Source organism: Dendrobium catenatum, unplaced genomic scaffold (genome assembly GCF_001605985.2).
Source record: "Dendrobium catenatum unplaced genomic scaffold, ASM160598v2 fragScaff_scaffold_1058, whole genome shotgun sequence".
Lineage (NCBI taxonomy): Eukaryota > Viridiplantae > Streptophyta > Magnoliopsida > Asparagales > Orchidaceae > Dendrobium > Dendrobium catenatum.
Window position 1 is genome coordinate 422891 of NW_021319520.1, and position 72089 is coordinate 494979.

Consider the following 72089-nt stretch of genomic DNA (forward strand, 5'->3'; position numbering starts at 1 on the left):
TGATCATAAACTGATCATGGTTCAATAGACATATTCATTTCTAGGTATACCTTAGAACTCAATATCTCTATCTAGAGAAAAAACTCACTAACTTTTAAGGAGAAATATCCAAAATTTTCCATAATATCAGGACATCAAAAAGAGAACTAGAATTTATACTCCTATTCTAAACAGAGGCCATAAATATCACATAAACTTTCTTCCACAACCTAGCTACTTGCATAGCAAAAATTAACCAAAATAAAACATCTCCAGCTCTCTAAAATAAAAAAACACTCAGTGCCTAGAAATAATTTGACTCTTTTCTTCAAATAATTATCCAAGCTTTATACCAAGTCCACCAATCCATACCCAAAATAACATAAAACTAAAAAATTGGCGATAGAATCAAACTTGAACTGCACTTTCTACAAGATATCTCTAAATCACAAAGCATGCCCTACTGGCTATCATAACCATCTCCAGTTAGTAAATAACAAATAGATAAAAAGACAAGAATAATAAATTAAAGTAGTGCTAAAAATGAATGATTGGCTCTAAAGTTAAATAAAATATGACAAGGATGATTATAAATATAAGTCATATATGTAACAACATCTGGTGCATCTCGAGCCTCATACTGAGTTAGACTATATAGACATGCCTGAATCAGAGCTAGTGGAACATAATCACTAGGCTATCTCTAACTTAGAAGTAGCCTACCTGTTATAGAGCATACTACCAAAATGGGTGATTCCTTAGAAAATCTACAAAGTGAAACTATCCTTAGTCTCTGGATTGATTTAATTGAACTCTCAGACCTAGGCTTAGATCATTGATTAGGTCTCATCATGTAGCATTGACTACCCTCTGTCCAACCTACTCATACCAAAAATACTATCCTATCATCATGTAGCATTGACTTGAATATCTTCAACCACATTTGCAATTATGTCATATCTACGGATCCGTAATCATAAAGAATACTCAACAGAATATACATACACATGAAAACAAATAGGAATAAATGTTGAGACAGACCTAAATACATCTCACTTAAATTATAGATTATATCATATAGCTCTTTCTTACAATTAGTTTCTAAAACTAGTGCTTTGATATAAAAAATGACTATCACAACCCAACTTGATAAGACCCATATATGGGCAGATCCTACTATGTTGGTTTGCGATAGGCCAATCCCCAAGATATGAGTTTTGGAAACTATTCAAAATTTTCGTCCAATTTTAACCATAAAATAAAGTAAACCACAGAGTTGATAATAATTTTTGAGTGTACAAAAAATAAACTCATCCATAAAATTTCTTTTATTTATCAACAAATACTCGTATAACATTTGTACTACAATGCATGGATACAAACCAAAATATAGAATAGAGTTGATTAAATAATTAGCCATGGTTGTACGAAAAAAATTCAAAAAAGAAATATCTATACAAACTTAGATCCGATCCTAAAAACTACTACTCAATAAGCCATTTCCATTTCCCATACCCTAAAAGCAGAAGATAAAACAACTATGAACTAACAAAACTTAGCAGTTCATATTTACATATCTAAATTTCCAAATGAATTCATTATTAATCTGTATTTGAGTGTTAAAATCAATATAATAAATCACTATGTCGAGCAGAATAATAATTATAGTTATCATGAATTCAAATAGTAGTGTTGGAAAAATAAATAAACAAATAATCCATATGTAAGAGCAGAAAGTAATAAATCTCCCTCAGATCCTTAATTCCTCCCATTATACAAATAAAATTTAAAGAATTCTGACCCTTATGACTCCCAATAGATATAATTTATAGAATTCTGACCATTATGACTCCAACAGACATAATTAAGAGAATTTTGACCTTTATTCCAACTAATGTCCAGTAATAGAATAGTGTGTATATAATTACATAATGTACCATTAACACTTCAACAAAATATCCTCCATCCATCCCATACCCACTCAAAATCACATAATTCAATCAGATAAAAACATAATTTATTATATTGCACTAATATGAATATAAATAAAATCATCTCAGAAGTTACTAAAATGTCTTAATGATACATAACAGAACACTCTACTATGTAGAAATTTACTATTTTAGAAAGTAACAAAATTATTAGAGATTATTTAGAGCACTATTTAAAGACTTCAATTGTATTATAGTATTATTTTTTAGAGTCAAGAATATTTTTTAATCAATTAAAATAACATAATTCTCAAAATCCCATATGCAAAATTTTTAGAAAATATCTAAATATTCTGAATATCTATCTTTATAACCTACATAAAGTTATATAGTGAAAGTTTGCAGATGTAAAGTTATCCTCATTTTTAGACTACAAAAATATAAATTAAATAAAAAAATTATACTTTTTTTTATATTTTTGAAAATTGAGATTGTCAAAATGTCATATATCTAGATTCAAGAAGCTTTCAAAGCTATGCAGTTAGCTGAAAATGACCTAATACAACCCAAATCTAACTTTCTTTCTCATATAATTCGTCTAGGTTTGGTGAGCAAACTAACTCAAACATTCAAGAGATTTCTTTCATGGGTCAAGGGTACCAAAATGATGGTTTCTTGAGTGTTTGAGATTATTTTTAACTGTTTATTATTTTAAATGGACATGAGATTTTTATTTATTCAATTAGCTTTTATGAACCTAAATCATGTTGAAATATTTTTATAACTTTTAAGTTAATTATGAGTTAAACCTTTTATTTTATATTTTTTAAATTTTTATTTTTTTTATTTTTTATTTTTCAAATTTTATAGATCAAATTATTGTTATTTTTATAGGTTATAGATTTCAAATCATAACTTGTCAAAAATCAAATTATTATTATCACTATTATTATTATTATTATTATTATTATTAGTATTATTATTATTAGTATTATTATTATTATTATTTTGTTAAAACCCTAGAATAATCCTACGCTTTAATAACTAAAAAATAGTTTTAGGTCCTAAAGGCGACCTCTAGCTCTCCACTGCTCAAAAAAGCTACATAATAAGTCAAAAAAAAATCCATGAGCCAAAGTTTCCCCACTAAGCACAAGTACATGAAATCCCAATAACATTCTAGGATGGCCAGAGGCCAAAACCAAAAAAAAAAAAAAACATGAAAAAGTATATCCATTTAGCTTAGTGTTGCCTCCATTAAAAGAGCCTGTAGAAAAAGATGAAAATTCTACACAAATCATGTCAGCTTAATCATGAAGCCCAAAAAATTAGCTTGCATGACAAAAGGAGAGTTCACAAATAACCTTAAAAAAGAAACTATAGAGCAGCTGGACCAAAAAGTTACAAACAATGTAATAACAGTCCAAAGAAATCATAAAACATATAGTAAATAATAAATAAATAGATGAGTAAGTAATGTCAATATCCCAATAATGAATATCCACAAGAAAATTCTGAACCCACTGCATATACCATTAAATATGCATGTAATTGATACTCCAAACCGTACAACTAATAGAAGCACACCCATAAGGAGAACACGGAACCGCATCAATAATATAGCAACAATAATTATTCCAACAATAGTTTCCAAGAAAAGCTAGGCCATCAAAAGGACAATTAGAGCAAATGAAAAACAATAGCTCATACTTGAACTAATAGCAAGAATATATAGAACCAAAAACCCGAGACCTGATCCCAAATGGAAACAGAAAAGATAGCAGTAATCTAAAGATGAATCAGGAGACCGAGTATATATACCATAAGAGAACATGCCAAACTGAGAAAAATTTGACCATAAAAAATTGCTCAGGTCACAAACAAATAATCTAGAAGAAAAGAAAATAACTCTTCTAAAATACAAATCTTGTGATGAATTTATTCAGATATAGATTTGGAGGATATAAAACAACTCTTCATATGATTAAAAAGAAGACCACTAGCACTTTGGTATTTATGAAGAATTTTAAAAAGGATGTAAAGAATTTTATAAAGCCATTAATGAAAATAATGAAGTCATCAACAAAACTCAAATGGTAATCGAAAAACCACTATTAGTTCTAAAATACAAACTAGGATGATCCATAAACAACTTATTAAGACCTCTCGAAAGATATTTAATAACTATGATGAATAAAATCAGAGACAAATGGTCCCCTTGTCTTGGACAATGTGATGATTTAAAATAACCATGACTTTTACCATTGACAATAAAAGAAAAAAAAACATTCTCAATGCTATTCTTTATAAGATTAATAAAATCCATATTAAACCCTAAAAGCTTAAGGACAATGTAGAGAAAATCTCAATTTAAATTATCATAAGCTTTAGAACTATCAACTTTAAAAATAATGTTTCCCCTTAAAATTTTGGCCTCCAAGTCATGAAGAAGCTCTTGGGCTAATAAAATATTATAAAAAATATATATACCTTTGAAAAAACTAGTTTTCTCCAAGGTTATGATTTTAGTTTAAAAAGCCAAATGCCTACCCAAAAGAATTTTAGCATTAAGCTTGTTGAAGAAAGAACACAAATTATTAGGGTGGTAATCATTCCAGAAGTTATGAACCTCACTTTTGGGAATTAAAGCAATAGAGGTTGAAGTAAAAACTTAGGAAAAGGATTACCCCTAAAGAAATCCATCACAACATTAACAGATCATCTTTAATTGTAGACCAACATTTCTAGAAAAACTTATTAGTAAACCCATCAGGGCCCATAACAGAATCAACATTCATACTCTTAATAGTCAACCAAATATCATCTTCAATAGGCATTTTAGTAAGAAAAAAATTATCCTCTTTAGAAATAAGAGGCAAAATAAAGGAATAATCAATGTTGAAATCGGGAGAGAAAGAATTATTAAAAGACTATTTAAAATAATCAACACCATAATCATAAATAAATCAAATCAGGAATATCAATAGGAACACCACCAGGAGTAAAAATTTTATGAACATGGCTAGCCACTTTCTTGAAATTAGTAATGTTGTGAAAAAATTTAGTTGTTTTTCCCCTTCAACCAAAAATTTAGAGGCAACCTTTTGTCTCCGAAAGGCTTCCTCTTTTTTCTTGGAACTTGAACAGACTACTTTTAGCTTCATTAAGAAGAGATAGATTTTCAAGAAAGGATTCATTCATATACCTGCTATCAGTAATATTGACTAAGTTCTCAACTTGTAGAATGTTAGAAAAAATATTTTTAAAAACATACTTATTCTGCCAAGCCAATTTTTGCTTGAGCCTTTTGAGCTTAAGCCATAATCTCATCATGGAAACAATATTATCATGAGGAAATAAGGGAGCATTCTACTTATGATAAACAATATTTGCAAAAGATTCATCCAGAATCCACATATTGTTAAACCTAAAAGGATACTTAGTGTAGTTATTATGCAAATAAATATTTAAAAGAAGAGGAGAATGATCTGATAAAGTTTCAGTCAAATGATCAATATGAGTCATATGAAATGAAGATATTCAAAAATCATTAAAAAGAATGTGATCTAATTTTTTCCACATAGTACCTTTGTTCCAAGTAAAAGTACTCCCATTAAAACCAATATCATAAATATTGCAATAATAAATCATATCATTATAAACCTCCATGTCATGGAAGTTATCATCCACAGAGCTGTAATATTAGAAGGAAAAACACAAAGTTGATTCCAAAGCACTTTCCTTTCATATTTAGAACAAGAAGCTTAAATGAAGGACACATAGGAAGAAAATTGGAAGATGTTAATGTTAGTGTGCACAATTTGAGGGAGATCCACATTGATTTTCAAGTTAAGTAAATACATCCAGAAAATCTAGATCTTATTGGAACAATTTCCATAAGCTCAATGGAAAGGTTCTAAATTCGATGTAGAAAGTAAAGGTTCATTTAATAGAAGAAAATTAACATTATGAATCCTACAAAGGTTTCTAACCCTATCCCTAGACAAAGTGTTTCCCATCCCCCTAATATTCCAAATGAGAGCTTTAATCATTAGAATATGAAGAAACATTTGAAACTCTTATAACTCTTTGATTACTTCCAACTGACAACTTATTATTTTTGTTTTTCTTTCTAGAGACTTTAGTGAAAGTCTCATTATAATTTTTGGTATTACATTTTGAGTATGAGAAGACATATAACCATTATTGGGGCCTTCTTAATTATACAGCAAAGAATCAATGTTTTGATCCAAAATATCCCCTCCTCAATATCGTCCCCCTCTGTATGGCCTTAATCATTTAATATTTTAGTATCAACTCCATTGGTATGAACCACATCACACTGAATATGAGACACCTTGTTAAAGTCACCATCCTTAGCAACGACCTCCATAGAATGATTTTCAACCAGTTGAGGCTCATGTGAAATATTGAGTTCTTGATTATTATCAACACCATGTAACCCACTCACCAAGGACAAAACCATCTCCATCAACTTATCCTCTCCTAAGGATTCTTGAATATAAGTATAAGTTTCAAAAACATTGTTGCCATCACTAGTAAGAACTAATTCCTTTGTAGATTTATCATAAGGCCACAATTCTTTGCCATCCTCACAAGCCTGAAATACCAACATTATTCATTAAATGTATAAGATCACATGGATCACCATAATCCTATTGAAACTCAATATTAATTTCCATCATAATATTGGAGCCTATATTGGAATTTTTTAGATGAGGATGAGACACGAAACACTCAGTAATTGAATGCTCGTGAAATTTTCATTGTGCTAAAAATTTGGAATGCTTTCAAACTTGACCTTTTGCAAATAACCAAATTTTTTAGAACCAACCCAGATTTGCTTTAGGTCTTGGTAATGTCTAATTCCACAAGGATCCTAACTACAGAGGGCCTAGATCGGGATGTTTTAGCTTGATCAGAATGTAAAGGCCTACCAAATATAGAACCTAAAGAATGTAAGACATGAGAGTTAAAAATGTATTGAAAGGTTTGGAAATGAAATCCATATATGCACAATTGCAGATTCTTCTTTAATATCAAAGTAAGGCGTCAACATAAGAAATCTCATTTGACAGTTATTTACAAAGTTATCCTTGGAAAAACCCTACTATAATCCAAATCATTTGATAACAGAATAGCAACATGTCTAGCATCAAGAAAACTGATTGAAAAAAAAAAACCCATACAACTTAAGGTTTCTGAAAAAAGTGCGAATAACATAAAGATTAGGTATGTGGACCTAAAATTTGTCCACAAGCATAAATTGATAAGGAATTGCATGTTTAACAATATCTTCTTTGAACATTAATATTTTCGGAAGTCTCAGACAGATTACTTAGTAAAGTAAAAAATAGGATTATTTAAAGAAGAGGAGTTAGAAAGGACATCATGAAAGAGCGGGATCTGGAAGAGCTTACATTACTGTTCGAATCAAAGAAATCATTATTCAGAGCCATAGGAAAAATGCCCCAAGGATTAGGCATTGAAGATGATGGCAGCACAGCCATCAAGTAAAAAGTAGAAAAGACCTAAGGTCCAACGACCTTAGTAAAGAAAATAAAAACAAATCAAGCAAAACTAGTTAAAAATGAAGTCAAAAACTCACCAAAATGCACCCAATGAACATCGAAAACCATGATCACTAGAGCACTAGGAAGAGAGAAAAGGCAATGACAAGAAATATGAGGAGCATAGCAACAATGGGGAGCTAAGAGATGTCATAGATCAAATTAGGGTTTTTATAAACTTATAATTAGGGTTTAGGCTTTAGATGAACATATGGATTCAAATTTCCAAGGAAACTTTTCTTGTGATTGAAAGATAAGCTAAGTACAATTTCTTATAAATTTTAAATCATTTAGAAATTCTCATGATTTTTTAATGATTTATTAATTATTGATTTGACCAATATTTGTTTTTCATATAAATTACATTTTATGACTAGAAATCTTATGATCCTTATTTTTCATTAATTTCATATTTTAATTTGAATCTGATGCAACGAGTTTGTATTTTTTTATAATTTTATAGATTTTTTTATATAGATTTAATTATAGATTTTCAAAGCTTGTATTTTGCATTAGGATTTTGTTGAAGGTTTAATTTTTGGGTTTATGATTTGATCCATCAAATGTATTAAAATTTTCAAAAAACTCCTTTCTCAAAGAATCCAGTAGTAGCAGGGCCCAGCTCAAGCAAGAAGAAACCTTTGAAATATTTTAATGATTAAAGAGGAAAATATAAGCCTGTATTAAAACCTCAAGAAGAAAAGAAGAAGATATTAATATGGTAGAAAACTATAATTCAAAAACACATCGATTCTATCACTGAATATCAACAACCTCTAAGTTGACCTGTCTAGCTAGACGAATACATGGCTGACATATCTCTTGACTCAGAATCAAAAAAGGAAGAGAATATTCCAATCAAGACTTGCAGAGTCATAAATAAATGAGGTGGAAGTGATACAAGAGGATGTTATGCTCCTCTTACTATCCATAAAATTAATGTGAAAATACCTTCTAAGTAAGTAAATACACCAACACCTTTCACTAATTAGGATGAAGAACTTCATTTCCCTGATGAAGAAAGTTATCATAAGTGTAAGAAGATGCTTAAAGAAAAAAGTGCAAAACTTCAAAGTAGCTCATATTTCAAGGAAGTTAAAAATATGGAAACTTCAAAAAATTCTCAAGCTAAAGCTAGTTCATCTTTAGAGGTGACACAAATCCAGCTGAGAAGTTAAAAGAAGGTTCCTCCACCTCTAAAGAAAAAAAAAAGATAAGGAGAAGAGGATTCAACTTAACGAAGCTGTTATTATATAAGATCCCCTTAAACCCAAGATAGCCAGTGCTAATATGGATTATAATATATTATCCCATCTCCATAAATTATCTGTACTGTTGACTATCTATGACGCCCTCCTTATGTCTAAGAATCTTTGAGAGACACTCTTCTTTGCCTTACAAAATCTAGAATAGTACGAAGCATTCTCTATAAAAAAAGAAATGAAAGAAGTCTTTAACACTCAAAATATTAACAAAATCAATTTTTTATGATAATGATCTACTATTAGGGATAGAATATCATAATAGACTACTTTATGTTATTGTGGGGAGCAACAATGTTGAAATATATAGAATCCTAATTGATCCAGGTTCCTTTGTTAATTTGATGAGCCTCAGAATGGTTAAAACATTTTCCCTAGATGTTAAATATTTGACCAAAAGTATGATCATTCTATGAGGATTCAACGAATAAGGGCAGAGAATGCTGGGATTTATAATCTTGCCCCTATACTTTGGAGATCTCTAAATAGAGGCAAGATTTCAAGTAATTGATTCTAACACATATTATAAGGTGCTTCTTGGAAGATTGTAGCTCCATGAATATGTTATTGTACCTTCAACACTTCATTAATGCATGAAGTACAATCAAGTTGGTGAAGAGCATCATATTGTTGTTAATGAACAACCATTCTCAATACACAAAGTGAAAATCTATGATGATGCCAAATATTTCATTACTCAAAAGACAAAAAACAATGTTCTTTATAAAATCTAGGCCATTGTGCTTGATAAACAAAAGCCAAAAGATAATGGCAAGAATAAATTAAAATAAATTAAGTCAGTGCCACATCTCGGCAACGATTCTGAAGTAGAGATTGATATCTTTGAAGTCTTTAGACCTTTGATTAAAGGAAAAAAGAAGAAGAGAATTATCAAGCGTCCCTTTTCATTACGAAGCTAATAATGCAAATAAGATACGGTGAAGCTCTTTAAGTAAACCGAGCATTGAAGAAGAAGAGGAATTTCTTTATCAACATATGGGTACTACAAATTTAGAATGAAGAAGATCGAGGATCCAATTCCTTAACTAAAAATTTAAAGATTATGTTAATTTCAATAATAAGGATATCCGAGTGGCAAATGCCCACCAATATAATTAAAATAGTACCCTTGACTGTGGCACATTTCAAAACATTGTTTATCTCATCAAATACATGTATATAAGTGTTGAAGACTTTTATGTTCTTCTAAGGAAAGAATATGAATGTGGTATCTCTTTCCATGAATCAAAATTAATATTGGAGTATATATTAGATGAAATGGAATGGGAATGAGAAGAAGAAGAAATGATGCAAATTATTCCTCAATACCCTACACCTATAATAAGAAGTTTAATCGATAGAAATATCTTCTTTGTGCAAACAAACTCACATGCTCGTTATTTTGGAAATCTTTCATATACACAAGGACCTATTGGCAGGGGTCTGTATAGAAAGTGGGGTTTTGGATATCCTCGACATCCATATCTCACTTAATCCATGATCTATAATATTTCAGACAAAAATGAGGAATCACCAAAGTCTAAAAATCAAACTAGATATCTGATTATAGATCTAAAAGAATATTTGAAAGATTTTGAAGGTGGTTAAGCTACAATAGATGAGCTCAAAGAGATAAATTTGGTACAAAAGAAGATCCCAAACCTACATTTCTCCATGTTAATCTATCACATGATAAAATTGAAGAGCTAAAAATGTTACTTTTTGAATACAAAGATTATTTCGTAAGGAACTACACTAAAGTGCCTGGATTATCACTAGAAGTGGCAGTGCAAAAGCTATCCATTGACGACAGAATACAACCTGTTAAGTAAGCACCCAGGCGAATGTGACTTGAAATCAAAGAGTAAATCATTACTAAAATTAAGAATCTTATTGAAGCTAGTTTTATGCAAGAAGAGAAGTATACTGACTAGATCACCAATATCATTCCAGTAAAGAAAAAGAATGGTCAAATTTGTGTTTGCATAGATCACCAGGATTTGAATAAAGCATGCCCAAAACATGACTTTCCATTGCCTATTGCAAAACTTTTGGTCAATAATATATCAAACCATGGCATGTTCTTATTCATGGAATTATCATCAGGATATAATCAAATCAAAATGGATATAGAGGATGAAAACAATCCTCATTTTGAACTCCCATAAGTGTATATTGCCACAAGGTGATGCCATTTGGCTAAAAAAATGTTGGGGCCACCTCTCAAAGAGTAATGACTCAGAATTCTTATGATATAATTCATAAACATGTTAAATATTATGTTGATGACTCGGTTGTAAAAAGTAAAGTTCTACATAACCGTGTAAATGATCTTAAGATTATATTTGAAAGAATTTAACATTTTAATTTGAAATGAATCGATTAAAGTTTGCTTTTGGTGTTACATCCAAAAAATTTCTTTGATTCATTGTATGTCATAGGGAATCAAAATTGACCCCTCTAAAATTAAAAAAATTATGGAAATGCCACCTTCAAAGACTCTAAAATTATTTTACTTAATCTAGGGTAGAATGGCAAATATTTGGAGGTTTATCTAACCTTTCAAGTAGATGTCAACTATTCATATGTTTAATAAAGAAAAATACACCTTTTATATGAGATGATGCTTGTGATGGGGCATTTGATAGCATAAGAAAATATTTACTACATCCTCTAATCCTTGCTTCCCCTATCCAAGGTAAACTGCTAATTCTATATATAATATCTCTCAAAGAATTACTCAGTGTATTGCTACACAAACAAATGAGGATGAAAAAAGAATACCCTTTATTATATCACCCAAAGATTAGTAGAGGTAGAATCAAAATATTCACTAATTAAAAAGAAATGCTTAGCATTAATCTTTGCTGCTCAAATACCTTGGCATTATGTGTTATCCCATAAAATAGCTTTAACATCAAAAGTGGATCCGCCAAAATTCTTAATAATTAGAACCACTCTCACAGGTCATCTAGCCAAGTGTGCCATTTTGATAATGCAATTTAACATAAAATATATGCCATAAAAAGTGGTGAAAGGACAAACCTGAATTAATTATTAAGCGGTACATCCTTTATTTATAGATTCTCCACTTAATGATGAGTTGTTAGATGAGTGAATACTCGAAGTGGAAGAAAATGAAAATCTGCAAGAATAGGAGCTCTATTTTGATGGAGCTTCATCAATAAAACTAGTTGACACCACCTAAATTTCTGATAATTCAGGTGAATTTTGGCCTTATCTACATTACATCGCAAAAATAGATACTTTGATATACTTGAAAGTTCATTAGGGATGTTAAGCCCTTATGAACTAGCCTGAGGCTAACCAAGAGGGGGCATGAATTAGTGCTTTAAAAATTTATCAAATAGAAATCACGATTAAAATCTAAGAACAATCACCCACAAAATTAAAGTGTGAAAATTAAATATGAAAAGAAATAAGAAAGAACACACCAAATTTTATAGTGGTTCAGTCTACTTGACCTACGTCCACTCCCCGAAGCCTCTCCTCTAGGTATTGCACTAAACTCAGTATCTCTCCTTTTATCCCCACAGTAAGACAGAGAAGCCTATACAAAACTCCTTTCCACCGACCCCTCAGTGAGACAGACAACCCAACTCATTTCATTTCTTCCTGAAGAAGGCAGAGAACTCGACTCCTTTCACTTCCTCCTGAAGCAGGCAGAGAACCTCGATCAATTGCTAAAGAAAACCTCTTTAGAACCTCCAAGGAACCAGGGATGATGACTGGAGAAGATGACTCAGATCCTTGCTTAGAGAAATCTTTGTGAAACCCCTCATAAGCATTCCCTCACAAGATCCTCTCTCTCTCTCTCTCTCCCAAACTCTTCCTCTCCTCTTGTCTCTCTCAGGTCGGGACATCAACAAAAGATACAATCTTGGATAAACAAGAAGTCTTATATAGAAGGGCTTCAAATTTACCCTTAATTGCAACAAACTAATAAAGATCATCCAGGACGATCGAATGATCATCTTCTAAGATCAGTACAAATTCAGGTCAATTAGCCAGGATAATATGGGGTAGGCTGGACGACTAAAGGATCTATTTGTTCTTATCATCCCAGACAATTGAACATTATCCTATAGGATTAGTTCAAAAATGTTGAGTATCATCCAGACAATCGCTCTGTTCGGACAGACTTTTCTTGTTGGACAATGGAAAAATAACTGATCATCAAGGATGATTATTGGATCATCTTGTACGATTAGTTTAAATGAGTACATATCATCTAGAACATCATTCTAGTTATCCAGGAAGAAACTTAGGTTTGTTTAACTTATTGTCCCGGATGATATGATCGATAAATCTGACCTTAATTACTTATCTTAATCATCTGACTAATTTAGGCATAATTGTAATGCATCGTCCAAGATGATGTCCTGGATGATGTCCAAAAATAATATTATGCTTAAAAGAGTTGGTGGCTGATTTTTTTTATTTGAGCATATCATCCATGATGATGTTAATATCGTCTAGAATAATTTGCTTAATTTCGACTGCCTTAACCAGGATGCCCTAATTAGGGTTTTTATTTTTAACTGATCATTCAGGACGATTATGAATTGTCCTGGATGATATGATCAAAAATTGAAAACTTTAAAAATAGATAGAATTTTTTTTGAAGTGTGTGTGTGTGTGTGTGTGTGTGTGTGTGTGTGTGTGTGTGTGTGTGTGTGTGCAAGGTTACTTAGCATTATGACCCACTTTGTTACATTTGACTCAAGAAAAGGTAAAAACACTTGACATATGCTTATAGACTGAATCAATCCTAATTTACCCAATCTTGAGCTGGCTTGATTTAAAATTGACCTTGTGGACCGGAAAAGTTAGTAGGCAGGGATAATCGTAGAAAAATAAAAGTGTCAGAAATATTTTCTATTATCAAAATTATAATCCCTTAGTCCAAATTCGCAATAATTCTTATGGTTTAACATAATCTCACATTAATAATGAGGCTGAATATGAAGCCTTAATAGAGGGTCTTGAGTTGGCAATTAATATAAAAATCTAGAAACTATGGAGATTATCAACTCATAATCAAATAAATAACATGCATTTTCAAAATCAACAAGCTTGATTTAATCTCATATCATGAGTATGCTTTGAAACTCCTACAACAAATTCTTGAAGTAATTTTCACTAGAATTATACGTAGATAAAATGGCAAAGTCGATGATCTTGCAAAGCTAGCTAAAGAATTGAAAAATCCTCGGGATGGTTTAATTCTTATAGCTATTCAAAAATATGCATGCATTAATTTTAGCCTTAATATAAGGAAATAAAGAAAAAGAAATGTAAGAAAGCTTGACAATATCTAATGAAAATGATTGGAGGGAACCATTCATTATATACTTTAAGGAAGGGAAATTACACAAAAATAAATTCATAGATTCATAAATAACTAAAAGAGCAATAAGATATGCTTTTGTGAATGATACATTATATAATAGATTATTTGATCAAATGTGGCTACGATATCTTGGTCTTGATAAATCTCAAAACATCATAAGTGAAGTTTACGAAGGATTGTGTGGTGTACACCAATTTAGTATAAAAATAAAAAATAAAAATCAAATATATAGGATGCTATTGGCTATGTATGGTTCAAGATTGCGTCGACCATGCTAAGAAATGTCACCAATGTTAAGTACATGGATATACCATTCATCGACTGCCTAACCCGCTACATCTTATAGTAGCATCATGTCCATTTAAAAATTGGGGTACCGATATAATCGTTCCTATAGAACCACCATCTTATTTAGGACATCGATTCATCCTCGCTGCCACTGATTACTTCTCAAAATGGGTATAATCAATTCCCTTGAGAGAAGTTAAAGTAGATAATGTGATGAAATTATTTTGAGATGATACTATTTATTTATTTGGATTGTCACATCGAGTCATATCTAACAATGGTATAGCCTTTAAGAGTATTAAAATCTATAAATTTATGGAATGGTATAAAATAATTGACGTTATTCTTTGATATACAATCTAAGAGTCAATGGTTTAGTTAAAGCTTATAACAAAACTTTGGTAAAACTTCTCAATAAAATTCTCTTTAAAAATAAGAGAGAATGGCAAGAGAAGTTGACAGAAGCTCTCTGGGCATATCGTACCACTTATAAAACTACAATACAAGCCACCCCATATTCACTAGTTTTTGGAACTAAAGTAGTATTACCTCTCAAGGTTGAGTTTCCATCACTTTGTATTACTATTCAGTACATATTAACCAAATAAGAAAATGATCTTCTACGACTTGAAAAACTTGAAGCTCTTTATGAAGTTTAACTTCAAGCTCAACAAAGTCTGGAATCTTATAAAGCAAGAATGATTAAGGCTCATGATCGAATGGTTCATCCAAGAAGGTTTAAGGAAATTGAACTTATTTTGGTTCTCCACAGACCTATAATCCCTCATCGTCACCTCGGCAATAAATTTGACCCAATATGGGTAGGACCCTTCATTATTGAAATAGTGTATGAAGGAGGAGCTTATCAACTTGTAGACCTAAATGTTTAAAGGCCCATGCCGCCATTAAATGATCAATGCATGAAAAAATATCACAAATAACTTAAAAAAGTGTTATATATGAAAATCCTTCTGTAAGGCATGAGATAAATTCAATCACCTACTGAAAGATATGAGAAAATTTTTATATTCTCCCGCAAGTTAAAATACAAAATTCATTTCCCTCATAAGAAAATAGGAGAAAAAATTTATATTCTCTTGTAAGGTAAGAGACAAATCTCAAATCCCTCTTATAAATAGGAGGCAATTTAATATCTTCCTTCAAAGTATGAGACAAATCTCATCTTAATCCCCTCCTGAAAAATAGGAGACAATTTTTATATTTTTTTGGTTAGGAAGGAGTTAAATCCAATCCCCTGTTGAATGATAAAAGCAATTTTTTTATCTTCTGCAAAATAGGAGATGATTTTCATATATACACATATAAGGTAGGAAAATAACTTTTCATCTCCTCCAATATATGGAAGTCCAATATTAGAAAGGTTGTATAGGTAGTCTATAATAAGTTGGGCTTCATCAAAGGGCTTTTCAGTCATAATAAGATAGGTGACCGTGGACAAGAGTGGAGTCATATTTACTCTATCACCAGCTTTAGGAATAATCAAAGTTCTTAAAACATGTTGGATGATTCAGACATTTTGGTTCATGTAAACCTGAGCTAAATGATTAACTTGGGAGACACCTCTAAGAACTTTATTAATTTTAGACTTGTCATAATTAGCTTTATAGGTCAAAGTGTGGGCTCAAATCCCCAATAATAATATTGGATGTATCATAGATGTGGCAATTATCCTACCAACACATCCAAAGAAATCATAACAACACCCTACAATCAACATCAAGATGCAAATGTATACAACATGTTTTATGTAGTCAAAGGCAATACATCTGCAATACATTTATATGAGGCACTACAAGTTGTTACGACATCCTCGTATTCAACAAATCATGCAACGTCAATCAAATACACCAGTCCTCTACAGGCAGAGGAAGATGATGATAATGGAAAAACTGTAGCGTACACAATAGTATACCTACTGGCGATAAGAAACAGTAGATAATGAATGTAGTATATTTCCTGCAAATATATATACAAGGAGTGCACATTGAATGCTATGACATGCTTGTAATCAATACAAACAGAACTGACAGTTCATTCACAAGCAACATTGATAGATATGCTGTAGAAGTGATGGCTCCTCTACAAACACGGGCATACACTCATACATTAAACATATTATCTACGGGCAAGTGCAGGAAGGCTATAACAGATGCAATCTCCTACAAATTGTTGTAGGAGACCCGCTCTATGCACTATATAACATCTTGAAACATAAATGGAATACATTTAACAAATGCAAGAACCTACAAGTCATCATAGTAGACATGTTGTATAAGTAAACAATATAGCTACAAGAAATGGGGTAGCTAGCAGTGGCAAACATAGGCACCCGTAAGTTGTATTACAAAAGGCAATGAATACTGCAACACCTTTATAACCAATCATTATTCAATGTCAAGTGAATACATCGCTCTCCTACAAGTCACTATGGAAAACTCATCATGCATACAATAGACCACCTACTAGCATCTACAAATGAATAACATGAGATTAGTTAGTGCAGTACAATCTACCTACATAAAGCATGCAAGTAGTGCATAACAATCTGCATGTATGAAACGGGCGAATAAAAATAGTACGACGCCACGCCACCAGATCCGCAACATCCATGCAAGCGGACAAAGATGTTTACAAATCCCCAAATGAAACCCAGTGCCTCGCCATAGGATCTGCAACATCCCTACAAGCTGACAGAACCCGTGTACGAACTTCCAAATAGAATGCTGCTTTCAAACGAGGGTTTCCCACACAACTGAGCAGTGTCAAATATTCTTAAAAATGCCCCTTCACATGCACCACAAATATATACACATAAACACAAAGAAGTGCATGTGCAATCAAATACCTGCATGAGCCCCAGCAAGCGTGTTGTAGGAACACACATGACGTCTAGGGATGTTGTGTGAGTCAATAAATTTAAACTCAATCCTCCTAAGCAGGTAAATAGGAGTCGACATGGTTCATCAAATGATTATAAAATGCCCCCAAACACCTGCATGTTCCCTGGTGATTGTGTTACAGGTACACACGTGACATCTAGGGATGTTGCACAGGTTAATGAATGAACCACAGTTCTAGCCCAATCCTTTTATATGGATAGATAGGAGTCGACATGGCTCGAATTATTAAACAGATATACGGTTAAGGTGTTGACCGGAATATTTATTTTATACAATCATATAAGACCTTCAAGGCCTAAGAGAAGATAAATTCATTAATAAAACATAAAGCCTATAAAACCCGATACTCTATCGGCAAGTCAATAGAGTCGTCAATGTTCAATCTATAAATGAGAATTCCTCGTAAACACCGTGTTGATGACCGTGTTGAACGTAGATCTCAACCATAGGGGTTAACTCAAATCATTTCAAATTCCTCCAAACTTCCATAAAGTTAAAATTCCCATAAAATGTAATTACCCATAATACCCCGATGATGGACATGTTGACAGAAAATCTCAACCGGTGGGGTTAATTCTAATATTTCAAAATTTTACCCAAATACCCATCAAACATTCGAAATTCCAAAGATTCTAAAACTCCAAATATTTAAAATTGAAATTCAATCATTCAAATGCTTAAAATAAAATTCATCCACCCTCCACAGTAGTTTGTCAAGGTAAATAAATTTGAAAATATACTTCAGCTCACAAAGAGCTAAATGTTTGGTTGAGAATATCATTATAATTCATTCTCAAATAATCTTCTTCCAGGAAGGATGTGGCAAGTGTCCTCTAACCGGCAGTTTTGCCGCCAAATGGCATCACAGGTAAAAGATTATGACCGGGCCCTTTGAACCTGGTGGTTTGCCGCCAAATGACACCACTACGTTACGGTTATGGCCAGAGTTCGCATACTCCACAATGGCATCAAATCCTTGAGAAATTAATCAATAGGATATAATCGATAGGGCATAAATTCCTCTGTTAGCTAAAGTGGATTCAGATTTGTCCCCTTAGACAAACATCCACCACATGTCTACAAGGTACCCTTGGACAATTCAACCAATGGTTGCCGACAAGGATCCTTCTCTCAGGTTGGGTCGACTATCTCCTCTGACTAAGTAGACCAGGGAGCACGATGGCTCGGGAGCACGATGGCTCAGAACCACGGATCCATGGGATCTTGATTAGGTCTATTATCCATTCCCCCACCATCTGCTTCAAGTGCAAGATGGTGAATTTTTTAATTTTAAGTGTTAGATTTCCACATCCCAATGCCCATGCTGCTATTATATACCAGTTAACACGTAGTCTCTATGTATCGGATGACGACTAGCCTTAATCAAAAGTTCTCTCTTGTGATCGAGAGGGATAATTAACTATACGGGATTGCGCCTATAGGAAACCAGAACTCAGATTATAAAGTCCTCGCAAACTAAGGGCGAAATATTTGAGTAGCGTCTTATCTACATTCCCATTCTACCTTCCTAAAATTTATCCCATAACGTAATCCGTTAAAACTCCCCGAATAGCAACGGGGAGGCCGGGGCCAAATTTTCAGAGCCCACAATCACATCCTCCTGTAAATGAATGCATGCCTCAAAGTATTCTAGCATTTTGTAGATATTATGCCTGAACATATATAAAGACGAGCAATGCAAGATCTTAGAGATGATGTTAAAAGAGAATTCACATTCGAAGAAGAGATGACTGATGTTCTCTAGGGATGCGTTGCAAAGAATACAAGTAGGATTAAACTTAATCAAGGCATCTATAATCTTAAGTCCCCCAATGAGTTTCAACCAACTAAAAATAGAGAAACAGATGGAATGCCATCGATGCCAGACTATCTTAGCCCAAATAGGAGGGAAGACAGAGTAGAGGAAAGAATAAAAGATTAATCTTATGTTTTCCCTTATGCATCCACATAATACATTTATTCTCCTCAAGTAGAATAGGAATTGAGAAAAAAAAACTCTTCAAATATTCAAAGGAAGGAAATAAGGTAGGTTCCAAACCCCATTGATCATGAAACTAACAACAGTGGCATCCTGATTCACCAAATGCAAAAAAGAGGAGCAATTATCCAACCAATGACTTCCCAATAATGCAGGGATCCTGTAATGGACCGGTTTGGTGGCCGGTTTGGTTGAACCGGCCAATCTCCTAATAAAAGTTGCGACCCTATAAGGGGGGTCAGTTTTGCGAACAAAACATAAGAGCAAAACATCTGGGCGGACCGAACGCATGCTAAGGAAGATTTTTTATATCCGTTTTTCCATCTTTAGAGAACGATTACGTGGGAGGATTAAATTTATCAAATCCTTTTCATTCCCATCGCTAATGAAGTGATAATTTGGAAGAAATTTCAACGAACAAGAGGAATAACCGAGGAAAAGATAGAAGGTTTGTTGGATTTTCTACTCATTTTTTTATATAAATTTTCTTGTTTTACTTCATTTAAATCAAATGATATTTTCCTAAAGGGAAAAGCAAGAGATCCAATGCGACGAGAAAGAAATTTGGAGAGAGAGAAAAAGAAGGAATTGAACTTTAGAATTCCTTCGTAAGGAAAGGTAAGTAATTTAGTTGAGGTCATATGTTTTCATTTCTTGTTTCTTTTACTGAATAAACATGATAACTATATTTTAATTTAGGTTGGAAGAAGCCAAGTGATATAGATTTTGGTTTGACGATGGAGGAAGGAAGTTTTCGGAGAAAAGAAAAGAAATCTTGTGAGGTAAGTTTTGTAGAAGAAATCAAATGCCTATTGATATATTTAATTTATTTTTAATATTAATTAAATTATTATATTCTCGTGAACAATTAAAGATTTTCAAAACCGGATGAATATTGAAAGAGGAAAATAAAGTGGGTAATTATAGTTTTTAAAATTTCATTATTTCTTTCCATTTTCATATTGAAAGAATGATTTATATAATTGCTTTGTTTATTGTGAGGCTATTATAAATAAATCTATGTAAACTTTAAATGTATATAAGATAATATACATATATTATCTTGATAAAGTATATAAAGATAGTATGAATATGTGAAAAAAGGTAAAAAAAAAAAAAATATAAAGAAAAATTAGAAAACATTTATACTTGTATATGTTACTTATAGGTATTTAAAAAATATGCATACGAATGAATGATATATGAATGAATGAAAAATAAATAAAAAGGAAAAATGATATGCATGCAAACTTACAGGAGTTCACCCCCATATAATATTAGATAGGGAAGCAAGGTACCCGTGCACGTAAAAAGGAAAAGGTTATGAAAAAGGAAAAAGAAAATGGAAATGGTTGTACCTTTGGAACATTTAGACGGTGCTATGTACTAATTAAATGGGAAAAGAAATTTAGGTTAAAATATTTTAAATGTTATAAATGGGTATTATATGATATGTATAAAAGAATGAATGAAATAAAATAAACAAAGAGAAGGAAAAATATATCAATGTTAAATGAATAGACTTATATTAAAGGTTAATTGTATTGTACTTTATATATATTAAGTGTTATAAAAATTACCCACTAAGTTTACTTTGTAAACTTATTCCATTAAACAATGTTTCGAGTAAATCTTCAGAGATTTAGAAACGACAGACATGAAAGAGTATTTATATAGAAGACCACAAAACATTGAAAATAGGTAAAAGATAATTGATGTGAATGCTTAGTTTTGACATAGATTGATTAAAGTATTTTCAAATTAGTGGCTCTTCAATAATATTGAGAAGTTGTATGTGATATGATTAAGGCTTCGTTTGGGACGGCTTTTTTACTGCTTTCTAAAACGGAGTTTTAGTACAAAATTTTTTATTTTTGTACTAAAACTCCGTTTTAGAAAGCAATAAAAAAGCCGTCCCAAACGAAGCCTAAATTGTTAATACTGTCCAACTTTCATTCCCGTCTCGTTAGATCGAATTTTTGGGCCGGGTCGTGACAAAAGCCCGCATAAATGAGAAAGCAAAACCATTCCAAACTTTCAGATGAATATCAGGCTCCATTTTCTCCCAAGAAACTCTAAGAGCTTTCCACAAGTTTGAAGTAGTATTATAGTTGTTATTTATCCAAAAGGAGATGTACTTCATTTTCCAGAGCATGGCGAGGAGAGACTCAGAAGTGAGCACTCGCCAAATCAAAGCATAGTGATAGCAAAAATTAGATCAGGAATGTAGGGAATACCCAGCCCCTCAAAAGGGATAGGTTTGCAAGTAGCCTTCCAAGAAATAAGTTGCAACTTCCTATCAAAAATATCACCACGGCACAAATAACGGGCACAAAGTTTATTAAGCTGCTTAATACAAGTTTTAGGTAAAATAGCACATTTGATCCAGCAAGCAATAGTATTAGAGTTTGTGAAATTAAGGGATTGCAAGCGACTAGCAAGGGAGAGAGATTTACATTTCCAGCCATCCAGCAAAGAGGAAGTCTTAGCAATTAAACATTGAAAATCAGAAATTTTAAGTTTTTTGGTGGAAATTGAAACATTAGGCAGGTTTATCATGGCACATAATTCATCAACATTTGCTGTGGACCTTGAGAACAACATAGAACTTATGCCTCAGCTTGAAATGCACAAACCACTCAAGCCTCAGCTTAGGCCGCATTTCAAATAAAAGAACAATAGCAGAGAAACAGCACAAAAAGATGTTAGTAATTTTATTTATATGAAGCATTTCACAAAGAAATACATTGGAAGAAATTTTATTTCATTGTTTACAAGACCTCACAGCGAAGTCGGAACAAGAAGACTCACATATGGGAAAACTGTGACGCTGTTGGAATTATAAACAAATAACATTATATGAATGAATAGATGCTACTGTACAATAAATCAGAATGGTATTTTTACCACTTAAGTTAATCTCATCAACTGTGATGTCTGCTGAGAAATACTCCATTATTTGGGGTATGGATTCATCTGTCTTAAGAAAGTGAGCCATTTTTACTGCAAGAAAATTTGCAGAGCTTCAAACAGAAGTTATAGCAACTCATTTATTTAGCAAGTTGTTGAAATCATTAACTACGAAGATTTCCTGCAACAAGAATTTCAAAAGAATTATGGTAGAAGATGAAAGGAAAATAGCGAAATAATGGATATATAAAAATAATTTGTACTATGAAGTTACCATTCCATCTAACATTTGACTAACATCTTTCCTAACAGGTCATGGTAATAGTTTTCCTCCTAACTGGATTATCTGTAACTTTTACACAGATAAGAACAGATTCTACCAACATTCTCATATTCCATTATGAAGAAGAGTATTGTAAAAGAAGAAGCTTGCAGAAACTACTACTTTTGAATCTCTGGAAATATATCCAGCAACTTTTCTCCATGAAAGTTTTATAATATTAACTGATAAGATCAAAATACTTTCCTAGAAATTAGCATCAACAAAATTATTTTCATTCACTTCAGGAGGGAATCAATGGTGGTGGCCTGATGCATGCTATTGCAACAGAGTAGAGTATAACTGAATACTGATCTTTGTAATAAAATGAGGATAGGGTTAAAAATATCTCTGTATTATTTGTGAGAGATCAATTTAATCCTGAACTATTTAGCACGTCTAATGACCCCTCAAATATAGTCCAAATAGTTTAACAGATAAAACTCAGAATTTATTCGGATGAATTTTTCACGCAAAGTTCACGTATGAGATGAGAGATGGCAGTATTTAAAAAAAATGTTTTTATAAATCTTGTTTTGCATGAAATATCTCATTTTCCACCTAACTTGTGAACTTTACATGAAATTTTCATCAAATTAAACAGTAATTCTAATTGTAAGCCTATTTTGAATCATATTTAAGGATTCAAGGAAATAAATTTTACATTTAAAATAATATGGGACTAAAACAGCCCCACACAAATACTTTAGGGATCATTCTACCTATTTACTCCTAATGGAAATATAAAAGCAGCTACAGTTGCAGCTAAGTGAGTCAGCCCATAGTTAAAACTTCCTCCACAAATAAAAGGAAAAATTACCATTTGTAAGGCTGCCTCTACCATCTAACGCAGCGGAGCAGCTCGAGTAGTGCAATTCCGTAGGCAAATCAAACTGAAAATTGAACTGCAAAACCAAATCGATCGTAATTAATTGGCATGCTAATTGAAGGAATACATATTTAAGTTCAATAGTAGAATTGATATCCTCCATAGATCCCATTTATGCTAGGAGTTTTATATTAAAGTAAAATAGGACCCAAGAAAGTTCAGAAACTAGTCTCCACTATTAATTCAACAGAAAAATGAGCACAAGATTCATCAATAGAAATGAAACCCACCTTTCCATTTAACACTTCATTATATAGTAGATAATCCTTATGTAATATCTCCTTCTCTCAAATATGTTTAAAAAAAAAAAGAAAGAACACTTAAAGAGCTCTTCCGTAGGCAAGTTGGGAGTATAAAGAGTCTAATTGTTGTTCTTCGCCAAATAATTTATGCATGAACTTGACACGTGAAAGATCCTTAGGCGTATGTATTGCATATTGAGATGACTCCACCAATATCAAAAGTTGTCTCCATTGGGTTTTCATCCTCAGAAACCTCCTCTTCACCCTAAATACTACATGATACAACATGCAAAGGTATAGAATGAGCACACAAGTTTGAATATATTTGATTATCTCCAATGATCCTAGCCTCAACATGTGTTCTCCATTGTTCTAAAACAAGCAAACATTTTTACGCTTCCTCAAGTCACATGCTTCAACAAAGGTAGTAAAATTAAAGTAACTCAGAATCAAAATACGTTTATCATAAATAAAAAAATTCTAAGAACATGTCTCTTGCTTAACAAAGAATGCTAAGAAAATAAAATATTTTCTCAAGATCTTGTAAATGGCTAGCTCCATATGTTGCAGTCATAATATTATGCATTTTCATCTTCAGAGTGCCAACTATCTTAGACACTACATAATTTTTTGCACAAATAGAGCCACTTGTATATATCTCAACTATGAAAAACAAATCTTTAAAAGGACAAATATTATACTATTAAATTGAGTTCATAATTCATTGATCACTATATTTAACTTTTACTATGATAGAAAGAGCATTAATTGAATCTATAACTAATCAATCATCAGCGATAATAGCATCTAATGACATGCCTTCCTTGTAGCCACTATCACAATACTTCAAAACTTCATAATTTTTATCATTGTGGCATTTCTTCTTATAATAAAAACAAGTCATGTCCTTGACCTATCATGCGGCTTGCTTCTATCACAAATCTCCCTATAACCAACAATCCTTAAACCTACTTATCTCACCTATATACTAGAAAGCTTAACAAACATAACTAGGATTATATAATCTCATAACAAAAGTAAGAAAAAGCAACCTAAATGAGTTTCAACGTAACCTGAATGAAGAATCCTTAAGTAATGAATTCACTCAAGTAATTAATCTATAAGATTCATCCATGTTTTTGCCTGTGGCCGGCTAGCCCAACACTCCTCTTCATTGCTTGTTTTCGTGCACTTTTTACGATCAAATCATACTCAACTTTCTTGTCACCTTGCCACATGCGAGCTTCTCATATTGCATCTTGGCCTTGTGTAATGCATGCCTATGCTTACGCCACACAATGGTGGTGGTCACTTCCAAATGGCTATTGGCAGGCAATCAAAAGTTTCGGTTTTCTCATTCCCTCGCTAAAGGTCATGGTCATTCGCATCCTCTCCTCTTTCGAGCAGTCGAATTTCTATCTCCTTGATCCCAATTCCTTCTCAGCAGTCCCCCTCATTGGCTGCTCTTACAGTTTCAATGATTCCATCTATTCCAGTGATTCATACTAATTCCAATCACTCCTTCAAAAATGTTGTCGGTGGATTGCTAGATTTAAAAATGCATCCTTCTCCTTTCGTCTTGATATGCCGGGGGCCTACAGCTAGGTAGAGAGAGCTGTTTAGGAAGGTTCCTAATCAAGAGAGCTATTTAGGAAAGTTTCTAATAAAGGGGAAATTGTTTAGGAAGGCTCCTAATCAAGAGAGTTGTTTAGGAAGGTTCATCAAGGGAGAGCTATTTAGGAAGATTTTATAATTGTGTTCGCTATTTATGAAGGGTTTAATCATTTAGCAAGGTTTCCTAATTATATTTATGTTGTTTAGGAAGGGTTTAATTGTTTAGGAAGGTTTCCTAATAGTGTTTATGTTATTTTGGAAGGTTTTAATTATATGTTAGTGCAATTTAAGGGGGAGTTTGGTTTAGATTTTGGAGCTTATGTTTTGCTAAAGTTTATTCTAAGGTTTGTTGTGAATTTCCTAATGGCATTTGGGGTTTGTGGGAAAGCTGATCTACCTCTAGAATAGTATGTTTCATTAATATTGAATATAATCCAAAAATCAGTCATAATATTTGATTCCTACAATTTTCTTTATATTTACTTACTATTTTTACTTCCAAGATGATTGGGATGTTTGACCTTAATATTTAAATTTTTACATCTAAACATGTAAAATCTCTCTTCAACTAATGGTTTTATAAAAATATCAGTTATTTGAGAATCTGTGTTTACAAAATATATATCCACATCACTTTTGTTAACATGATCTCTAATAAAATGATGTTTAATCTCTGTGTTTAGTTCGTTAATGTTGCATAAAATTTTTTATTAAACTAATTGCACTTGTGTTACACATTTAATGTGAATATTTTAAGCTTAATTTCAAAATCTTCTTAATTGTTGGTTTAGCCATAAACTTGAGCAGCACAACTACCTACAACTAAGTATTATGCTTAAGCTGTGGATAAAGAAACATAATTTTATTTTCTAGAAGACCAAGAAATAAATGATGATCCTAAAAATTGATATATCCAAATGAACTTTTACTATCAACTTTACAACTAACATAATCTGCATCAGAATATGCAACTAAATTACATGATAAAAAAAATTTTTGATACCATAAGCCTAACTTAGAAGTTCATATCAAATAGCGAAATATTCGCTTAACTGCTATTAAGTGTGATTCTGTTAGACCGGTCCTCCTTGGACCGGTCCAGCTGGCCCAGCCCCTTGGGCCGGCTCAGTTCGTATACAGCAGGAGGAGCCGGCGGAAGCCAATGGGGAGATTTAGGTGGGGTCCACTTGAAATTCAAATTGAATCTTGGAGCAAAAAGGAGGGGAAGCAAGGGTAATTAGGTCCTTTTGTATTAGATTTGAATTGTACGCATTAAGTAGGGAGTAAAGAGAGGATTAGGGTTATGTCATATTTTGTAAGAGTTTTCTTGTTCTTCTTTGGTCGCTAGGGCTCTAGATCGAATTCTAGAGATTGGGAGAGTGAGATCCTCCTCTCGAATAGAGGATCCTTGTATCTTTGCTATTTTCCTTGCATCTACTAGTAAAATACAAGTCTTTTCTCCAAGGTTCTTGTAGTTTTTCCTGTTTTTTCCTCTGTTTTGGACGGTTTTCCTACTGTGGACAGCAGTTTGCTTTGAGAGTTGTTGTAAAAGCGAATAGGAAATACTTGACTATCAAATTGGTATTAGAGCACATCTTGGGGCCGATCGGGGGCTGATTTTTATAGTTTTCGGTGGCTGAAATTTGAACGGCAAGGAGGTTTTTGCTGAATTTTTTTTCAGATCCAGAAATGTCTTAAAGTTTCGGTTTCCTTTGGATGGCGGCTAAAAAGGTGGATGCTTTGAAAGAGAGAATTAAATGAGAGATAAATCAAATCAAGGAGACCGTGGAGGAACAAACGTCTTCCATGGAGGGGCAAGCAACCGATCTACGGGATATGATGAAAAAGATGTTGGAGTTTTAAACACAATCGGCGGCATCTGATGCAAAAGGGCCAGCAGGGAAGAACACCAACTCTGAAATCCATCGGGAGGAAGAGGAGGTGGAAATCGTGGAAGGGAGTAGGGGAAGGCCTCATTTGGAGCCTTTCCAGAGGGAGGAGAGAGGAGGAAGATATGGGGAAAGGCAAGGCTATGGAGGCGTGGAACCAAGAGGTGCTGGTTGGGAGCATCGGGGTGGTTATCATGGGCGCCAGGAAGCTGTTCTTGAAGATCAGAGAGGGGATTTTGAAGGGTGATGGGGACAGGATAGAGCAAGGGAAGATAGGGAGACATGATGGGAGCCCAGGCACATGGGAGAGGGGAAACTATAGAGGATTAAGGGGGAACGGTGTGGATCGGAAGGTGAGAAAATTAAAAATGCTCATTTTCGAAGGGGATGATGTCTATGGGTGGATCTACAAAGTAGAGAGGTACTTTGTTGTTAATGGCTTAACGGAGGAGGAGAAATTATCGGCAGCAGGCTTGTGTCTGGAAGGGAAGACACTCTCTTGGTACTAGTGGAGAGATCAGAGGAGACCTATCCGGAGCTGGGGAGAATTCAAGGACAGTTTGTTAGAGCGTTTCCAAACCGACCGGGGAGGAGACTTCTACGAGCAGTTCTTTCCCTTAGTGCAGGAGGGGTCTGTGGCGGACTACCGAGAGAGGTTTGAGCATCTGGCCAGCAGGGTAGAGCGCTTGTCCGAGACGGTGCTAGAAGGAAATTTTATGAAGGGGTTAAAGGCCAAGGTTCGAGCAGCGGTGAAGGTCCTGATGCCCAAAGACCTGGGAGAGGCCATGAAACTTATACAGTTTGTTGAAAATCAAAAGAACTTGGAGAAGGGAGCTAGGAGTAGTAGTAGCTCAGGAGGCACTTACAGGTGGACGACTACCCACCTAGCCCCCAAGGGAGCGTCCCCAGGAGGGATGAAAGAACGAAGGAAAAAGCCACTGGAGGAGGAAATAGGGGGCAGTTCAAGAGGCTCATTGAGAAGGAAATGCAGGAGAAAAGAACAAAAGGGTTGTGATTCCGATGCGATGAAAAATACACGCCAGGGCACAAGTGCAAAGATCGAACTCTTCAAGTTCTCCTCGTTTTTGAAGACGAGGAAGACGAAGAGGGAGGGGGAAGCGATTCTGAGGTGGAGGTGGAAAAGATGCATTTAGATGTGGCCGAAGTCTCTCTCAACTCCGTAGTGGGATTCACTCCGAGTCACACTATGAAGGTAAAGGGAGAGATAGCTGATCGTGGAGTCGTGGTGATTGATAGTAGGACAACCCACAATTTCATTTCCACTCAAATTGTGGAGCTGTTGGGGATGAAAATACTGGAGGCTATGGGGTGATGATGGGCACATGGAAGGTAGAAATGGGAAGAGGAGTCTGCAGGGGGGTGGTGCTGAAGATACAAGGCATACAAGTGAAGGAAGACTTCCTTCCCCTAGAATTAGGGAGTACGGATGTCATCCTAGGGATGAAGTGGTTGCAGACATTGGGGGAAACCAAAGTAAATTGGGGCACTCTGCGGATGGAGTTGATAAAGGGTGGAAGGAAAAGGGTGATTCAAGGGGATGCGGGGCTGACCAAGGCAGGGGTTTCTCTTGAAGCCCTAATCAAGACAATTCAAGAGGAGGGGGAAGGCTACTTGGTGGAATTACACCGATTAGAAGGAGTGAGTGTGGAGGAAGGGGGGGACATATCCCTCTCTGTGCAGCCCTTGATCCAAGAGTTTGAGGAGGTTTTTCAACCACCTCCAGGGTTGCCACCACCCAAGGACCAGGAGCATGCCATCACGTTAAGGGAGGGAGTGTCACCTGTTAGTGTACGACTATACCGTTACCCTCAGTTTCAGAAAGATGAAATAGAAAAGTTGATCAGAGAAATGCTGGAAGCAGGGATTATCAGGCCCAGTACTAGCCCGTTCTCTAGTCCTGTTCTATTGGTGAAGAAAAAGGATGGCAGCTGGCGCTTCTGTGTAGACTACCACGCACTCAACAAGGAAAATGTACCTGATAAGTTTCCCATAGCAGGGATTGATGAGCTTCTGGATGAGTTGAGTGGAACAGTGATTTTCAGCAAGATCGACTTGAAATCAGGATATCACTAGATACGAATGAAGAAAGAAGATGTGCCCAAGACCGCCTTTAAAACTCATGAGGGCCACTATGAGTTCCTAGTGATGCCCTTTGGCCTCACCAATGCCCCAGCTACGTTCCAGGCACTCATGAATAAGATCTTCAAACAGTATCTCAAACAATTCGTGTTGGTATTCTTCGATGACATCTTAGTATATAGCAGAACAGAGGAGGAGCATTGGGGACACTTAAAGAAGGTGTTAGCGGTTCTCTAGGAGCACCAGCTGAGGGCTAACTTGAAGAAGTGCTGCTTCGGTGTGGAATACTTGGGGCATGTGGTATCCAAGGAAGGGTAGCAGCAGATCAGTCCAAGATTGAGTCCCTGCTTAAGTGGCCACTGCCCAAAAATCTAAATGAGCTGAGGGGATTCCTAGGGCTTACAGGTTACTACAGAAGATTTGTAAAGGCATACAACACTATAGCTTGGCCACTCACTGAGCAGTTGAAGAAAGATGAATTCTTATGGGAGGAGGAAGCTACGACAGCATTCGAGAAGTTGAAGAAAGCTATGACCACAGTCCCAGTCTTAGCTTTACCAGATTTTACTCAGGTCTTTATAGTGGAGACAGATGCATCGGGATACGGACTAGGAGCAGTGCTGATGCAGAGTCACAGGCCCATTGCATATTTCAGTCAGGTGTTGACTGTTAGAGCCCGACTGAAATCTGTCTATGAGAGGGAGTTGATGGAAATTGTTTTGGCCATCCAGAAGTGGCGTCCCTACTTACTCGGAAGACATTTCATCGTCAGAACTGACCAACGGAGCCTTAAATATTTGCTGGAGCAGCGCATGGTGACAGAGGAGCATCAGAGGTGGCTATCCAAACTGCTCGGGTATGATTTTGAGATTCAGTATAAGCCAGGGATAGAAAATAAGGCAGCAGATGCCTTGTCCAGGTGCATGGGGAAGCTGCAGATAGTGGCTGTGTCAGTCCCAATGATGCTAGATTGGGTAGCTATAAAGGAGGAGAGCGCCAAAGACGATGAACTAAGCAAGATCAAAGCTGACTTACTGAAGGAAGAGGGAGGCCATCCAGTGTACTCGTTGGAGGGGGAGAGATTATTGTATTAGGGGAGGTTTGTGTTACCCAGAACGTCAGTACACATCCAACAATTGCTCCAGGAGTTCCATGGAACTGCAGTGGGAGGTCGTTCAGGATTGCTAAAGACCTATAGGAGACTAGCGGCAGAGCTGTACTGGAAAGGTATGCATAGAGATGTGGAAGAGATGGTATCCAGGTGCGAGATTTGTCAAAGAAATAAGTAGTTAGCTATGTCACCAGGGGGTTACTACAGCCATTGGCGTTACCAGGACGAGTCTGGGAGGAGATATCTATGGACTTCATTGATGGGCTACCCCGCTCTGAGGGATTCACTGTGATTTTGGTGGTAGTAGATAGATTGAGCAAATATGCTCACTTTATTCCTCTACGTCATCCATACACCGCGGTGACAGTAGCGACAGTTTTCATCAGGGAGATAGTCAGATTACACGAAGTGCTCAAGGCGATAGTATCATACATGGATAAAGTGTTCCTCAGTCATTTCTGGAAAGAATTGTTCAGACTGCAGGGGACAGTGCTGAAAATGAGTACTGCATACCACCCATAGACAGATAGTCAAACAGAAGTGATCAATCGGAGCCTGAAAACTTATCTGAGATGCTTCGCATCAGAGACACCCAAGCTATGGGATAAATGGCTATCATGGGCCGAGTACTGGTACAACACCTCTTTTCATTCAGCCTCTCAGATGACCCCATTTAAGGTGTTGTACGGAAGGGATCCGCCCCACTTGGTGCATTTTGGGAGTAGTAGCACACCCGTGTCTTCAGTAGAGGAGTATTTAGAGGAGAGGGATAAGACACTGGAAGAGTTAAAAAGGCATCTGTTAAGGGCTCAATAGATTATGAAGAAACAAGCTGATGGGCATCGGAAGGATATTCAGTTTGAAGTGGGCGAGAAAGTATTCTTGAAACTCCGTCCATATCGGAAGAAAACGGTTGCCAACCGAAGGAATGAGAAGCTTGCTCCAAGATACTTCGGGCCTTATGACGTGTTGGCGAAAATTGGAGCCGTGGCATATCGTTTGAAGCTACAACCGACGGCAACGATCCACCCCGTTTTCCATGTATCCCAGCTGAGGAGAGCCATTGGGGATTACGCTACCAGTACAGAGTTACCAGGGACATTAACTGAGGAGATGGAGATGATCTGGAACCTTTGGAGCTCGTGGAGGTTTGCCAAAAAACAGATGGAGTAATTGAAGTCCTGATCAAATGGAAGAACCTCCCTGACTACGAGGCCACGTGGGAGCCATACGAGCGAATGAAGCGACAGTTTCCTGACTTCCACCTTGAGGACAAGGTGGTTCTTTGGGAGGGCGGTAATGTTAGACTGGTCCTCCTTGGACAGGTCCAACCGGCCCAGCCCCTTAGGCCGGCTCAGTTCGTATACAACAGGAGGAGCCGGCCGAAGCCGAGGGGGGAGATTTAGGTGGGGTCCACTTGAAATTCAAATTGAATCTTGGAGCCAAAAGGAGGGGAAGCAAGGGTAATTAGGTCCTTTTGTATTAGATTTGAATTGTATGCATTAAGTAGGGAGTAAAGAGAGGATTAGGGTTATGTCATATTTTGTAAGAGTTTTCTTGTTCGTCTTTGGTGGCTGGGCTCTAGATCGAATTCTAGAGATTGGAAGAGTGAGATCCTCCTCTCGAATAGAGGATCCTTGTATCTTTGCTATTTTCTTTGCATCTACTAATAAAATACAAGTCTTTTCTCCAAGGTTCTTGCAGTTTTTCCTGTTTTTTCCTCTGTTTTGGACGATTTTCCTGCTGTGGACAGCAATTTGCCTTGAGAGTTGTTGTAAAAGCGAATAGGAAATACTTGAAATCAAGTATTTCCTATCAGATTCTTTAGGACCAGCTTTAAATCTTGCACACAAACATATAACAAATATAATATTAGGCCTATTAGTAGTAAGATATAAAACTGAATCTATCATACTCCTATAATGCTTTTGATTTATTGGTTTTCCTGATTCATCTAAATCAAGTCTAGTTGATGGGCTTATTAGATTTTTACTCAATTTGAATCTCTCCATATCAAACTTTTCTAATAATTCATTTATGTACTTGGTTTGACATATGAATGTGCTATACTCTAATTATTTTATTTAAAGTCCTAAGAAAAAGGCTAGTTCTCCCATTATACTCATTTCAAGTTCCTTTGATATTAATGAGGAAAACACATGACACAAGCTGTCATTCATACTTCAAATAATATATCATCAACGTAAATTTATATAATAATCAAATCATCTCCAATATTTTTGATAAAAAGAGTTGTATCTACTTTAACTTTTTAAAATTATGTTCAATTAAAAAGTTACTTAACCTATCATAGCAAGCACGTAGAGCCTGTTTTAAACCATATAATGCTTTCTTTAATTTATATACATGATTAGAAAAATTAATGCTTTCAAAACCTGGTGGTTGTTCAACAAATACATCTTAATCGATATACTCATTCAAAAATGCACTTTTGAGATCCATTTGAAAAAGTTTAAAGTCATTAAAACAAGCAAAGACAAAGAGTAATCTAATGATCTCCAGTCTTGCTACGGGCGCAAAAGATTCTTCAAAGTCTATTCCTTCTATTTGTGTATACCCCTGTGCAACTAATCTTACTTTATTTCTAATAATGCTTCATGAGGCATCTAGCTTATTTTTATAAGCTCATTTAGTTACAGTTATATTTTGATCATGAGGTCTTAGGATTAACTCCCAAACATCGTTTCTTATAAATTGGTTAAGTTTCTCTTTCATAGCAATTATCTAAAAATTATCTTGTAAAGCTTCATATGTATTTTTAGACTCAATTTCTGATAGAAATGCAGAATATTCTACCTCATCTGTAAGGTTTCTCCTAGTCTTAACAACTAGAGAAGGATCACTAATTATTAATTCTTTTGGGTCATTTCTATTATATCTTCATTATTTAGGCAATGAATCATCCTCATTTTCTTCCTAATTTATTTTCTTTATATTCTCAATATCATCTTCATTCAAATCAATTCTTATTAAATTTATAGGATTTTCATAAAAAATTACATGAACGGATTCTTCAACAATTAATTTTCTCTTAATAAAAACTCTAAAATATTTTCCAAAAATTGAATATCCTAAAGAGTACTTGTCCTTATTTAAAATAAAACACTTACATCCAAAAACAAGTAAATGACTAATCTTAGGTTTCTTTTAAAAAAAAATATTTCATAAGGGATTATTTTAAGAATAGATTTTAAATAAACTTTATTTGTAATATAACATGTGTTTATTGCTTCTGCCCAAAAATACTTTTTAATATTTATATTCATCTAACACGATCCCCATGGTTCAACCCGACCTCAATTCTATAAATTTTGATGACAATAAACATATGCTTAGATATTCTAATTTATGTGTTAAATATTTCAGGTATAATGATTTAATGAATATGTATGATAATTACTTATATGGGATTTACATGCACAATTTAATTTCAATCAAATTTTGAGCTGAAAGAACTCAATATGGATAGCTTGAAGATTTTTATATTAACGTAGGAGTATGTTAAAGGTTTTTTAATATTTATTTGCATTATTTGATTTTCTCATAATTTAAATAAAATGATTTACATATGCTTCATCGATTACATAAATGTTATGAAATATTGAATGATAATTAATCAACAAAATTAAATATATTAAGCTTATAAGGTAAAAATTTTATTATGTATTCATTTTGAATTGAACATAATTCCCATAAATTACTGATATATAGTTAATTTTATCTACATTATATCATATTATGGTATAAATATTTAATATATTTTTAAATATATTAAATATGCATAAGTTTTTATTTTGTTATATAAAAAATTATTTTGATAGAAATATGTCTTAATTTTTGTTTCATTAGATTCCTTTGATTTTGTAGATAAAAATTGATAGGTTACATGACCCACTTTGGAGCTAAATTGAATTTGTAATAAATTTCTAAACATTAAATGATTTTAATATTATATCATGGGTAGCCGTTTTTGCCTTATTTTGAATATATATGAAGAATTTTTTACTTTGCCATGTAACTAACCATTTGATACTTATATTTATTTAATATAAATGAATTATTTATCAAATATAATATCATTAGTTGATAAATTAATATTATATTATTAATTTTATTCAAATTTGACTTTACTTATCTTTTCCTTTTAAATATCTCTCTTTCTCTTCATGTGAGATTGTTCAAAAGAGAAAACTCAAACAACCATTTCATTCATCTTTCCTTTACATACTAAATATTGTGAGAAGAAACTTTGATCTTCATTCCAAGAGGTCTTTTCATTTGTAATATAAAATTTTTAGTAAGAAAATTTCAACGCACTAAATCATGTAACATCTCTTAGAATTCTTAAGTTTGCTTTCTCTCTTTAAATATCTACTTGTTATTATTTTAATTTTCATCATATATTTTTCTTGAAAATATTTATTATTTGGTGAAATACTAGTTGAAAATGTTATATTAAATTTCTTAAGTTAAATCTTTTAAATACATAAAGATAACAAACAAAGATTTACATTTTAAATTTAATTTATTTTAAATCTTTTTATTTTCTTTTACGTGGCATAGATTTACATTTTAAATTTAATTTATTTTTAAAAGTATTATATGATTTGAGGAGTTATAGTTTAAATCAATAAGAAAAATATTTTTTTAAAATATAATTTATATTTTTATCAAAATATAAATATATCTTAAGTAAACAAATTTTATATTTCATTTGCAAGTAGTGAAGTGATTAAAATTAAATTGTAAGATCATATCATTTTATTATAAGATAATTTGAGTTGTATTATTTACATAAAATTGTATTTTTTTCTAGATCTAAGACATTTAGCTTAGTGAAGTTTAAATTGCAATTAGATTGGGTTGTATGTGTCATATAGGAGGGTACTTAGTTTGTAAATAATTTCTTTGGTTTAAAGAAGTGAGATTAGTAAGACAAACCTGAGATTAGTAGATTCTAGCCTGAGAGTTATATAGCGTGGATGCAAGCCAGATTGGAATCAGACCGGACCACGTAAAAAATATTTTGCATGTTATTTTCTTTTCTTGCATCTATTTTTTCTTTATCATTTTTATAAAAAATTGTATGACTATTTATTCCTAGCCAAAGATCATTAAAAATATTTTAATTACCATCTTTTAATAAAAATTTTAAAACTCAATTCACCCCTCCTCTTGGGATGTCATAGTCATCCAACAATTGGTATCAGAACACTGGCTCTTTTTATTTCGTTTAACATCCTCGAGTAGATCCACTTATAAACTATGACATTTTAATGATTTAAAAAAAAAATCGATTTGAAATGCAAATCTATGCCACGTAAAAGAAAATAAAAATACTCACTTTGTAATCTTTATGGATTTAAAAGATTTAACATAGGAGACATAATATAATATTCTCAACTAGTATTTCACCAAATAATAAATATTTGTTAAAAAATATATGATGAAAAATTAAAATAACAATAAATAAATATTTAGAGAAAAAAAAAAACAAACTTAAGAACTCCAAGAGATGTTACACGATTTAGTGCATTGAAGCTTTCCAACAAAGAATTTGATCTCACAAATGAAAAGAGCTCTTGGAATGAAGATCAAAGTTTCTACTCTCAAGATTTAACATATAAAGAAGGCAAGATGAATGAAATGATTGCTGGAGTTTTCTTTTTTGATCAACCTCACATGAAGAGAAAGAGAGATATTTAAAAGAAAATGGTAAATAAAATCAAATTTGAATAAAACTAATAATTTAATATTAATTTATCAATTAATAATATTATATTTGATAAAGATTCATTTATATTAAATAAATATGTGGCAAACGTCAAGTCATATGGAAAACTCAAAAAGTCTTCATTTACATTCAAAATAAGACAAAAATGGCTACTTAGCATATAATATTAAAATAAGATAATATTTAAAAATTCATTATAAATTTAATTTAGCTCTAAAGTGGATAATGTAACCTATAAATTTCTATCTACAGAATTATAGGAATCTAAAGAACTAAAAATTAAACCATATTTTTATCAAAATAATATTATATATAGCAAAATAAAAACTTATGTATATTTTAATGTATTTAAATATATATTAAATATTCATACATAATATGATGTAATGCTTATAAAATTAAATATATATCAGTAAATTTATGAGAAAAAATTTTAATTCAAAATAAATCCATAATAAAATTTTTATCACATAAGCTTATTACATTTAATTTCGATGATTAATTACCATTCCATATTTGAGTTTATGTAATTTATGAAGTAAGATAAATCATTTTATTTAAATTTTGAGTAAATCAAATCATGCAAGTAAATATTAATGGATCTCTAACATACTCCTACATTAATACAAAAATTTCCAAGCTATCCATCTTGGCCCATCTTGAGATCTTCCAGCTCAAATTTTAATTAAAATTGAGTTGTGCAATGTAAATCCCATATAAGTAATTATTATACACATCCATCAAATCATTACCCTTGAAATACTTAGCACATAAATTAGAACATTCAAGCATATATTTGTTATCATCAAAATATCCAGAATAGATCATGAGGTGGATATTATCAACACTATGGGAGACATTTCAAGCAAGGAGAGCGGGAGATTGAAGATGGAGGAAGTCGGACTGAATCATGGGGATCGGATTATGCAAGGAGAGTGAAAGAAAGGTAGAGTTCCCACCCTCCGTATATGGAGGAAATATGGAGGGATCATCATAACTGCTACACTGGAGGAAAAATAAGTTATTGGGGTGATGGTGATCCTAGGGTGAGAGAGTTGAAGATGCAAATGATTGAGGAGAAGAAAAATGAGAGTTCAATAAGTTATACACAAGTTCCTTCCGAGAATACACTAATCGACATGGAGAAAGTTAAGAATAAGAAGGAAAAGAAATAAACTTGCAAAGTCAAGCTAATAGTGTTGATCAAAACCTAAATCTTGTGCAAATTGATTCTACCGAGACATCCACACCGTAAAAACTTGTGTTTTCAAAATCCAAAAACGAAGACAGGAAAGACACTTTAACCAAGCCAACATCTAAAAATGAAAGAAAACCAATGGAAGCACCTTTGATTTCTACTGTTATGGATATTTTCAATAATGGAAATGTTGAGACTAAGACGCATGATGCACCTAATATAGAGATCTCAAAGGACAAAGTTAACAACAAATTGATTAAGCCAGAAGATTCAGAGGATGAAATTCAGCACAAGACCTTTGACCACATTGGTTCCACAGAAATTCATTGGTTCCACAGAAATTCAAATTTATTCAAAACCAGATTCATCTATTGTGGCAGCTGTAGCAACATCATTGATTGTTACTCCTCGAGCTGTATGCACTGTCACGTTTGCTTTGGCATGGGTATGTCCAAAAATAAATTTTCCCAGTGGAAAATCATATATCATTGACATTATTACCAATTTTATGGCACTGATGGAGGTGCAGCTGCATGTCTAGTGCATGATGCCATCATGGACCACAAGATATGGGAAGCCAAAATTGATGAATGTCAAAGACCTATTCTGCAAAACAAGGAACTTCCAGAATGGTATCCTATCACCCTCTTTAATAACCTATACTATCTTAATGATGAGGGAATCATTTGGAAAGATGGGTTGCCACCTATCCAGAGTTTAGCAACAATTAAGAAAAGAAAGTTCTCTTGACATATCAAATCCGTTTGTGAAGCTTTAAGCAAGCCTATTCCATGAAATAACACTTCATTTGATATCATTGATAGGATGGCATCTATGCTTGAAAAATTTAATACCCATATTGCCTCAAACTCTGCTTTTGGGACATCATTGCTCCAAGGAGAAGATAATACTGGCCAATTACTCTACCTTGAAGGCATTGAATATTATATGTGGAACACATATAACGTACATTTCTACTCATCTTTTGCCCTTATCTAGACTTTTCCAAAGCTTGAGCTCAGCATTCAAAGAGACTTTGTTGCTGCTGTGACAATGCATGAACCTGAGAAAATAAGCATGATGTATGATGGCAAGTGGATCTCAAGGAAGGTTCTTAGTGCAGTTCCTCATGATCTTGGATTGTGTGAACCTTGGTTCAAAGTTAATGCTTATATTCTTCATGATAAAAAAAGGCGGAATGACTTGAATCCTAAATTTGTCCTACAAGTTTGTAGACACAATTGTCACGAGTGACAAGTCCTTTGCACGAGCTGTTTGGCCTTCGGTATATATTGCAATGACTTATATGGATCAATTTGATAAGGATGGAGATGAAATGATTGAAAATTACGGCTTCTCTGATCAGACCTATGATGTTTGGTAAATTAATAGTGTTAGTGCATATAGTGGGGGTTTATGGGTTGCTGCCCTGCAGACTGCTTCAGTCATGGCACATGAAAATGATGATAAAGTTACAGAGAAACTATTCTTGATTAAGTTTCATAAGGCAAAAACTGTCTACAAGAAGCTTTGGAGTGGTTCCTACTTCAATCATGACAGTTGTGGTGGCAAGATAAGCTCATCAATTCAGGCAGATCAACGGGCTGGACAATGGTACTCCAGAGCATGTAGTTTTTCTCTAGTAGTTGATGAGAAGAAAGCCAGAACTATACTTGAGAAAGTTTGTCATTTCAATGTTTTGAAACATAAGAATCGGAAGCAGGGTGCTGTTAATGGGATGAAACCCTAACGGTAGAAGACACTAGTCAGGAGGATGAATGAGAAATTGTCCCCACAATACTTTGGTCTTATGAGGTTTTAAAGCACATTGGAGCACTGGCCTATCGGCTTGGATTGCCACCTTCACCAACATTGCACCCAGTATTTCATTTCACATGGCTAAGGCATGCGAAGGAAATCACACACCACCTTCACTACCCCCGACTTTGAGAGAAAATAGGGGGGTCATTTTGGAGCCCCTGAAAGTTGAAGGGGTGTGTCAAGGGAAAGCATGAACACATTAGGTACTTATCAAGTAGAGGATTTGCCCAAGTACGAAGCAACATGGGAGCCATATGAGATGATCAAATATAGTTCTCTTCCTTCCATCTTGAGGGAAAGGTGCATCTTTTGGGGGGGGGGGGGGGGGATTTTTGGGGGGGGGTCTAGGGGGGGGGGAGCTGTTTAGGGAGGTTCCTAATCAAGGGGGCGCTGTTTAGGAAGGTTCCTAATGAAAGGGGGAGCTCTTTAGGAATATTCTTAATCGAGGAGCTATTTAGGAATGTTCCTAATTAAGGAGGAGTTGTTTAGGAAGGTACCTAATTAAGGGAGAGTTGTATAGGAATGCTTCATAATTATGTTTATTTTGTTTAGAAAGGGTTTAATTATTTAGGATGATTTTTTAATTGTGTTTATACTGTTTATGAAGGTTTTAATTGTGTGTACTATGTGTTAGGGCTATTTAAGGGAGAGTTTGGTCTAGGGTTTGGAGCTTATGTTTTGCTAAAGTCTATTCTAGGATTTGTTGTGAGTTTCTTAGTGGCGTCTATGATTTATAGGAGAGTTGATCTACCTCATGAATAGTATATCACTTATATCTTTCATTATTGTTGAAGAGATAATCCAAAAACCCGTCCTAATATTTGATTCATGCAATTTTCTTTCTATCTACTTGTTTTTACTTCCAAGACGCATCACGTCCATTTTCCAATTTATTTTCATCAAGACCAAGTTTCACCTCCACACAATCAACTATCTTCATTTCAAAACAAACATGCGATATGCTTCTCTAATGATGAGATCTTTGAGCTTGCTAGACCACTTCCGTTGTCTATTATAGGGAAATTATTCGTGGGTTGGCCAATAAGGATGTTATTTGCAAAATCCTGTCAAATTTATACTTAGTAATTATTCAATTGAGCTCATTGATGATCATTATATCGTAATAAGACTATCCTCATGAGTATATTACACCAGACTCATCTTTAGGCCAAACCTATCATGTCAATGCATTTTCGATGTGTCTACTCAAGTTATCTCCCCATTTTGATGCTTCTGAGAAACCACTTATCACCCCATATGTGTAGCATTTCCTATACTTTGTTTACATAACTTCAACCAATCCATTATATACTTCTCAAATCCAGTATTGGCAGGCATTTTCAGGTAGATGTTGCTACTATTTTTCTTTCAGCCATTTATAGTTTGAGTTCCGGTTGCAATGGACATTGCTTCTCCACAATGGACATTACTTCTCCACAACGGGGGAAGGTAGAATTTGAGGGCAACCCTCTATTGTTCCTTCTACAAAACCATTTGGCATAATCATTTTATCATTCCTCCTAAGATCACTCTTTTATTCTCTATCTATCAGCTTGTGTACTTTTTCCTTTATAAAACAAAGCTCGATCAGTCTTCAATACAAATAACTTCGCTTCAACCCTCGAGACAAAAAGATGGATTGATCATATTGGATGTTAGATTATTTAAGGTACTCTATATCATTCGGGTGTTGTCTTATTTCAAATAGCATTTTCATTGTTTCATCTTGATCATAATTTTGTTATACCAGAGGGTGGGAGCCATCCGGCTAGCCAAGACCGACCGAAACCAACAAAATTGCTGGGCTGGAACTAAAGTAGCAACAGGGAGAGGGTTTCGGCCCCCTTGTGAGGCCCAGGAAAGTTAGCATTCACTATATAAGGAGGGAAAAAATTAGAAAGGTTTTTATGCAGCTAATTGATTAGGAAGGTTTCCTAAATTATATTTAAGCTAATTAGGAAGAGCCTAATTATTTACGAAGGTTTTTAAATTATGTTTATGCTGATTAAGAATGTTCTATTTATGTCATTGTGTTCTAGGGCTATTTACGAGGAAGTTGTCTATGATTTAGTTTATGCTATTGCTGAGTTTTATTTTACTAGTTGTGAGTTCCGAGTGGCATCTAGAGTTTGTAGGAGAGCTGATCGATCTCTCGAATAGTAGATCAATTGTATATTTCTTTACTATTGAAGAGATAATCTAAAAATCAGCCAAATATTGGTATTCCTATGTTTTTCTTCTCTTTTACTAGCTTTTTTTTTTTTTGCATCCGTGATGTATCAATTGAAATCTGATTTCAAAAATTCAAATTTCAAATTTGAAAATTTAAGTTTCAGCCATCCATAGGAAGATTAATAGTTGGATATTTTGGAGGGAGAAGAGAGAATGCCTCCCCTAGAGCCTATTTTTAGGGAGGAGACGGGTAGAGGATATGGTGAGATGCGTGAGGGGATTGGGTATGAGCGGGGTGCTAAATTTGAAAGGAGATAGGTTGATTATAACCGTATGGAGTTAAGTTTGAAAGGAGGGGGGAATTTGATGAAGGGGTTGGGTACGAGCGTAGAAAGGATGATCGGGAAATTAAGGGGAGACCACCTCCTTGGGGAATGAGAGGTTATGGAGAAAATAAGATGAACATAGAAGATTGAGGGTTAGGAAGCTGAAGATTCATGTTTTTGAGGGAGATGATGCACATATGGGTGGATCTATAGGATGTAAAGATACTTTTCCATCAATGGGTTGACGGAAGAGGAGTGATTGACGGCGGCTGGGCTATGCTCAGAGGGGAAAGCATTGATATGGTACAAGTGGAGGGATATGAGGTGGCCCATACAGACCTGGAGGTAGTTTAAGGATTGCTTGTTGGAACGTTTCCGACTTTGAAGGGGAGGAGACTTCTCAGAGCAATTCTTCGCTTTGATGCAAGAGAGGATAGTGGTGGAGTTCCATGAAAGGCTTGAGTACCTTGCCAGCCAACAAGACCAACTTTTAGATATTATGCTTAAGGGGAACTTTATGAAAGTGCTAAAACTAGAGATTCGAACGATAGTTAGAATGATGGGGCCTCATGATTTGAGAGAGGCTATGGAGCTAACCCAGTTAGCGGAGGATCAGAGGCACATGGAGAGAGGGGCAAGAGGCAACAACTCAAGAGATTTATACATGATGACTACCACCTTCTTGGCACCCAAGGGGCCGACACCGAGTATTCTTAGGGAGACTCCGAAGGAGAAGACTATAGGAGGGAGACCTCGGGGAAACATCAAAAAGCTCACTGAGATGGATTTATAGGAAAAGAGGATAAAGAGGTTGTATTTCAGATATGATGAAAGGTATACATTGGGCATGTGTAAAGACCTATGATACACGGACACGGACACAGCGACACGGACACGACACGACACGGACATGGGACACGGCTTTTTTTGAAAATATAGGACACGGGTACGGCGCGGACACTGCAATATATTTTTTTATATAGTGTATATATATTAATGTAATATCATATTAAAAATGACAAACAATAATAAATGAATGACATGATAACTTATCTAGCTTATAATATAAAATATTTAGTACAAAATATCTAGTACAACCACAAAAATATAAGCAAATAATCACTTACTACAACATCAAGCATTAAAGCTTCAACTATTAGGATTAGCTTTAAATGTTTGTTTTTGGCCTTCAATATTATCATCATTGAATATCACTATTTTCAACTCTGGTTCAACAAGAGAAAGATTTGTACTTGTGCAAAAAGAGAGGAGATGAAAATATCTTCACTGCCAAAGAGAAATGAAAATGAGAATATTTAATGAATGGGTATTAAATGCAGAGGTTGATTTGGTATTGTGGATATGAAATAAGAAGTTTAGTTTAAATCTCGTCAAATATAAGAAATTATATTTTTAAAAAATTATAAAATATTTAAGATATGCATGTCCGACACGCGTGTCCAATTTATTTTTAATATTTTTTTTAATCGGACACGTTTTTGGTGTGTCCGACACATGTCGGACGAGTGTCGTGTCGGACACTGCACGCCTCTTTGAGTAGAAGCGTCGGTGCATCATAGGTAAAGACCAAACTCTTCAGGTTCTCACCATATGTAATAAAGAGAAAATCGAGGGAGGTAGAAGTGAGGCAATGTGGAGATGGAAGAAGAGCTACATTTAGATGTGGCGGAGGTCTCCTTGAACTTAATAGTGGGATTCACTCCAAATCATACTATGAACGTGTGAGGAGAGAAAGCAGATAGGGAGGTAGTGGTGCTGACAGACAATGGGGCTACCCATAATTTCATCTCTAACCAAATCGTTGACTAATTAGGGGTGTAGCGGGTGGACACAGGGTGCAACAAGGTGATGATGGGTACATGGAAGGTGGAGATAGGCAGAGGAGTTTGTAAGGGGGTGGTTCTGACCATACAGGAGGTCCAAGCGAGGGAGAACTTCCTTCCATTGGAGTTAGAGAGCATTGATGGCATCTTAGGGATGAATTGGTTGCAGACCTTGGGAGACAACAAGGTCAATTGGGGAGCATTTACGATGAAAATGATGGTGTAGGGAAGGAGGAGGTGATCAGGGGAGATGTAAGATTATCCAAAGCCAAAGTTTCTCTCAAAACCACAGTGTGGATCATACAAGGGGATGAGGGGAGGATTTATGGTGGAGTTACAGAGCTTGGAGGGGATCGGGTTGGAGAAGGGGGGAGATATCCCTCTTTCAGTACAACCGCTTATACAAAAATTTAGAGAGGTCATTCAGTCACCTCAAGGATTGCCACCTTCGAGGGAGCAAAAGCATGCTATGACCTTGAGGGAGGGGGTGCCACTGTTTAGTGTCAGACCTTACAAATACCCTCAGATCTATAAAGATGAGGTCGAGAAGCTAATCCGAGAGACGTTTGAGACATGAATCATCAAGTCGAGCAAGAGTCATTTTTTAGCCCAAGCTTACTAGTCAAGAAGAAAAATGGGACCTGGAGATTCTATGTGGATTCAGGCCCTAAATAAGGAAAGCGTGCCAGACAAGTTCTCTATTCCGACAATAGATGGGTTACTGTATGAGATATGTGGAGCGGTGGTGAACACGAAGATGAATCTGAAGTATGGGTACCATCAGACCAGGATGAGAGGGGTGGATGTCTCGAAGACTGCATTAAGGACACATGAGGGACACTACGAGTTCTTAGTAATCCTGCTTGGCCTCACCAACGCACCTACTACATTCAAGTTCCTCATGAATAGGATGTTCCGACCATACCTCAAGAAATTTATATTGATTTTCTTTGATGACCTCCGACGAAGAGCATTTAGAGCACTTTAAGGTGGTATTAGATGTAACGCAAGAGCATCAACTGCGGGCTAACCTGAAGAAATGTTGCTTTGCATAGCCCAGTGTGGAGGGCAATGGTATCTTAAAAGGGAGTGGTCACAAATCAGGCCAAGATTGAAGCTATAATGAAACGGCCGCTACTTAAGACTCCAAATGAGCTGAGGGGTTTCCTAGGGTGAGGGGATATAGCACTATAGCATGGCCACTGATGGAGCAGCCGAAGAAGGATAGTTTTCTATAGGGAGAAACAATTACCCAAGCCTTTGAGAGACTAAAGAATGTCATGACCATAGTACCGATTATGACCCTACCAAATTTCAGGTATGTTTTTTTGGAGGAGACTGATGCATCAGAATATGGATTAGAGGTGGTGCTTATGCATAATCAGAAGAGCTTACTTTAGCCAGGTGTTAATAGCTAGAGCTAGGCTAAAGACTATATATGAGAGGGAGAAGATAACCATTATGTTGACCATTCCGAAGCGGCGGACTTACTTGATGGGCCAACATTTCATCATTAAGATAGACCAGAGGAGCTTGAAGTACCTGTTAGAGCAGAGGATGGTGGCCAAAGAGCATTAGAGGTGGCTATTGAAGTTGTTGGGATATGATTTTGAGATCCACTATAGACCAGGGCTAGAGAACAAAGTGGCTAATGCCTTGTTCAGACGCATGGGGGAGCTCCAAGATTTAGTCATTTCAGTCCCACTAATGTTGGATTGCGAGGCTATTAAAGAGGAGAGTGTTTAGGACAAGGAGCTAAGGTGGATGGGGGAAATTTTCTGAGGGATGAATGTAGCCACCCTAGTTATTCCCTATAGGGGGAGAACAATTGAATTAGGCGAAATCTATGTTGCCATGAACCTCGGTCCACATTCCTCAACTTCTGCAGGAGTTCCACGAGAGCACTGTCAAGGATCATTTAGGGGTGCATAAGACATATAGGTGGTTGGCAGCAGAGTTGTATTGGAAGGAGATGTATAAGGATGTAGAACAGATGGCAAGATGTGAGATGTGCCAAAGGATCAAATATATGGCCATGGCTTCGAAAGGGTTGATGTAACCTCTAGTTCTTCCAAACATAGTATGGGAGGAGGCCACCATGAATTTTATTAATGGGCTGCCCAGCTCTGACGGGTTTACAGTATTTTTGGTGGTGGTGGTGGTCATATTGCATGGGATACTAGAATCTATAGTGTTCGACCAAGATAAGGTGTTCCTCTGTCATTTTTGGATGGAGCTATTCAGGATGCAGAGGACAATATTGAAGAGGAGCACTACTTACCACCCCTAGACGGACAAGTAGACGGAGGTCGTAAACAAGAGTCCAGAGACTTACCTCGACTATAGGCCAAGTGGTTTGCATGGGCGGACTACTAGTACAACACTCCATATCATTTGGCTTCCCGGATGACTCCTTTCAAACTGTTGTACAGGAGGGACCCACCTCACTTGGTGCACTTTGGGCAAAGTAGCACACTAGTTTCGTTGGTAAAGCAATACTTAGAGGAGAGGGATATGGTGTTAGCTGAATTAAAAAGGCATTTGTTGAGGGATCTGCAAATCATGAAAAAGCAGCAGATGGGCGCAAGAAGGACGTGCAATTTGAGATAGGTGATGAGTATACTTAAAGCTTCATACCTATAGACAAAGGACGACAACTAACAGGAAGAATGAGAAGCTGACACTGAGGTACTTTGGTCCCTATGAGATACTAGAGAGGATTAAAGCAATGACTTATCGATTGAAGTTTTCTCCGACCGCTACTTTACATCCGGTGTTCCACATGTTATAGTCGAGGTGAGCTATTGGTGATCATACATCCATTTTAGTGATACCCTTGACACTGTCAAGAAGATTTGGAGGTCATGTTGGAACCATTCAAGCTAGAAAGGGTACAGCCGGGAAAGAGAGGGATCTAGGAAGTGTTGATAAAATGAAAAATGTTACTAACTATGACCCTACATGTTAGTCGTGCGAGAGGGTGAAGCAACAATTTTCGTTTTTCCACCTTGAGGATAAGTTGAGACTTTAGGAGTGGGGTATTGTTATACCAGAGAAGAGAGAGCCGCCAACCGGCCGGCCCAGACCGACAAAACCCAACAGAACTATTGGGCAAGAACCAGAGAAACTACATGGAGGGGCTATCGACCCCAACCATTAAAAAAGCTGACGAGGCGTCCGCATTGAGTCGCGCCTCAAGTCGAGGCGGAAGTCATGCGTATCAGGGCTTACGCCTCGAACCATCCAGCGAAGCCTAAGATTTTTTCGCACAAGGCGTACACATTAGAGCGTAACGCCTCGAGGCAGAATGAGGCACCGCCTCGAAATTTTTCTTCAGTATATATGTAAATACGACGCAGCCGATTCGTGTTTGTGTATTCGCGTATAGGATTAGGGCTTCCTGTGAGAATTGAAAGGCGAACTAGAGGCGAAGCCGTGAGGGAAAGAGACGAAGCCGTGAGTGCAGGAGACGAAGTCAGAAGGAGACGACGCAGGAAACGAATCCAAAAGCAATAACGGTTTCGAAAGCAGGAAACGAAGACGAAGTTGTGAGTGCAGGAAACGTTCAGGCCTCGGTTTGGTCGGAAGAGCAGGTGAGCGGTGTTGTGGCCTTGACTTTGAGGTGCAGTAACGAAAGCTTGAATAACTCCTGATTCAGCTTTCTTTCATTCATCCGCTTAGTACATGCTCGGTACCGAGCAGGTACAAGCTCGGTACCGCTTAGTAAATGCTCGGTACTGCTCAGTACATACTCGGTACTGTTAGGTACATGCTCGGTACCGAGCATATATAATAAGCATAATTTCAAAATTACTCTTATAATAAAATTTTGTTCCGGGGGGCGCTGCCCCCGAAAACCCCTGCAGGGGCGCTGCTTCTTGACCTCGCGACCTGACCGGGCAGGTCGAACCTCGCCAAGGGGCAGCGCCCCCTTGGACCCCTGGCAGACTGGTACATTTTTGTATTCATGTTGTTTTATTATTGGTAGTACAAATAATTGTTAAAATCTGTCTTATTATTAGCATGACTAGTGATACAAGGAAAGATCCTACATGAAAATATGGAACTCAAGTTAAAGTGTCTAGCGAAGGTGCAAAGAAGGGATATGTTTACATGAAATGTAATTTCTGTGAGAAACGCATAACTGGTGGCGTTAAGAGGTTGAAGGATCATCTAGCATGTACTCATGTCAATGTGGGACCATTTGCAAAAGTACCTGATGAGGTGAAAAAGAAATGTACAGATTATTTAAAGAAGTTTGCCACCATAAAGGAGGTTACACAAAGAAATATGAAAGAGATAATATGAAACTCTTCTTATTATGGATCACAGCATGAAGGTTCCAGTAGTGAAAGCCATCTAGTTTCTTCTAACCGAGGCACTCGAGGTCCTATGGATAGATTTATGATAAATATTGATGACGAGGATAACATAAACACTTAGGATCTTCAGCCTCCTACTGCTACAAAAGAACTCAGGAATAGGGTTTGTTTGAATATCGCCAGATTCATCTATGAAAATGGGATTCCATTTAATATTGTTAGAAGTCCTTCATGGATTAATATGTTACAATCTGTTGGAAGCTATGAAAGAGGACTACAACTTCCCAGCATGTATGAACTGAGGATTTGATGCTGAATGAGGTCAAGACAACTTCAAAAATGGTGGATGATGTTAAGAAGACTTGGATTGAGACAGGAGTCACAATAATGTCAGATGGTTGGTCAGATATTTGACATAGAAGTATTATTAATTTTTTGGTCGACAATCGATATGGAACAGTTTTTCTAAAATCAGTGGATACTTCAAGTTTTGTAAAGGATGCACAATTATTGTTTGAAATGTTGGATGAAATTGTTGAGGAAGTAGATGATGTTTTAGTAGTACAAGTTGTTACTGATAATGCAAGTGCATATAAAGCTGCAGGGAGAATGTTAATGGAGAAGAGCCTCACCTTTACTAGACTCCTTATGCTGTACATTGCATTGATTTAATGCTTGAGAGGTTGGGACAGTTGCCTCAGCATAAATCAGCCTTATTGAAGGCCAAATTCGTTAGTAAGTTCATATACAATCATTCTTGGGTACTCAATTTGATGAGAAAATTCACTGACAAGGAAATTATTAGACCTGTTGTTACGAGATTTGCTACTGCATATTTAACATTGCAGATATTCAAGGAGTTAAGGCAACCTTTGGAAGCTATGTTTGCTTCTGAAGAATGGGATAAAAGTTCATGGGCAAAAACACAAGAAGGAAAACAGGTAAAAAATTTGTTATGAAAGATGATTCATTTTGGCGCAGTACAAATTATGCTTTAAAGAAAATAACACCATTAGTTAAGGTGCTTAGAATGATTGATGGTGAGAGGGCCCCGACTATGAGATTTATTTATAAAGCAATGAATAGGGCTAAAGAAGATATTACAAAAGATTTGAGAGGTCAAGAAAGTGCCAACAAAAAATATGGGATATTATAGATGAAAAGTGGGATCGTCAATTACACCAACACTTACATGCTGCTGCATACTATTTAAACCCTCAATTTCATTATGATAAAGACTTTCATGTTGATAAAGAGGTAAAAACTGGTTTGTATGCATGTATGGACAGACTCATTTCTGAAGAAGACTACCTCAAAGTGAATGATCAACTTGAGGAATTTCATCTGAATAAGGGAATGTTTGGATTTAGAGCAGCACAAGCATGCTACAAAACACAATCTCCTAGTATGTTTATAATTTATATATTTATAATTTTAATTTTAAAATTTATGTTCAAGTCTTATACTTCAATCAATATTCATAAAATATTTTTCATTTTCATGTAGAACGTTGGTGGAGTCAGTTTGGAGATGATGTTCCTGAATTGAAAGCTTTTGCAGTTAAAGTTCTTAGCCTAACATGTTCGGCTTCTGCATGCGAGTGTAATTGAAGTATCTTCAATCAAATTCACACTAAGAGAAGAAATCGATTGGCCACAGATCGAATGAACAAACTTGTTTATGTTATGTTTAACAAAAAACTGAAAGATAGACATCTCAAATTACAGAAGCAAGGAAGCATTGATAATGAAATTGACCCTTTACTTGTTGATGATTTACGATATGATGATGAATGGGTTACTCCTAAGAATGTTGATGTTTCTGAAGTTGAAGTAGAAAGAGAAACTCAAGACAATGAAGACAGTGAAGCAACTACTCATGTATATAAAAAAAAGAAACAAAGTGAGATTGGAGCTTCAAAAAAATTCAGAAGTATTTATAAATATAATGAATTATTTTTTTATACTATTATTGTTTCATTCTAGAGCTAACGAAATATTAACTGATATAGGGGATAAAAGAAAAAATATTATAGACGAAGAAGAGTTTGAGGATGACTTTGACATTAATTATGAAGATTCTTCTGAAGAAAATCAAAGTGATGATAAGCCTGCATTGAGTCTTGATCCTAAAGAGATGTTTTATTTTTAAGTGAGTTTATTTTAAATCTTATTTTCCAGTAATATACTAATGTTATCTTAGAAAAAATCATCAAATTCATAATTGATGTAATATTTTGTTATTTTTTGACATTTTTGTCATTATTCATAATTTTAAATTGCTTTATTTTTATAATTTTTTAGGCTTACGCCTCGCTTAGCCAAAATGCCTCGATTCCCGATTTCGCCTTTTAAAACGTTGGTCGACCCCCCTTGTGGGGCCTAGAAAAGTTAATATTCATTATGTAAAGAAGGGAAAGAAGTAGGTATGTTTTTATGTTGCTAATTGATTAGGAATGTTTCCTAAATTATGTTTAGGGTAATTAGGAAGGGGTCTAATTATTTAGAAAAGTTTTCTAAATTATATTTATGTTTATTAGGAATATTCTATTTATGTTATTGTATTCTAAGACTATTTAAGGGGGAGTTGTCTAGGGTTTAGTTTATGTTATTGTTGAGTTTTATTTTGATATAGTTATTGTGGGTTCCTAATGGCGTCTAGGGTTTGTGGGAGAGCTGGTCTACCTCTCGAATAGTAGATAATCCAAAAATTAGCCCTATATTGATATTCCTACATTTTTCTTCTCTTTTACTTGCTATTTTTGCTTCACAAAGCATCAAATTCCTTAAGTCCTAACGCCCAAACATCATACATCAAAGATCCTTGTGTTTCTTAAGGTATCAAATTCAACTTTCTACTAGAATTTTTATTGATAACTGATAAGTCAGCATTCTACTTTCCAAGTCTTGCTAAATTTTGAACCCGTTTCCATCATGTCAAGCTCATGCTTCATATTTTAATTTTTTGGCATAATATAAATCTCTGGAACTTGAGGAAATTATATATTAATCATGGCTATCTTTTAGAGTTATATAGTTGCTAGCAGCAGTAAGCATTAGTTAAGTAAAACCATAACATATTTTCATAGGATGTCCTTCAACAATAAATAAGCATGGCTATTATGCAGGGAAAGAGACAAGAAAAAACAAAAAAAAAAAAAAAGCATAAACCTACCGACTTCAATAACACCTTTTTAAATTAGTTGCCTTGTGCCCAACAACATCAATCCAGCTAATATCTACACACGCTAGCGTCCCCAGATAAGAAAATCTGTAAAAAGTATTGCAGAATAAGATGGACGAAATAAAGTAGCAATAGAAAGAATTATAAAACAAGGAAACGTAAGGAATAATAAGAAAAAATAGGCTCCCTCTATTATTTCGAAATAAAGCATTTAAGAAGAAAAAGACTAACGAGTTGACGATCATCAACTAGCAAGAAACATCAACCAATATACTATCTTTCATAACTGCAATGCAGGATCCACACCATATTTAGTATAGATAGTTACCTGAATCGATCATAATTCTCCTGTTTGAGTAATCAGTAAATTCAGTAGTCTTGACAAGCGGTAGCATATTACCACATGTTCAAACTTTATTTCAATAGCAATTGTTCAAACTCAAATGGCGTATCAGGTAAAGAAAGCTTAACATGCTGACCACCCAGGAAGCCCTTGCTAATTGAATTTTATTCCATCTCAAATGCACTTGTAAACACCTCGTCGGCATTTAAGGGGGTATGATCCAACATATGACATTTCTGAGGTATCAGTTGAGATATTCTAAAAGCCTCGTCCACACTGCCTTGTTTGCAGAATCCCACCATTAGTACTCTGTAAGTAGCAGCATCTGGATAAATCCCACAAGTTACCATTTCATCAAAAAGATTTGCTGCTTCTTTAAGGTTTCCAACTTTGCAATATCCATTCATCAAAGCTGTGTAGGTAAGCTTATTAGGATCTATACCATTAGCACTCATTTCCTGAAATATGTTGCGTGCTTCTTCAACGTTACCGATTTTGCAATACCCATCAACCAGTAAAGTATAGCATACAACATTTGGTGTGATGTCATCCTCCCTCATTATCTTGAGAACATCTCTAGCTTCTTGCATAGAGCATATACTGCATAATCCATGCATAAGGATGGAATAAGTCACTGCAGTTCTTGTAATTCCATTGATTTTCATTTCATTTAGAAGATTGGATGCCTCCTTTAAATTACCATTCCTGCAATATCCACCGACAAGTGAATTATATAAAACGTAGTTTGGTCTTAAATTCCACTTATCCAATTCTCTTAAGAACAGCTTTCCCTTATCTACTTCATTGACCTTGCAATATCCTTCAATTATTATACTGCATGTAAAAACATCAGGGATCAAACCCTCCTTTTCAAATCCATTCAAAACTAAAATGGCCTCATTTATTCTTCCTGAATTGCATAACCCCTGCATCAGTGTGTTATAAGTGAAATTATCAGCTTTGAGACCACGTTTAACCATGCTTTCTTTAAGCTTAAATGCTTCTTCCAATCTTCCTTCTTTGCAACTTCCTGATATAAGTGTGTTAAAAGTTATATTATCCAATACCATTCCTTTCTCAAGCATCATCCTGAGAACTTCAACAGCCATTTTCATACTTCGGGACCTGCAAAGCCCATGAATCAAAGCATTAGAAGTTACTATGTTGGGAATAAAACCATTTTCTGACAACTTGCACCAAAAACCAACAGCTTCATGATGCCTCCCACTCTTACACAACCCATTTATTAGTACTGTCAAAAGTCGATCATTCGGTTTAAATTTCTGAGATAGCATCTCCAAAAATAACCAAATTGCAGAATCAAGTCTTGAATTTGATCTCAAAATCCAGGAAATGAGTAAATTAAAATCACCAGCAACTAAAGGAATTTTGTTCTTCAACATTTCCTTAAATAGACTCTCAGCCTGTTGAATCTCTCCGGAGTTGCACAAACCTTTCATAATCATATTGTAGGTAACCCTATTAGGCTCTATCCCTTTAGCCATCATCTCATCCTTCAACATCAGAGCCTCTGCAAATCGACCCATACTAGAGTGTCCATCTACCATGGTATTATAAATAAACTCATTAGGAGCAATGCCCCTCTCTATCATCTCCTTGAAGAGACAACCCACATCCTCAAACCTATCAGCTCTAACAAGGCCATTCATAATAGAACGGTAAGTCATAACAGTTGGCTTAACAAATCTGTTTTCCATCTCCTTCTTCAACGCAATGGCCTCTTTCAACATATTTTTCCTGCAAAGCCCATCAAGAAGAGCATTGTATGTAACAACATTAGGAGAAACCCTAGTACTCTCCATTTCTCTAAACAGGGCAAATGCTTCCTCAATATTGCCAATCTTGCAATGCAAGTCAATAACAGGTGTGTAAGAGTAAACGTCCGGTGAAATAAACCTTCGCATATCGTCGAACACCTTGAAGGCGTCCTCATTCTGTTTGGTTCGGACCATAGAACAGATAAGAAAATTGCAAGTTTTCAGTGTCGGGCAAATCCCACGGGCAACAAGCAACTGGAATGCATCCATGGCGAGCCTTGGGACTTGGTAGAATTGAGAAGCGCAAACGTGCACCAGCACGTCAATGGCCATTTGGGTAGTCTCCGGCGGGGCGGATACCGTGAGCGCCTCCACTAGCTCGTGGAGACGGCGATCCTGAACATCAAAGATGACGGGAAGTGAGCTGGAAGGGTCGAGAAGGCGGATGAGGAACAGGCGAGCGGGGGTAACCAAGCCGGAACTGAGAAGGGAGTGGAGAAGGAGAGAGTATGAACGGAGGGTAAAAGAAAACCCACATTGATCCGAGGCGAAGGAGAAGAAGCGAAGGGCGACATTGACGGGGACGGAGGGGAGGAGCTGGGTGAGCAGGACTTCACATCGACGGGGTGAGAGGCTTGAGAGAATCTGACGGCAGAGGGAAGGATTGAAGGAGGGGCGAGAGAGTAGGAGATGAAGATCTTGAACTCCTGCAAAAGCGAAGGCATCGTCGTCCGGCGGCGGTGAAGCGGTAGCTGAGGTGGTGGAGGAAAAACCGTTGGCTGAGGAGTAGAGGAATTTGAAGATCTGCAGGAAGGAAAGCGGTGGCTGCTCAGCGCGGCGCAGGCGGATCATGCCAAAGTTACGCGGGGGAGGGGGGTGTTGGGAGAACGGCGTGAGAGAAGTGGGTACTTTGATTTCAGCCAAGAAGGTATGGTTTTGTAATTAGGTGAAATATTAGGTCCTAAAGAGTAAAATGAAGGGAGAAACGTGGGTCTGAGAAGTCCACGTAGGAGGCTCGCGAGTTAACGACCCGAAAGTTTCGGTGGTCGGGCATTTGATGGAGAGTTCAATGAATAAGTCGAGTTTAGTACATGTCAAATCGTTCTTTTATTCTTTTGGAGCAATTACATGTGGTGTTAAAATGAGTTTTAAGTTGGGTTCAAATTAAACTTGAATTTGACCCGGACTTCAAAACATTCCACCCCAATTTGACTCAATTTGAGAAATGGGTCATAAACTTCGACCGGGACCTCATCCACTTAAAATCTGACCCACATGGCTTGTCGACCTGGGGAAGTGGACGAGGTCAACGGAGGCGAGCAAAGGGTGGGCAAGCGGGTGCAGCCGCGGGTGTGAGCGCAGCACGAGGGGGCAGAGGTAAGGTATGATTGTGCGAGCTCGAGTGCAAGTGCGATGATGGAAGCACAGGTGCAATTATGCTAGCAACAGCGCAACTGCGTGGGTGCGAGCCGCAAGCACATTTGTTTGCTATTATCATATTTTCAATGTTTTGATCATAGCATATACAAATGCATTGATTAGATGATTCAAGAAAATTAATTTCTGATACGACATCACAAAATTAGCTTGATCGGGCACAAATCTCGTGGCAAAAGTTAGTTGGAAACTTCAAAAATTAATTTCAGGAGCACACAAACTCCGATTTCAGCTAGTTTATAGTCAAACTGAGCGTCTCGGAAATACGAACCCAACGACACCAAGATCAACCCAATCTGAGCCCAAATGAGTCCGAATCAAGGACCCGAAGCGCTGTTGGAAGGTCTAAACCGCAATTTGAGTTACCAAACGGTCTCCGATTTTAACGAGCTTATACTCGAATCGAGCGGCTCGACGAGACGAGCCCAAGATCGCCGAATTCCTACATCATTAAGGCTTCCAAATGTCCAACAAACGGTGCACGATCGAAGGGTTCAATATCGACCGTCCATTCAAACCACTCCCTATTCACCCATGATCTCACACCTATTTACGAGCCATGTCACTCCAGAAAAATTATAAATAGAGCCCTCATTCTTGACAAGGGGGACTCAAGTGAAGAGAGAGAAGAAGAAGAGAAGAAGAAGGAAAAGGGGAAAAGGCGAATCTCCTCCTCCTTGACCACCGTCGGAGCTCTTCCTGCCGCCTGAATACGCCGGAACTCCGCCTGATTTCGAGAAACGATGGGATTTTGCAAAACTTTGTAAATTTGCTTCAAGTTGTAATCTGATCGTCCCGATTTGTGGGACGAATCAGTTTCTTGTAATTTACAAAAACATTAGTGGAATTTTACAATTGGGCGAGGCCCCGTGGTTTTTTCCTTTTTTCGGTTTTCCACGTAAAAACTCTGGTGTTCATTCTCTTTTCGGTTTGTGTGCTGAATACTCGTGCAACGCTAAGAAGAATATTTTCTAACTCTACTGCCACGTATATTCTAGCACGCAACAATTTCAATAAAAAAATTTATGATAATCACATCTAATTATACTGAGAATATTTAACAAAAAGAAAATATAAAAGTAATGAAATACAGAAGAATGTTTTGCTAGAGCAGGAAAATATGAAATTTCAATAAAATGTTTTTTAGTGTATAAAATTGTGTAAACTAAGTTTACCCCTCGTCTGAGGAGTGTAAGTGAACTGAGCTAGCTCGAGATTGACTCATTAACGAGCTCACGAGTCAAGCTTATCGAGCAATGAGTTCGAGCTCAAGTCCATACTCGAGCTCATATATTTAACGAGCTCGAGCTCAAGCTCATCTTGGCTCGACTTGTAAGTGTTGAAATCTAAAAGCTCAAGCTTATGTTTTGATGATAACAAATATTATTGGATTTTATCTAGTTTCTCCTACTTGTTATTATTGTATCTATTTTTTGTGTGTACTGACACTTCATGTACAATATTACCAAGCATCGTCAAAGGATCAGGGTTCAAGGCTGGATAGAACATGTTGATGTATGCAAGAATATGTATTATATATTTCTTGAATCATTGTATTTTAAAAAGGTGCATGTTAGCGTAGCAACCATACACACATGTACCTGGGAGTGAAACATAATGTTTTAATTTTTCTAAAGATCGTACTAAACGATTTGGATTGTGTTGTACAATTTGTTCAATCAAAAATTACTTAAAACATTTAAATTAAGAAAATAAAAATTTAGATTAAGATAAACTAATCATATTATATGATTAATATTATATAGGACAATCAGTTTACATTTAAAAATCCATGTCACCATTTAAAATTAAACAATATTTTGAAAATTGAAATTTGTATTATTCATACAACACGATACTAGTCATCTTATATGATATTAAAAAATCTTGCCTAATTAAATACCTAAGATAAAGCAATCGAATTAGAAATTAATTATGATAAGTGATCATGCTTCATGACGTGAGGTTCGTACTGTACAAACCGAATGGCGACCAAGACAATAATTAGTCTTTAGGCATCATCAAGGATGAACTTTTTTCGATTAAACTAATCATATTGTATGACTTTAATATCGTACTGGATGATCAATTAAAAATCTTTGAACTGATCGTACATGGAAATAACTATTGTATAATACTAAAGGGAGAATTAAAATAAGCGATTGTACTGTATGAATTATGACGACTGAATTGAATTTTTGGATTTTTCTTGGAGCCTCATATTTAAAAATCTCTTATTTCATTTTGAAGAGTCTTTTGGTTGTTTGAAAAATTATGAGAGAGTTCTTTGTGAGGGTTTGTCTTCTTGAGAGAGCTTAAATAGAGATAACTTAGAATTTGTGAGAGAAATTGGGAGAAGTGTGTAAGGGAGAAGTAGTGTGAGAGAGATTTTCTCACGGTTACTCTGAGCAAACTTCAACCTTAGTTTTTCCTTGTATCTTTGTTGATCTTGAGGGAAGTTTTGTTGAAGAAAGTTTCAAGACCAAAGAGCGTCGATTCTTTGTCTCACTAGGAGGGTGAAAATGATTTTGTTCTAAGCCACAGCGGGGAAGATGAAAGTGATTTGGTTCTTAGCCACACTAGTGAAAGTAGAAGTGATTTGGTTCTCAGCCGCACTGTTGGTAGAAGTGATTTGTCTAAGGGCTTTTGTCTTGTTGTGGGGGAAAATGAGAGTCATTATAAAATTTAGTATAATACCGAGAGATAATGACTCAGAGGAGTGGATGAAAATAGAGTTTTGATCAAACCACTATAAATATGGTATCCTCATTCTTATCTTTTCTTACCTAAATTTATTTTTTCTTCATGTTCATTTTCTTACAAATGTGTGCTGAGATTCATTATCATTATGATATGAAAATTTTTTGGTATCTACGTGAAATCAACTTGTGTAAGAAAAAGAAATAAAAATCTCTCTCTCTCTCTCTCTCTCTCTCTCTCTCTTTATATATATATATATATATATATATAAACAAAAATACTTTGATATTTTTTTCCACAAAATTAAAAATAACAAAAAAATTTGTTTCATCAATTGCTTTTACATACTTAATTTGATTTAAGTTTTTCAAAAGAGTATATTTTAGAGGAAAATTTTTAAAACATCAACTCTCTCCTCCTCTTTGTGTGCCTTCGGCAATTCAAATGGTTTAACAACCTTATTTATACTTTAAGTATGCTCATTGAGCTACTTTATTAACTTAAAATATATTTTAAAATTAATTTAACATAGACTCATATAATATATTTTCATTTTTAATATAATTATATAATAAAAATAAAAATTCTAAAAAATTTAATTTAAAACTATGAAACTGACTTCAATAATCAGGTCAAGCTCGAGCTAAATGACCTCGAGCTGAGCTCGAGCTTATAAATTTTTTAACAAGCTAAGCTCAAGTTTAGTAAATGAGCTCGAGCTCAGTAAGAACTAAATAAGCTTAGCTCAATTAAATAAATACTTAACTCATTTACACCCATGCTCAGCCCCTTATTTATAAATTTGGGTTGAGGAGTAAGCCTTACATATAAAGTACTACATACATAACTATACATGAAATGAGAGAAAATGCAATATTTGTGTAGCCTAATTAGAATGACTAATTTGATGAAGTCATATGTCAAGCTTTAAAGTAGTTGTCTTGATATATATTGATAATAAGATAATTGAGCTAAAGATCAATACTTTTCTTTGATAAGTCATCCCTCATTGAGTAGTCATCATGGCAAACTTCATAGAAAGTAGTTGTTGGGGTGGACTAATAAGCTTTACTTTTTGACTGAGACAAATACTTAGGATTATTGTTACCATCTTAAGGTGAGTTCTCTTATAGCCTTATAGGTTAGCAAGTATAAGACCAAGCGTATCAAGCTAACTTGGCTTGATTTACCATAAACAGAATCATCTTAAATTGACTTGATTTTTTTTATATATTTAGAAATATATTTAGTTACCTGATTGATTTATATATTTTAATGTTTAGTTTAAAAAATGATTATAAATATTATTTATTAATTAATGATTAGCCCTTCATAAATTCTTATTTTAATAGTATATATTTGTCAATCAATTTGATGTTGACTTGTAACATTATTCTTTAGTCCACATTAGCTGATATTTAGTCTATAAAAGAAGGATCATTAATTCTTGTTCAAAAGCTTGTTTCTTAATTATTCTTTTGACTGACTTTTAGTTCTATGAATCCTCATTCTTGTTAAAAATGGAGATTCCAAAGGATAAGATTAATATCTTGAAGGAAGACTACATTGCTAGCTTATTCAATAAGTGCAAGAAAAAAAGAACTTCTAAAAGAAAAGAAGAAGAAGAAGACAACGAAGATTGAAAAGACAGGTCAAAGGAAAGGTATAAGAACTCGTCACCTTGTTAATGCCTCTGGATGACTAGTATTCTTCCTTCCGTATAACTATAATCATGGATGCTGATCTGCCAATGACTACTCTCCATCAAGCTGAGGCTAAAATTGGGATAAGGAGAAATTTGAGATTATTAGTAAAATTTTTATATTAATAGATTCACAAATTTAATCTTATCAAGCAATTTTTTAATTCACTTGTTTTCTTTATGAGCGAGCTCTTAGGTGAGATGTCTTGTGTTGAATATTCTACTTGCCAAGAATGTCCACATGAGAGAATTTAAATAATCAAGTAGTTATTTTGTTAGAGATGAATGTTACTCAACTTCCATGAAGGTTGTAGAAATTGAAGTCATTTAGATGCTTGATATAACATATGAGGCTGAAGTCACGTAGTTAATTCTTGAAATAGTGGCAGTTGAAGTCACTGAGATGCCTATAGAATAACAAATTATTAAGGGATCAAATACAAAAATCGGTCAAACTATAATTGAAAGTACTACTTATTTAACTCTATCTTAGGTAAAATTTTATTTAAATCTTATTAAGAAGTTTTCTTAAAGTGTTTTGAATGAAATCCTTTCTCTTTGAGCCTACTATTTGGCGAAGTTGGATGTAGAGAAGGACAGAGACCTTTAAATTTTGTTAGTCCAATGCCAAAATCTTTGAAGAAATTTATTGAGTCTATTGGTAATAAAGAGAAGACATTAACTTTAACTTTGAGAGAGTGTTCTCAAAATATTCATACTTCAACATCCAATACTCCCAAAGAATTCATTGAAGCGATGCTCTTTTAAGAGAGGCGAAGAATGGTTTGCTAAATTTAGCCACCTCCATGAAGGATAAGTATGAATTGAAAGATTCCAACTTCAACAAACAAACTGTTGAATTTAAGGCATCATTTACTAACTCTACTAAGGCTTTTCATCAAGAAGTCACTACTATAAAAGCTAAAATTGTCACTAGTCAAAGATAAATGCTATTAACAAAGTCTAATCAATTTATGGATGGAGGCGAGTTAATCTTGAAGCAATTTATTGATAATGGAAATGTCTCTAGAGAAGTCAACACTGATCCTTCCCTCCAGTTCTTTTTTAACTTTTCTTTATCTATAGAAGGAACGACTATGATTCACCCCATGTAAGAGTCCAATAGACAAATCTAATTATTTTTATTTGTAATAAAAAGTTTTATTGTTTGTCTTTGATTTGGTGTGTTGATGCTTTAAAATGACTATTTAGGAATTTTTGAATTAAAATAATATTAAAATAATGATTATGTATCAAACAAAAATAAATTAAAATTGAAATTTATTATTTAAAAAGCTACGCATTAAATGTGATGTGATGTAGTGTGGACTCATGATAGTTATCCATTTTGAAGTTATAAATAGGCATATACTTCACATTAGAGACTTTTACACTTCATGTTCTGCTATACCCTAAGACGACTTCTTACTCCTCTACAAATCCTTGAGTTTCTTCTGTCATTATACTGGTAGTGTTTAGAATGAGCAGTGAAGCATTTCTTGTGTGTGATCTTCGCCTATTAAGTTGTTGAAGGCTAATTTGCACTTGATTAAACTAAAGTTCACTTTTATAAAAATTCTAAATTCATATTTTGGAGCTAGGAAAATACCCCATCACCATTATCAAGGAGGAACTATGTTGTTATCAAAATAAATTTAGACTAAGCATGAGCTTCCCACTATATCGTGAGTTGGTTGATATTATGAATTTTTTTTGAGTGATGTCAAACTAAATCCTGTTGAATAGCTTCACATGTATCAGGACCTTTATGTGTTACATGAAAAGAAGAAGATCCCATAATCAATACTGCTTTCCCAGCACCTCTTCTAGGTGAAGGCATTTAAGGATGGGTTCATCTTATTCTCGTACAATTGCATTCACATTGTCATCTTGGAGAATAAAATTAAAAATTAGAAGAATCAATTCTATTTTGTGAGAATGGCCAATAAGGCTGATTTTAATCAAGCCTCTATCATTCCCTATAGAAAACTCCCTCATCCACCTCCAGGGTAATGAAGAGTATTCCCACTTCATAGTAATTAAGGATCTCACTTTGAAAGTAGAGTTATAGATCGAATGCAAACTGATAGAGTGACTTCTCACTCGTAAGTTCTCTGCCTTTTTCCTATAGGACAAGGATGCGGATTGATACGTCATCAAAAATTATCTTGATCAGGCACGAATCTCGATGCAAAATCAAGTTGGAAACTTCCGAAATTAAAATTGGGACCATCCTAACTTCGGTTTCAGCAAACTTACAGTCGACTCAATCCGAGCCCAAATGAGTCCAAATCAAGGACCCGAAGCGCTGTTGGAAGGTTCGAACCATGATTTGGGTTACCAAACGGTTTGTAAACATGACGTGCTTATAGTCAAATCGAGCGGCTCGATGAGATGAATCCAAAAAGCCCAAGATCACTGAATTCCGACATCATTAAGACATTCAAATGTCTAATGAACGGTACATGATCTAGGGATTCAATATCGGCCGTCCATTCAACCACTCCCCATTTACCCTTGATTTCTCACCTATTTACGGGCCATGTAACTCCATAAATCTATAAATAGACCTCTCATTTCTCTTGAGAAGGGGACCCAAGCAAGAAGAAGAAGAGAAGTGAAGAGAAGGAAGAAGATAATGATGAAGCTTTTCCTAGCCTCGACCACCGATGGACCAATGCCGGAGTTTAGCCGAACCGTCGTCGGAGCTTCACCGGACCACCACCTGAGGCCCAAACTTCCATCGGACCACCGCCTGACATCGTTGCTCTGCTGGACCACTACTTGAGGACCTTTGCTCCGTCGAACCACCGCTTGATGTTGGAGTTCCGCCGGACCACCTTTTAAGGGCCGAGCTTCGCCGGACCAGCGCCTAACGTAGTTTCTATGCCGGACCACCACTTGAGGCCCTCTCCTCCGTCGAACCACCACCTGACGCCGGAGTTTCTCCGGACTACCACTTAAGGGCCTGAGCTCCGTAGGACCACCGCAAATGTTGTTGCTCCGCCGGACCACCACTGGAAGCCCTCACCTCCGCCGGACTACTGCTTGACGTCATTTCTCCGGCGGACCACCACTTGAAGCTCTCGCCTCTGCCAGACCACCACTTGAGGCCCTCACCTCCGCCGGACAACCGCCTAACGTCGCTGCTTCGCCGGACCACTAATTGAGGCCCTGTGCTCCACCAGGCCACCACTTGAGGCCCTGTGCTTCACCAGGCCACTACCTGAGGCCCGTATTTCCACCGGAACATCGCCTAACGTCGTTGCTCTGCCTAACCCTCACTTGAAGCTCTCTCCTCCACGGAACCACCGCCTGACTCTGGAGTTCCGCCGGACCACCACTTAAGGGCCTGAACTTCGTCGGACCACCGTTTAACGTTGTTGCTCCACCAGACCACCACTTGAGGCCCTCTCCTCTGCCAAACCACCTCCTGATGCTAGAGTTCCATCGGACCACCACATAAAGTCCTGAGCTCTTCCGGACCACCGCCTAACGTCGTTGCTCCACCGGACTACCACTTGAGGCCCTCTCCTTCGCCGAACCACAACCTAAAGCCGGAGTTCCGCTGGACCACCAATTAAGGGCCTGAGCTCCGCCGGACCACCGCCTAACGTCTTTGCTTCGCCGGACCCCCGCCTAATGTCGTTGCTCTGCCGGACCACCACTTGAAGCCCTCACCTCAGCCGGACCACCGCCTGACATCGTTGCTTTGCCGGACAACCACTTGAAGCCCTCTTCATGAGGCCCTCACCTCCGCCGGACCATCGCCTGATCTTGTTGCTCCGCCGGACCACCATTTGAGACCTTGTGCTCCACCAGGCCACCACTTGAGGTCCTGTGCTCCACCTGGCCACCACCTGAGGCCTGGACTTCCACTGGACTATCGCCTGACATTGTTGCTCGGCCGGACCACCACTTGAGGCCCTCTCCTCTGCCGAACCACCGCCTGACGCCGGAGTACCGTCGGACCACTACTTAAGGGTCTGAGCTCTGCCGGACCACCGCCTAACATCGTTGCTCCACCGGACCACCACTTAAGGCCCTCTCCTATGCCGAACCACTACCTGATGCCAGAGTTCCACCAGACCACCACTTAAGGGCCTAAGCTCTGTTGGACCACCGCCTAACGTCGTTGCTCCAACGGACCACCATTTGAAGCCCTCTCCTCCACCGAGCCACCACATGACCCCAGAGTTCCACCGGACCACCACTTAAAGCCCTCACCTTCGCCAGACCACCGCATGACATTGTTGCTCCACCGGACCACCACTTGAATCCCTCGTCTCCGCCGGACCACCACTTGAGGCCCTTACCTCCGCCGGACTACTGCCTGACATTGTTGCTCCGCCGGACCACCACTTGAGGCCCTGTGCTCCACCAGGCCACCACCTAAGGCCCAGACTACCGCAAGATCACCGCTTGATGTCGTTGCTTCGCCAGACCACCACTTGATGCCCTCTCCTCCGTCGAACCACCGCTTAATGCCAGAGTTTCGTCGGACCACCACTTAAGGGTCTGGGCTCCACCGGACCACCGCCTAATGTCATTGCTCCACCGGACTACCACTTGAGGCCCTCTCCTCTACTGAACCATCACTTGATGCCAGAGTTCCGCTGGACCACCACTTAAGGGCTTGAGCTCCGCCGGACCGCCGCCTAACATCGTTGCTCTGCCATAACACCATTTGAAGCCCTCTCCTCCGCTAAACCACCACATGACGCCAGAGTTCTGCCGGACCACCACTTAAGGGTCTGAGCTCCACCGGATCACCGCCTAACGTCGTTGCTTCGCCAGACCACCACTTGAATCCCTCACCTCCGCCGGACCACCACTTGATGTCGTTGCTCCGCCGAACCACCACTTAAAGCCCTCGCCTTTGCTAGACCACCACTTAAGGCCCTGTGCTCCACCAGACCATCACCTAAGGCCGAGACTTCTACCGGACCACTGCCTGACGTCATTGCTCCACCGGACCACCACCTGAGGCCCAAACTCCCGCTGGACCACCACCTGAGTCCCGAACTTCCAAAGGACCACCATCTGACGCCCGAACTTTTGCCGGACAACCACCCGAGGCCCGGACTTCTGTCGAACCATCATTTGAGGCTCGAATTTCTGTCATGACACTACCTGATACCCAGAGTTCTACCAGAGTACCGCCCTACTACAACGATCTTTCTCACATCGATCTCTCGCATATTACGGTCCTTCCAACCTACATCGCCGAACAATGATCTTTCTGACCCCGATCTCCTGCCAACTACGGTCTTTTCGACCTCTATCCCATCGACTAGGGTCCTGCCGACCAAACAAACATGTTTATGTAACTCCCACCTTGTAATGTGCTCTATATGATGTATGTTTGCGACATCTATCGAAGGCCTTCTCCTAAGGAAAGGCCTCATTTGTAATCGACTACAAATACTAGTGAATTTATTCAAGCTGGCCTAGGCCCCGTGGTTTTTTCCCTATTCAGGGGTTTCCACATAAAAACTATGGTGTCTCTTTTGAATGTTATACCCTCTCTCTTATCTTCTTGTGTGCTAGATCTTCGTACAACACTAAGACATTAAACTATATATTTCTCTACTGCCGCGAATACTCCTGGATGCAACAAGGATGATCTCCCTTTAGTAAAGAGGAATTAAACTCTACCACTAAAGTTTCCAATTAATTTCAATGAGAATGAAGATGAGAATTGTATCATTGAATTTATTGAGTCTTTTAGATGACTACAAAGAGGCAACTGACTCTCATTCTGATCGAAGAACTCAATACTACTGTTGTGGTGAGTACTTCTCCAAAGCCTTCAAATACATAGTAGTCCAAGTTGCCAGCACTAGTGAGTTCTTCTCCAACTAAACTAACTCAAACAAAAGGAAGCATTAGAATAAGCAATGATTGCTTAGAAAAGGGACGAAAAATGAATTTAACAAGCTCTTGAAGAAATTCAAGGCAGAGGAAAAGAAATCATATAGAAATCTACTTTGATGAAGTTGAAATTATCCACAAAAATAAGTAATGATATGTCAGGTTCTTCTCAAACAATGAAAAAAAAAAGAACATTGGACCAACTTTATCAAGGAATATTCGTCTCATTTATTTTCCATTGACCAAACTCTATCAATGAAGGAATACTGGTCTACAACCTACGATCGTAGCCTAGCTATCTTCTTGGATTCATTGTAAAGGAAGATGGTTGACATCCCAACTAGCATCTTACATTACATCGTAATCAAGGCAAATGCAATAGTTGGCAGTTCTACTATACTTTGGTGAATAACTATAAAAATATGGTTCTCCAACTATTAAAGCAAAATGTTGTAATAAAAGTATGGGAAAATAAAGTCATTTTTAAAAATAAGTCACCATGTGATGAGAAAATAAGAAGAAAACAGTTGAGTGGTCAGTCGACAAGCTAAAGGATGAGATATATCAAAATGATACAATATATGCAATGTTGACTTTCATGGTTGGGAAGAGAAGATAAATTTTAGAAGCCGTCCATCAACTTATAGCAAAGCTCAAAGATCATTTTTTGTGGATGTAAGAAAAGAAAAAAGAAAATTGAAGTCTAACTACGAGTTCTTTGAGATTTTCACACATATGGCTAAGTACCAAGAAGTCCTGTCTTTCGAGTTCATGAAAGGAGTGGTTTTTTTTTTTTTTCTTAAAAAGCTTGTGGAAAAGGAAAGCCTCTCAATCAAGTAAGAAAAATGAGGATGCTTTCCAAGCTTTTTTAGTAGAATTGTGCTATAGTTAAGAAGGCAATGATGAAGGGAGTGCCACGAACAATAAAAGAACTTGCAAATTTATTATTATTTTTTTCTTCTCACTTTTATTGTATACTAATAAATTTTTTTTTAAGAAATAAAATTTTACTTTATGAATTTGTAACTTATCTGAATTCTTATTTTTCAAATTTCTCTATGGACGAATATCAAGTGTCAAGTATTAAATACAAGATATAAAAAAGAGTATCAAATATCAAATATCGAGTACTGAGCAATTAATACAAATTATTAAGCACCAAGTACCAAATATGATTATTATTTACTTAAAAAAATGAATACTAAATGTACACAAATTATAAAATGTTGAGTATAAACTTTTTATAATTATTTGCAAATATTGAATATATTCTTTAAAAATATAAATATTGAATATACTTGTTAAGGGATGAATACTGAATATTATTATTAAAAGGAAAAATAACAAAAATGAATATTGATAGATGAATAATGAGTATTGTCTTTGAAAAAAGAATATTGAATATTTCCCTTGAATGAATTAATAGTTAATATGATTATAAATTAATACCAACTATTATTTTAAAAAGATGAATATTGAATATGCTTATTGAGAGACAAATGCCAAATATGCTTTAAATACTTAAATATTTTCTCCACTTTATAAAGAGTGAGTATTGGTATGCATTATTATATATTAAGTATATTTGTTTGAAAAAGAAAAAAAAAGTAACCTTATAGATTTTTAAAGACTTATTTAATTTTATTCCTCAATGCCTTTTAGATAACTTGTCACCTTAATAAGCCTCATTTTATACCATAACTTTTTTCTTTGTTATAGTATCCATTTGGCTTACCTGCTAGAGTATACTCACATGTTAAAGTAAATTTTTACTCATTAACAGAGGGTGAACAATTGGCGAACGCTAGAGAGAGAGACTCCAGGTTTTTACAGAGATAATGCTTGAGTTTTTTTTTTTTATTTTGTTTCAGATGCTCAATTCCCGGTTTAATTGGATGGTGGTGGAGGGTTGCCGGTCATCAGCAGATGATGACCAGAATACCTCTATTCCTTTCTCTATGCAGCATCCTAATGATTCAATTCTTGTTAGATCCAAAAGCATAGTCATTTCATTTCGGGAAGGGTTGGTTAATCAGCGTCCTCTGGTCATCAATGAAGGATGTGTAACTCCTGTGCGCGAGGACATCTCTGTGATGGATAAAGGAAAGAAATTATTAGATAACATTGAGAAAAAGGATTTAAATGTTCCTTCTCCCTTGAAGAAGGATTTGCGGTATGCTAATGACTTGGAAGCTTCTTCATCCATCAGTTTCAAATTAAAAGTTAACAGATTTGCTAACCCATATGTTGCTGAATGTAATGCGAAAAAACAGGATTCAATGAATTTGAACTTGAATTCAGATAAGATAACTCAAGATAATGAATTGAGAACATATGAAGGAAGACTTATGGAAAAGGGTATGAATGTTCTTCCAACTCCCGAAAACAGCATGTTTGGATTGGTTAATGATTGGGTTGAGACCAATCATATTAAAGTGAACTATAGAGATCAAGATCCTGGAGATGAGGTAGATTCAAATGTGGTAAAGCTGAATATGGATAAGGTATGTGAGAACGTTAAACCACTTCAGAAATCTCTTATGGTAAAATTATTTGGGAGAGTTCCTTTTTCTCTTTGTAGTATTGAGTTAAGGAGGCAATGGAATAGATTTGGAAACTTTTACCTCACCTCATTGGGTCTTGATTGGATTTTGAGTTTGTGTCAATCTTCTGAAATTATGGAAAAAGTGCTAAGTGGAGGTCCTTGGTTTGTGGGTGGACATATAATAGGGATGGATAAATGGACACCTCAATTTTCTCCAACCTCATTAAAAGGTTTATCTTCTCCGATTTGGATATGTTTGCCTCATTTCCCTTTATATTGTTGGGATGAGGTTAATGTTACAAAGACTGTTTCAAAGATAAGGAGTTCCAATGTTCTTGGATGGGAAAATATTTAAATGGGGAAGATGAGAATTTGGACGAGCATGTGTTCAAATCAATCTAGACTCTAAACTATCTCATGGAGTTTGGATTGAGGGTTTATATGGTAAATTTTTTCAAAAAGTTGAGTATGAGAAAATCTCGTCTTTATGTTTCAAATGTGGTAAGATAGACCATAATGTTGAAGAAAATCCAGAACCACAAATCTGTAGCTTAGCATTCGATTGGGAACAATGAGGATTACTCCTCTCTTGGTCATATGCAAACTTCTAAGAAGTTTAATGTTATGTCTCATGGCCCTGAGATTGGAAATATATTAGAAATGGAAGAAGTTAGTACTCCTGTTCAAGTTAAGCAAGTCATTTTGCTTGCTATGGATGCAAATATTGAAGGAATGGTTTTGGGAGATTCAATTCAGGTTATAGAACAAATTAATGATTCGGAGGCTGCTCCAGTTGAAGACGGAGAATTGGTTCAAAATTATGGAAGAACTGATGTTATGGCTAAAGGAATTGATGTTTCAATTCATCAAGATGAGTTTTTTGAAAAGGAAAAGTTAGGAGTTATCAAAGAAGATAATGCTGGAGAAGATCCCAATGCCAGGGCTGTTGAAGATGATGCCAAAACTGTTGCAGATTTCAGAAATCTTATTCGGTTGAGGATAATCTTAATGATGTTTTAAAGAAAGTGAATGATAATGAAATTGATGATGGAAACTTTTAGTTGCCAAATAAAACACTTCATCATAAGAAAAAAAATTAATAAAGATTTGAATTCTTTTGGGCTAATCAAAGGCAGCCTTAGAGGAAGAAAATTGGGGAGTCTTGGTGAAAGTGTTGGTTGCACCTCATCATTTATCTCATAAATAAGATTATGATGGGTGATAATGGTAAGTATCAAGAGAAATGGAATAAAGGCTCGGAGAACTTTGGAGTTCTACGGATGAACGGATGGATGGATTGGCATCATGATATTCAAAGCATGGTTTGTATGAAGTTGGTTGAGTTTGTGAATATCCAATGGTGGTGCAAGCCTGTAGATCATTGCTTACATATTATGTTTTTTTTTTCTTTTATTAGTTGTTTTTTTTTTTTTTTTATTTGAGTTTTAAATAATGCTTTTGTGGGTATTTGAAAGATGGGGATAAAATATTGAGAATTAAGAATCTTCTATTCTTTATTTTTTACTTAATCGAGAATTCTGGGATACTAATAAACCTTTTTGGTTGTTTTAATTTTTGGTATTCCCTCCACCCCAATTGGTTTAACATATGGAGTAGAGGTTCTTATTTTCTTTATGGAATTTCATATCTTTCAAATATTCTTATCTTGCTTAATTTTCTTTTTAATAAAGGCTTCCTTTCACTTTGTTTTGAAAGGATGGCTATTAGTTTTTTTCCTGCTTTAGTTTGTAATAGTTTTTTTTTTCATTTAATGCAATTTGCATCTCTAAAAAAAAAGAGTATACTCACATGTTACTCGATGCAGATATTGTCACAAAGGGGGAGTCAAATTCTAGGTCTTGACTTGTCATCCAAGGGAATGTGTTAAGAGAAAAAGATATGATGCTTCAATGTTATCGAGAATTTCTTGTTGGAAAAATCAATTCAATATTATTTTGAATTTCAATTTATTAATCAAATATGACGTTGTGAATAATATATTATATTAAAAGATAAAAATATTATTCGTCAATGGATTCAAATACACAAATATGGGCTTTCTCCTAATTGTTGAGATCAAATTATCATAACTAATAGCATACAATCTCGAAAGATTAAAATATCATTCAATCATTTTTTCCAGTCACAATAATTAAGATATTTTTATTATTCTCATGACCAAAACTTCCTAAAAAATGACATATAAACCTGAAGGATGGAAATATCACTTTGTTAGGAGTTCAAATATATTAATAAAGATATTTTCTTAGGATTTAAATTTCAAATATGTGATTCCCAAAAAAAATCTTCCTCTATTTTATTTACAGGGTAAATAAAATAGAGTTTATTTTAAATCATGTTACTAATTCTCTATAAGGACAAGCCCTTACAATTAATTACATTTCAAGAAATGGAGTTGTTAAGAGAGTTGCTATTTGCATATGTTACATTTTTGCAACTTGTATAATTTTGATGATTTCAAATATTATTGTTTTATGTGCAATTATTTCCTAACACTTTTTGGAAGAATTATTTTTGCTCTTGTATGTACTAACATTTCAGGGAAATTGAACTCAAAACTTTGAAGACTTCAAATCAATTTCAGCATACAATTCTTTGTAAATTGAAGCTTTAAATTGTTCCTTGAATTGAGAGAGAGTGATTGTAATTGAGTGAATAAAAACACACACACACACTTAAGGAGAATTTACAAAATTTGTACTAATCGTCCGAAACGAATATAGTTCGTTTGGGACGATCAGGTCAGTTTTCTCCCCTTAAGAGCAATGAAACGATCAGGAGTTGGAGGAAATTTTTCTAAGTCCTGATCGTCCAGGATGAAATTATTTTCGTCCCAGGACGAGTTAGGCTCTGTAAGAATTTCGTTCAGACGAAATCTATAATCGTGCCAGGACGATTTCTCTTCTCTGTAAAAATTTCGTCCAGAAGAAATACAAATCATCCCAGGGCGAATTCTTCTCTGAAAAAATTCTTTCAGACGAAGTTCATTATCGTGCCAGGACGATTTCTTCTATGTAAAAATTTTGTCCAGACGAAGTCCTGTTCGTCCCAGGAAGATGTGAACCGACTTACCAAAATTGGTTACGTCCATGCAGTTATTTGGGAACCGACCTATGGTATAACTAATTGTACCGAATGAACCTAGTTTGTATGGGATGATGATCGTGTACGAACATAGTTCATACCAATACAAATAAGGATCATTTCCGACACTTTAAGTAAAATTGTCCAGGATGATCCACGATCGTATGGGACGATTCATTTCGTGTTGACTTGAAAAATTTGCAGTTTTGGACGATTTTTCTTGTCTCTCCTATATATAGTGCAATTTAGACTGCCACCCAATCTTTTTGACAATTGATCTTCGTGCCTATTGAAAGAAGAGTCAAGGAGAGAGTGTGAGAGAGCATTCAAAGGAGGATTCCTGCCACTGAAGCGTGAAGGCTTCGCTTGGTGTTCAATGGTAAGAATCTCTACTTGTGATTTGGGATTACTTCACTCTTTTCTTCTTTCCTTCTAGAATTCTTGTGAGAAGATCTGTCAAGGAGATCTGGTTCTCTGCCAACACTTGGAGAGTGTAAACAGCTGCGGGTTCTCTGCCCACACTAGGAGAGTGTGAAAGGACAAACAATTCTCTGCCCACACTAGGAGAGTGTGAAAGGATGAAGGGTTTTCTACCCACACTAGGAGAGTGTGAAAGGATGAAGAGTTCTCTACCCACACTAGGAGAGTGTGAATGGACGAACGGTTCTCTGCCAGCACTGCGGATAGTGTAAGAGGACGACGGTTCTCTGCCGCACCGGGTAGTGGTGAAAAGAGTTTTTGTAAAGGCTTCTCCGCCTTGCTGTGGGTGCAAAAGGAGAGTCACTAGTGGTATTAGTGTAATACTCGGAGGGTGACTTTGGGGAGTGGATGTAGGTCTGGTTTTGACTGAACCACTATAAATCTGGTGTCTTTATTTTTCCGTTATTTTTTATTTTTGTGATTTACTATTTTAAAACTGTGGTTGAAAAACTATTTCTATAAAAATTCACTAAAATTTAATTTCAGTTTAAAATACACAAAAGAGGAATTAATTCACCCCCCCTCTTGGTTAGCCGTGGGACATAAACTTAGGCTTAACAACCTAATTCATAGTGAACGAATCTCAACAAGTGGTATCAGAGCTTTGTTTCAAATTCATAAGTTTAGACTACTTTTTGATTAACGTAAATGGCTATATTTAGAAACCGAAACACACCTGAGGGTTACTCTATTACTAGACCTCCACTGTTTGACAATATACCTTTTGATTTTTGGAAAGCACGCATGTCTACTTTCTTATAGTCACTTGATTATCGTATGTGGATCTTAGTCCAGGAAGGATATACAAAACTAACTAGATTAGTTGATGGAGTTAGAGTTGAAACACCTTTTGTAGAATGGATAGTAGAAGAACGTGACTTAGCACAACTAAATGCCAAATGCTTGAATACTTTCTTTTGTGCTTTAAAATCAGAAGACTACATGTGGGTTTCCACTTGCAAAAGTGGAAAGGACATATGTGATAGACTTTGTATAACATATGAGGGGACTAATGAGGTTAAACAATCGAGACTCAATATCTTATTGCATGATTATGAACCGTTTCACATGAAACCAAATGAAAC

At 35.8% G+C, this 72089-nt stretch overlaps 1 protein-coding gene and 1 pseudogene across 4 annotated transcripts; one reads left to right on the forward strand and one right to left on the reverse strand.

Moving 5' to 3' along the window:
• Positions 1-22035: 22035 nt before the first annotated feature.
• On the reverse strand, positions 22036-54090 carry LOC110092003 (pentatricopeptide repeat-containing protein At4g19440, chloroplastic). 4 transcript variants are annotated; one of them, XM_020816345.2, is made up of 5 exons: positions 53698-54025; positions 51369-53557; positions 51032-51127; positions 23395-23479; positions 22036-22436 (listed from the first exon to the last, which is right to left on the reverse strand). In XM_020816345.2, the coding sequence occupies exons 1-2, from the start codon at positions 53884-53886 to the stop codon at positions 51548-51550; spliced, it is 2199 nt and encodes a 732-aa protein (XP_020672004.1). In that variant the 5' UTR covers positions 53887-54025; the 3' UTR covers positions 22036-22436; positions 23395-23479; positions 51032-51127; positions 51369-51547. The 4 variants fall into 4 exon arrangements, with proteins under 4 accessions (XP_020672004.1, XP_020671999.1, XP_020671998.1 ...); XM_020816340.2 differs by having other exon boundaries at positions 22036-22348; positions 51369-54090; XM_020816339.2 differs by having other exon boundaries at positions 51369-54090.
• LOC110092004 lies at positions 37650-39399 on the forward strand (annotated as a pseudogene).
• Positions 54091-72089: the final 17999 nt, after the last annotated feature.

Coding starts and splice junctions, on each gene's coding strand:
- LOC110092003 (XM_020816340.2), bottom strand. CDS start 54,013: ATGATCCGCCTGCGCCGCGCTGAGCAGCCACCGCTTTCCTTCCTGCAG.